The sequence below is a fragment of the Elaeis guineensis genome, chromosome 1, assembly GCF_000442705.2.
Source record: "Elaeis guineensis isolate ETL-2024a chromosome 1, EG11, whole genome shotgun sequence".
Taxonomy (NCBI): domain Eukaryota; kingdom Viridiplantae; phylum Streptophyta; class Magnoliopsida; order Arecales; family Arecaceae; genus Elaeis; species Elaeis guineensis.
The window spans coordinates 181,933,061-182,005,149 of NC_025993.2; the positions used below are offsets into that span (position 1 = coordinate 181,933,061).

Genomic DNA, 72,089 nt, shown 5'->3' on the forward strand with positions numbered 1-72,089 from the left:
GCATGCTCCAATTCACATTTGGTGGGAGAAGATATTGGCCTTTGAAAAGTACACAATTTCTACCTTAAAATTTGTTTTTATGTGCTCATTTGTCTTAGACTCCCAGTCATCTTGAAGAACATAAGAAAGCTACAAGGAAAGAGGTGGGCTGAAGACCTGTGAACCTGCCCCTCTTTTAAAAGTACGAGTGGAAATGGGTCCGGATGCACTGGGCTTGGATCAAGTTGATCTCTCAACACATATCCAAATGATACTCACTTCATTTATTTACATAAACCCATAACTACCTGCCAACCTATTTGATTTCACCTCATCATTCATTCCTATCACTAAAAATTACAGAAAAATATAATATACAAAGATCACAAAAAAACAAAATCAAATATAACATCAAATACATCACGATAGTCAACATAGACTTGCAAATTTAGGACATATGATAGTCATAAACTAACCAGAAATAAATCTAGGTAAAAATACGACCATATATTCCAAAGTCCCATGGCTTGTCTCGTTCATTACTCTTTTCAACTTTTCCTTTCTCCAGTAAACTAAGCCATATAAAAAAGTTTAGATATTATTAACTATGTCAAATCAGCGAAATGGTTGGTTCTCGACCATGGAAACTCAAACCTAACCATCAATAATTACGCACCGGTTCTCAAAAATCCAATCCAAACCCTTTATTTTGAATGAGTTTTGTACAGGCTGATGAATGCGGGTCAATTTTTACCATCCTTGCTTTAAAACATCTTATACGCGGAACTCTAGAATATCTAAAGCCCATTTATAAGTAGAAAAAAAAAAAAATCTTGTGATATGTTTGGCATTGCTTACAGTAAGTGCTTTAAAAAAAACACTTCCAGCAAATATAAATGTTTAGTAACACCATAAAAAAAATTGCCTTTATAAGAAGAACAACCCAAAAGGAACTTGGGAGAAACTACAGAACCTAGTTTTTAGCTTCTCCCCTTAATATCAAAAAAAAAAAAAAAAAAAGGCTTCTCCTTTTTTTATAAAGCTGAAACTACACCAAACTTGCCTTGGACTATGGGGGCTTAGGAAAATTGGGTGAACTCCTTGCTGAAGAGCTTGCAGGTCTAGATGGTAATATATGCATAAGTCACTAGAACTTGGCTTTTGCAGCCTCACCTTCTGGTCCAAAATTGCTGGGTCTAGTGTACTAACACAGTTAACAAGGTCACTCGTGTACTAGCACAATAGTAAAGCGTTGACAAGCTCATCATGTTTACCATGTCCGGTCTGCTAACAGCCTTTGTCTTTTCAGAATACTTTGGGCATCAACAAGAAGCTTCTTTTGTTCGAGTTATGTGCCTTTGCAATAGATAAGAGCATTAAAAAGCCAGCAGTTTCTGGCTTATATTACAACAATTTGGTAGAAAGACATATTTCATAATAAACCAATCGATAAACCTGTGTCACTTCAATTGGCTCCTGACCTTCAAGACATGTAACCAGCAACAAATTGAAGAAACATTTATTAGTCATTGTTCTGTAAAGGGAAAGTAGCCTGCACAAACAAAATACGAGTTGGATTAAAGCCTAAGGGTTGATATGAAATGTCTTCCAGTGGTGCACTTCAAGATTCACCAAAAAGCTTCAAGGAGTTCCCACCAGTTTATTGATTGAAGAAATTCACCGTACTGAAGAATCTCTATGGTCTAAGCAAACAACAGAGACATCTTTGTTCTTTGCAGCTCATGGAATAGTCTTCAAATGCCAACAGGCTGAAGAACCATATCATCATCTTCTGATTGATGAACCCTTTTCTTGTGTGAAAATGGTGCGCTAAAAAATCTTGACAAGCGGCTGAAGGGGTCCTGCAAACCATCCATTTCATAATGCCCAAACCGCCAATCCCTTTGGATATAAGGTCGCCGAATAGGTTCATCTAGCCCTCCTGTAAATAATGAAATAGACAAACATTTAAATTAGGCAAAGAACTCAGAGCTTAGAATCAAAACCTAATGTTTGCACATTGTTTTCCAATGAAAATTGAACACTAGTTGGGCATCCCACTCAGAAACCATGAAGCATCACTAGCAACTTTGTCAGTTTTTATTTTTATTTTTATTTTATTTTTTATGTAAGGAGAGGGCAAAGCCCAGCGAATTGTGGAAGAAAATAATATTTACATAGAAGAAAGAAGAAAAATGCGAAGAGGGAGAAGAGCAGGAGGGAACAGAAAGAGCAGAAGGAAGAGAGAAGAACAAGTACAATATTGGATTACAGAGGAATCAGAGCCAGCGATGAGTTCCAAAAGGAAGTGGTCTTCCTGAATTTTTAAAGTTCCCCAAAACACTGCAACTCTTGAAGAAGTGCAGCGCAGCAATAGTAGTGAGTCATACTGATCTCGATTTATGCAAGAAGGTTTCAATTTTGAAATCAAAATTAAATTTTCGTATGTTCAACACAATCCTAAAGGTGATTTTCGCTTCTATAACAGAACCAATATTTGGGCTGTGAGGCCAAAATGTTGTGGTCTTGAACTTGATTATGAATGATGCCATCTGCAACTAGGTTTTCATGGAGGGTCTAACTTGATGAGTAGCAGAAAGCTGATGATGATGGTAATGATGATCCAGAACACAAAATGCACCACATAATGATACCCGAGCATACTGACCCAAAATATCTGGGTGATAATTGCATCAAATGACTTCTTAAATACATATTTTCTTCATTGCAAGAAAATAAACTTTAACGCACAAAAGATTTAGCTGCTATAGTATTTTTATCATTTCTAGAGTTCTGCACAGGGGCACACAAATGTACAAAAAATGACTTGGATGTCAGTCAATAAAATTACTGGGCAAAACTAACACTAGTGTTAGATGTACATCAGTATAGATAGAGCATGTTGACATATAGAGACAAACCTGCCACATCATCTCTGGACCCTACCTGTATTTAATAGAAACAGTTATCTGTACGTCAATAAGCCATGTCAAATTCCTTGTTCTCATAGCCTTTCTCCAAAACCCATGTCTAAAAGATAAAACTGTAACATCCCGGCCCAATTGGGCCCAGAATCAGCCCACAGCCCGTATAAAAAAAAAAAAAAAACAAAAAAAACAAAACAGGGGAGAAGACTCCCAAAGGGAGTCTTCTTCCTCCGTTCACCGGCTCCCAATCGGAGTCAGAAAGAGCCCCCTCCGGCTCTATTTAAGGAGGAGAACCCTCCTCTCTCCCTCTCACCGGAGAATCTCGGGTCAATCGACGGCGATCATCGGAAAAAGTGCTGCGGATACCCTTACTGTGCCGTCCCAGTTTCTCATTGGAAAGCCTCGCCGGCGTCGAAGGTGAGCCTCCTCCTCCTTCCTCTCTTCTCTCCTTTCCTTCCCGTGCCGATGTGCACGCTCGTCGGCGACCAGAGTCGCCGGATTTTGTTGCGGAAGAACCACTATTTTTGCCTATTTTTCTTCGATTTTCCGACGCCGGTGGTCACCGCCGACCACCGGTTTGGCCTCTCTAAACCCATGAGGGTTACCCCCTTTGCCGCCAGCCTTCGCCGTGTCGGCCGTGGCCCGAACGGCCGATCAAAAGGAGGGGACTTGCCGGTCCCCTGTTTCGGCCAGGAACGAGCCCGAAGAAGAAAAGAAAAAGAGAAAAGAAAAAAAAGAAGAAGAAGAAGGAAAAGAAAAAGAAAAAGAAAAGAAAAAGAGAAAAAGAAAAAGAGAAAGAAAAAAAATAAAAAAATAAAAAAAAAAGAGAAAGAAATTTCCTCTCTCTCCTCTCCCTCCTCTCTCTCTCTTTCCTCTCTCCTCTCTCTACATTCTCTCTATATTTTTTCTCTCTAGACCTTTTTCTCTCTCTTTATGGATTTTATCTCTCTAGTGTCTTTCTTTCTCTGATTTCATCACGGATCTTAGGATAAACTTGAGATGAAAATAAGATGATCTGAGATTGCTCCAAAATTCGTGCAGTAGATCCGATCTCAACCCGATCTTATTCGAAATTTATAACATTTTATTCATATTAAGTCACCCTGATAGGACCTCTGATGATCTCGACCATGATTGCCTCATCTGAAGGATACAAAGATTCTCTCTCCACTTTCTCTCTCTACTTTCTCTCTCTAAAATTTTCTCTCTCTAAAAGTCTTATGGATCAGTGGAGGATCCAGATACTTAGACAAACCCTAATTTTGGTTAATCCTGAGAGAGGTCTTAGATTTGTATTATTAAGATTGATTATCGGATAATTTTCTCCATATATGATTTTTATATTTGATTAGGGTTATGAAGAGATGATTGTCTGCATATGATATCGAGTGAAATATTTTGTTAAAGAAATTCATAAATCAAAGAAGAACATTGATTTCTGTGCTTGGATCAGTCACCGGTAAAGGTAAGAATCCCTGTACATGATCATCATTATATATGTTATTTTACTGTTGGTTTTATCTCATTGATTTTGTATCGTTGGATTTGAGATCGATGAATTTGTTATACCTGATGTCACGCCCCAAATCCGAGACATAACACGGCCATGCTATCGAGGGATGGAGCCCACGATAACACGAAGCCAATTCATCATAATCATCTAAAATCCGTCAAATAAAAAGATTCAATTCTATTATTCATCAAATAATCGAACCAATATGGTTTCAGAGCATCTAAATTCAAAAGCAAATACTAACCCAAATCTCAATATTCATAAATAACTACAAATTCATGATTATAAAATAAATTAAACTTCTGTTGTCAAATTTTTCAGCTTGCTATGTCGATCTTCAAGCTTGGATTCTTTTTGCCGATCCTAACCTTATTTCTCTGTTCAAACAAAAAGAAAACAAAAAGAATATGAGCTACACTAGCCCAGTAAGTAGAACTTGCACTTCCTTATCGGATCAAGCATAAGTTTTTCATGATAATGCAATATTTAGAAAATAACAGATAATACAAAATAAAGCATTTCATAGAGCATATAACAAAACAAGTTATAAACTCATCATGCATGCATAAATCATGTATATTTCACAATCATGAATCGTAAATCATTTTCATCATGTATTCATGTCATGTTTCAAAAATAGCTCACAGACATTCGTGCTAAGGTCACTATTATACCCGTGACAGGGCCATGTTTCTTAATCGACAGAGTTATTAATTCATGTGCCAACTTTATACCCGCTGGCAGGGCCATGTTTCGTGTGGATGCTAGCTCCGGATGTCGACCTTCCCGAAGGGATTCATTCATAGCCATCTGAGAGCCTTTGAAATCTTTATATCTTTTTCTTAAAGCATACATATATATAGATGGAAAAACAATGAAATTCATGCTTCATAATCATGCTATTTTCATAAGACATATTCATGAAATCAATGCTCATAATAAAACATGCTTTTTCATATCACATATGCCGATCCTTATTTTATGAAAAATTATGATTTCATCAATAGCAATTCTTTGCATAAAAACATGATCATTTAAAAATAAATAAGGAGCATAGGATCTACTTACCTCGTTCATCTTAGATCTTCGGACTTCGTTAGAAGAATCAACTAATCCTATTTAAAATATCAAATCATTATCAAATTCTATTCCATAAATATAATAAGATTAAATCATAAGGAAAGAGGATCGTTGACCGGATGTGTCGGACCATCCAGATACCAGGGCAATTTAGGATCTTTTATCTGAGAGTCAGATTCAAGTGACTTGATCAAAAAAATCGTGAGGTACAGATCGAATTAAAGTCAAGATCAATCAATAGGGTTCTTTAATAATAAATTTGAAAGATCTTTGATACGATCAGATGAGGTTGACATACAGCACGGATATCAAAGCAACTTCAGATCATCTTGTTAGAGTCAATATGAGCTTCTAAAAGATAAAGGCATGACTCGATACAGGATTCATAGACCTTTTTTTTTTTAGAGAGAAAGTCGGTCATGAGAGAGAAAGTAGAGAGAGAAAGTGGAGAGAGAATCTTCACATCTTTCAAAAGTGACAATCATGATTAAGATCATCAGAGGTCATATCAGGGTGACTTAATATAGATTGACCATGATTGATTTTATCAATTTCGAAAAAGAATCGGATCGGGATCCGATCTACTGCACGAATTTCAGAGCAGTCCCAAATCATCATATTTTCATCTCAAGTTTATCCTAGGGTCTGTGATGTAATCAGAGAGAGAGAATGACCCTAGAGAGACGAAATCCATAATGAGAGAGAAAGGTCTAGAGAGAAAAAATAAGAAGAAAATCTAGAGAGAGAAAATATAGAGAGAAGGTAGAGAGAGAAAGTCCAATTTTAGAGAGAGAAAGACTTTAGAGAGAGATGAGAAAAACTTTCTCTCACATATATATATTTTTTTATTATTATATATATATTTTTTTTCTTTTTCTTTTTCTTTTTCTTTTTCTTTTTTTTTCTTTTTAGAGAGAGACAATAGAGAGAGAGAAAGAGAGAGAAAGAGGGAAAAAGAGGAGAGAGAGGAAAATTTTCTCTTTTCTTATTATTTATTTATTTATTTTTTCTATTTTGCATTTTCTTTGTTTTTCTTTTTCTTTTTTTTTCTTTTTTCTTTTCTTTTTCTTTTTCCTTTTTCTTTTCTTTTCTTTTCTTTTCTTCTTCTTCCCGAGCTTTCATTGGGCCGAAACAGGGGACCTTAAGGTCCCCGTGCCTTGATCGGCCGATCACGGCCATCTCATGGCCGGTGGTGGCCGACGGCAACGGCCGACCCTCCCGGGTTCGGAGAGACCAGAGCCGGCGGTCGGCGTGACCGTCGGCGCTGGAAAATCAGAGGAAAGAGGCGACGAACAGGGGGTTTCCTTCTCCAACTAAATCCGGCGACACCCATCGCCGGCCATCGTGCACACAGGCACGGGAAAGAAGGGAGAGAAGAGAGGGAGAGGAGGGAGACCTTACCACAACCTCCGGTGACCCCCACCGGCGAGAAATCGCGGCGAACACGGGTCGAGGAGTCACGGCTTCAAACGGAAAAATCGGAGGAAATCTCCGGCAATCGACGGCGACTGAAGGGTCTACCCAAAGAGGAGAGAGAGGGGTTTCTTATAGGGTTCGTCCTAGGGTCTTTTAATGGCCCTAGGACTCCGATTTTTGATCGGAGAAGAGGAAGACTCCGATCGGGAGTCTTCCTGCTCTGTTTTTCCCTTTTTTTTTTTTTTTTTTTCTCTTTCGGGTGGGCTTTGAGCTGGTTTTGGGCCTCAATTGGGCCGGGTATCACATTCTACCCTCCTTAAAAAAAAATTTCGTCCTCGAAATTTAACATACCTTCATTTTCACATAAGTGTGGATATCTCATCTTCATATCGTCTTCAAGCTCCCAAGTAGCCTCTCTCTCTTCATGATTACTCCAATGAATCTTTACGTACGGAATGATACGCCGTCTTAGAACTTGCTCTTTTCGATCAATAATTCGGAGGAAAAAAAAAATTTTTTTTTTCCTAGCATCCATTTATTATCAATAAAATCCTTTCTTATTTACAACTAACATATTTCATAATATCTTTAGATTTAAAGGATTAATATTTCTAATCAATTCAGACCACCACGCTTTTGCTGCGCACTCTGATCTCAACTTACCAAATTATCTAAGTCTATCAAAAATAAAAAAAATATCTTTGTATATTAAATCAATCAAAGATAGATCCAACTTTCATATTTCATATATAATTTAGGGTAAAATTTAAGATTTTCTTGTTATTACTATCTCTTAGACATAGCACATCAAAATTAAATTTTCATCCACCTTCTATGTTTGAACTTATTACATAAGCTTCATCACTCCTCAAGAATCCAATATGTCTAGAATTAATTTGAGTTAACCTTCGAGTTACCTTACAATCATTTAGACAACTTCCAAACCAACCTTTCTTTGCAAAGAAATTAACATCAAAATCAGTAAAATTATCATATCCTTTATCCATATAGGTTTAGCATTCCAATATCATCAAATATACCTAACATAATATATCAATACCTCCCACTTCATTCTAGGGTCAGCACTTCTCGTACTCAGGTCAACCTTGCTAATTGAAATCTATGATATAACTTGTCAATTCTATTATATACCTCATATGCCACTTATGCATAAATTTCATCATAATACCTATTGATTTGAAATCAAATTATTGAATCATTTCTTTTATATCTATCATGTTCCTCATGATCTTAGCCTCAAGTTCAAATATCATTAAAGTCACAATCTCGAATAATGCTAACCTTAAGCTCAAATACCACTTAAGTCATATTTTCTAGTGATCATAATCTAAACTTTATATCATTCTATCACGTCCTTAATGATCATAATCTTAAGCTCTGATATTATCCATTATACTCCACTCGATCACATCCTATTGATCATACATAAAGTTTTGATATCACTTTATAATCTCAATGATCTTAAACCTAAGCTCTGATATTAATCTATCATATCCTAATCATTTATATTATTTATATCATAATCTCCAAAGATTATAACCTAAGCTCTGATACCATAAAATGTCACGCCCCAAATCCGAGACATAACACGGCCATGCTATCGAGGGATGGAGCCCACGATAACACGAAGCCAATTCATCATAATTATCTAAAATCCGTCAAATAAAAAGATTCAATTCTATTATTCATCAAATAATCGAACCAATATGGTTTCAGAGCATCTAAATTCAAAAGCAAGTACTAACCCAAATCTCAATATTCATAAATAACTACAAATTCATGATTATAAAATAAATTAAACTTCTGTTGTCAAATTTTTCAGCTTGCTATGTCGATCTTCAAGCTTGGATTCTTTTTGCCGATCCTAACCTTATTTCTCTGTTCAAACAAAAAGAAAACAAAAAGAATATGAGCTACATTAGCCCAGTAAGTAGAACTTGCATTTCCTTATCGGATCAAGCATAAGTTTTTCATGATAATGCAATATTTAGAAAATAACAGATAATACAAAATAAAGCATTTCATAGAGCATATAACAAAACAAGTTATAAACTCATCATGCATGCATAAATCATGTATATTTCACAATCATGAATCGTAAATCATTTTCATCATGTATTCATGTCATGTTTCAAAAATAGCTCACAGACATTCGTGCTAAGGTCACTATTATACCCGTGACAGGGCCATGTTTCTTAATCGACAGAGTTCTTAATTCATGTGCCAACTTTATACCCGCTGGCAGGGCCATGTTTCGTGTGGATGCTAGCTCCGGATGTCGACCTTCCCGAAGGGATTCATTCATAGCCATCTGAGAGCCTTTGAAATCTTTATATCTTTTTCTTAAAGCATACATATATATAGATGGAAAAACAATGAAATTCATGCTTCATAATCATGCTATTTTCATAAGACATATTCATGAAATCAATGCTCATAATAAAACATGCTTTTTCATATCACATATGCCGATCCTTATTTTATGAAAAATTATGATTTCATCAATAGCAATTCTTTGCATAAAAACATGATCATTTAAAAATAAATAAGGAGCATAGGATCTACTTACCTCGTTCATCTTAGATCTTCGGACTTCGTTAGAAGAATCAACTAATCCTATTTAAAATATCAAATCATTATCAAATTCTATTCCATAAATATAATAAGATTAAATCATAAGGAAAGAGGATCGTTGACCGGATGTGTCGGACCATCCAGATACCAGGGCAATTTAGGATCTTTTATCTGAGAGTCAGATTCAAGTGACTTGATCAAAAAAATCGTGAGGTACAGATCGAATTAAAGTCAAGATCAATCAATAGGGTTCTTTAATAATAAATTTGAAAGATCTTTGATACGATCAGATGAGGTTGACATACAGCACGGATATCAAAGCAACTTCAGATCATCTTGTTAGAGTCAATATGAGCTTCTAAAAGATAAAGGCATGACTCGATACAGGATTCATAGACCTTTTTTTTTTTTAGAGAGAAAGTCGGTCATGAGAGAGAAAGTAGAGAGAGAAAGTGGAGAGAGAATCTTCATATCTTTCAAAAGTGACAATCATGATTAAGATCATCAGAGGTCATATCAGGGTGACTTAATATAGATTGACCATGATTGATTTTATCAATTTCGAAAAAGAATCGGATCGGGATCCGATCTACTGCACGAATTTCAGAGCAGTCCCAAATCATCATATTTTCATCTCAAGTTTATCCTAGGGTCTGTGATGTAATCAGAGAGAGAGAATGACCCTAGAGAGACGAAATCCATAATGAGAGAGAAAGGTCTAGAGAGAAAAAATAAGAAGAAAATCTAGAGAGAGAAAATATAGAGAGAAGGTAGAGAGAGAAAGTCCAATTTTAGAGAGAGAAAGACTTTAGAGAGAGATGAGAAAAACTTTCTCTCACATATATATATTTTTTTATTATTATATATATATTTTTTTTCTTTTTCTTTTTCTTTTTCTTTTTCTTTTTTTTTCTTTTTAGAGAGAGACAATAGAGAGAGAGAAAGAGAGAGAAAGAGGGAAAAAGAGGAGAGAGAGGAAAATTTTCTCTTTTCTTATTATTTATTTATTTATTTTTTCTATTTTGCATTTTCTTTGTTTTTCTTTTTCTTTTTTTTTTCTTTTTTCTTTTCTTTTTCTTTTTCCTTTTTCTTTTCTTTTCTTTTCTTTTCTTCTTCTTCCCGAGCTTTCATTGGGCCGAAACAGGGGACCTTAAGGTCCCCGTGCCTTGATCGGCCGATCACGGCCATCTCATGGCCGGTGGTGGCCGACGGCAACGGCCGACCCTCCCGGGTTCGGAGAGACCAGAGCCGGCGGTCGGCGTGACCGTCGGCGCTGGAAAATCAGAGGAAAGAGGCGACGAACAGGGGGTTTCCTTCTCCAACTAAATCCGGCGACACCCATCGCCGGCCATCGTGCACACAGGCACGGGAAAGAAGGGAGAGAAGAGAGGGAGAGGAGGGAGACCTTACCACAACCTCCGGTGACCCCCACCGGCGAGAAATCGCGGCGAACACGGGTCGAGGAGTCACGGCTTCAAACGGAAAAATCGGAGGAAATCTCCGGCAATCGACGGCGACTGAAGGGTCTACCCAAAGAGGAGAGAGAGGGGTTTCTTATAGGGTTCGTCCTAGGGTCTTTTAATGGCCCTAGGACTCCGATTTTTGATCGGAGAAGAGGAAGACTCCGATCGGGAGTCTTCCTGCTCTGTTTTTCCCTTTTTTTTTTTTTTTTCTCTTTCGGGTGGGCTTTGAGCTGGTTTTGGGCCTCAATTGGGCCGGGTATCACACCTGAGACACTATTATCTATTTATGTGATTTTGAGCATGAGTATGTTATATCAATACATATGTATCAGTGATTGATGGCATGATTATATGGGTATGACATTTATTACACTGCAAAATTTGAATTGATTAATGAAGTCAAATATTATAATTTCATGAAAAATGAAAAGAAAGATAAATATGGTTTGGACTGGCCTTGTCATGTGGAATAGCCTGCTAGGAGCTTATACCTGGGACAACCCCCACAGACTTATGTGTGGAAGAATCTGATCCGAGAAAGATCATGAATAATTTGATCTGAGAAAGATCATGGCCACTTTGATCCGAGAAAGATCATGAATATTTCGATCCGAGGAAGATTACAGAAATCGATCCGAATAAAAGATCGTCGCATGATCCTGATAGTCCAAAGCCAAAGCCAAAAAAAAAAAGGATCAAAGATGATGTGATAATAGAACAAAATAGAAAAATAAGACATGAAACAATCGTTGAATAAAATTGTTTCACTTATTAACATATGATAATGCATCTCTTTTGATAAAACAGATAATCTATAATGTTTGCAGTATTCTGGACAGTGAACATCAGCTTTTATGTGTTATTGCTTATCTTTATTTTCAAATTATATTATTATATTGGTGTGATATGAAAATTCTTACTGGGCTGTAAAGCTCACACCCCTTCATCTTTCTTTTATTCTCAGAGTTACAAGATGTCCATGGTTGGCTATAGTATGGATTTGTGAGTGAGTGGATGCATAGATAGAGTACCGTTGATACCTGATCAGAGGATTGAAGAAATTTAATTGGTAATTATGCAAGATTTTATGAATTATTGTTGAAATTAAATATTATGGTTGATAAGATTGTAATGATTTAATTTGGCCGTGCATATTCTTTAGGGCTTGCTCTAAGGAGTGTGCAGCCATCACGTATCCGATTTAATTGCCTAATCAATGCCTAGAAATTCTGCGATTCAAGGATTTTGCTACATAAGATTGTCCGGCCTTCGAATCCATTTTACACATTTACATACTAGATAAAGTGAAGTTTTGCAATCTCAACCTCCGTTATACCCATAAAATGCAAGGTGTATAAAAGAAACAACATGTAATAAAATTAAGCAAGCAATGTTTAAGATAACGTCTATACAGAAGAAAATCCATTAAAACTCGCAATTTTCAAAGAGATCAGATTCTATAGGATCTATACACTATTCTCTGTTTTTGAACATTTTGAGTAGGTTATGAGGGATGCATTTAGTCCCTAACTCATGAGGCACATGGACTAACTATAGATATGCACCAATATGCATCTCCAACAGACTGAATTTTAATCAGACATACAATTTCTAATAACCATGTGCTATAAGACTTTTAGTATAGTATTACACTATTACTGTCGCTAGAAAGGTGACTTCATGTATATCAAGGATGATGCACATATGATACCTGATTGAATGGAGAGAGAAACGACATCCTAAGAGCATTGGATCATTAAATGATTGGTGAACAGAATAAGAATGGCATTAAGCTAAATTATTCAAGAATTGCATATTTACCTGCATACATACGTCCATGTTTGTCCACTGCTCGGAAAAACGGTCTCGTTCTCTTTTCTAGAGCAGCTTGCTGGAGTTCTTTCCAAGCTTGAATCCTATCTTGTTTTGTAACTTTTCCTGTTTTCACCACCTGAAATTAAGCTGTTGCCAATCACATATTACAGAATAACAAGGTGTCAAAAGAATGAAGGCAAAAATAAGTAACATATAATATCTCACAGGAATTTACATTATTAGACAATGTAGGGCATGAAAATCATTTTGTTGCTTCAATATTTTGTTTTATTATATCAAAAATCAAGTGCAGAAACACAGGCCAAAAAGAAATGATGACTTTATTCCCTCAAAAAAGAAATGATGACTTAAAAAAAAAAAACGTCGATAACTTTTCTGGACATCAACAGCATAACTACCCATGCTCCCAGTTCCCTCTTAGACCAAGAAATGAAAAGAAGTAATGATATGCACCATTATTAGAAGAAAAATATAGGAAAATAATAGCTTAAGAAAATCATAGTATCTGGCAATATGTGCACATATATATATATATATATATTATATGTTATTTTTGAAAGTGCATATGAAGTGATGGCTGATATAGGCTTGAAGTTTAAAGCTTCCTACCATACAGCCCAGCATAATTTCAACCAAGTTGAATAAAATGATCATATATATCGTCATCCTAAATCATGCCTATTTCAAATAGTGATTTTTTATATTTAATGCTCCAAGATATCTTAAGAGCCTCATATTGTATAATACTCAGACAGCCAACCAGCTCCAGTCTCTGCCTGGTGACCACATACTGACTAGACAAAGGGTACCAGAAAATCTTTTCTTCTTCTTCTTGGATGGCCAGCATATCACAAAATATATTACATAATACTAGAACATCATTTTTTTTTTTTTAGTGCAAGCAGGCGATCATAATACTAGAACATCATTGACTTACAAAAAAAAAAAACAGAAAAGAATCCAAATTTAGTTGGTTCTATTTTTTTAACTTTGATGCATTGATATATCTGTCCTAGCATCTTCAATTATGGCCAGCCCATATAATTTTCAGCAGGAGAACGTGACACTGCAAAAAGTTCTGCACAAGATTTAGTGCCTCTGAAGTTTGTTACCTTAGAGAACAAATAGTACGAAGGGCGAGGTTTACGTGCTAGGTCATTGGCACGATCGACTGCCACAAGTCCAAACTTGGGACCGTATCCATCAGCCCATTCCCAATTATCTGATGTTGTCCAGAACAAATAACCAAGCACAGGAACACCCTAGATAACATGGACATTTATCCATTTTTTAGCATAGGAAAAGTTATTCACAATGAGAAATAAATATCAAGAAAAGGGTAAAACCATTATAGTCGCTGCATATACAGCCAATAAATGCTCCAGCAAGTATGGGCGTCGAATCAAATCAGTTTCATCAGAAATTCCATTCTCCGTAATAATGAATGGCAGATTCAGGTGTTTGTATCTTTCATGGAACTGAAGCAAAATATGGTATAAACCATCAGGGTAAACACCACGTCCAGATTCACTATACTCATCATTCTCCACAAGCTTCAAGCCAGGCCCTGAAATTACTTCCTGGATATTAACAAACATGTCATCCCTGTTCCATTTGCAGAGGATGCAAGCATTCTGGGGTATGATAGCATTCTGGGGTATGATGTTATAAAGGTGCTAACCTGTCCATAATAGTTAATGCCTATGAAATCCAGCTTGTTGCAGATGCTATCCACATAGGGGAAAAGCGTCAATGAATTAGCCAGCGTGACAGCAGCAACATCAAATAGACCATAGGGCCTTGTAAAAGAGACATGATGTGCAACCCCAACAATAGGTTTCTTGCTACTTTTGCTGCTAGTCAAACAAAACTTCTGTAAATATCAAACCAGTTCAGTAATCGAAGACAACATAAGCCTGAAATTCATTATTATATACGTAGAAGGTCCAAGGCCAATGATATTATACCAATATTATATGTGTTATATATCTATTATGTAGAGCAGTATATGCTAAGAAACTGTTAATGAAGTTACAAGCAACCTTTCTTCATGGATATAGTCATAGGCCTTTGAGTGTGCCTGAGCCATCCAGTGCAAGGCTTGATTGAATACACCAGTAGGTAAGGCAGACATTGCTACTTCGATCATGTCAGGATGTCCACCAGGCCAAGCACCCGCACAATAAGTTAGCATAACAAATACATGAGGCTCATTAAATATGACCCAATAGTCCACCAAGTCTGATACACGGTCAACGACAAGCCTGCATACTAAGAATCGCAACATCATTGACTGACCTCTGGAAGTAAAACTCAACAAATGACGCATAGTCTCTAGCCCTCTCCAGAATGAACAAGTAAATGCAGGAGAAACAACAAGAACAAGAACAACAAGAAACCCAGTTCTTTTATCTTGTCGCATGATATAACAAAATAATAGAGTGGAACAACATATCTGCTGCAATAAGACTTTCCTTTCATTAGCAACTTTCCTCTCTAACTGCGAAACAAATGCATCTAAATACCTATATCTCATTACTTTAAGTCAATGGATACAGGAAGCCAATATTAGCATAGCGGACAGCATTTTACTGGTCGCTTTTATTTTTCTGAAATTTCCTTAGATTGTGGAGAAAATGCTTTTAATCACAAAGATTAAACAAAACAAGAACACAAGGTCCAATAGGATTATTGAAAAGCAAGCTGGGTTGCATGTGATCCAAGTCCAATCTAGTAATCTACTGAATTTTTTTTTATAGTCTCAGGTGATCTAACAATTTGAGATAAAACTACAGAATTCCAGTGGGTAAAGAAAATTAACTTATAAAAACTCTACATTTAATAGCACTTAAACATTACTCTTGATAATTCAATTATGTTATGCTAGTAATCATATTTCTTGTAGGTAGCATATTCACATGTTATGCAACAGCAAATCTTTAATTCCCTGAATAACTTTTCAACTTATGGATTGGACTATTAACTGCTGGGACTTGTAATACATGTTTGGTTCAGTGATGTACTTTTTGCCTCAAAAAATAATCAAATGTCATACATCAAATTTTGCCTTCAACTATCTTTGTCTAGATGGTAAGTCTAGGGACGGAGGGTTGCCCCTTGGTTCTATGAATTCAAAAAGCATAACTACTGAGACACATGTCCCCACTTTCCTACCAACCTTCTAGTTTCTTGATGGGCCTCCCCTCTTAATGCTGCTTTTGCCAGGAACTTGGCATCAACCACATAGGGTTGACACAGGTTGACTGCCAGTCATATATAATGGTCTTGAACTTTGCTGGATCATCCCTTGTTCTATTAAGCCAAAGATGCAAGGATGGGGCAAGTCTAATTGTTTTACAATACAGGGTCTTAGTGCATTACCACGGTTCAACAACATGCATAATACTTTCTTTCTTACTATAGTCTTAATAGTTAATAAATTAAACACAATGACAAAGAACAATACATCAAATGTTTCCTAACCATAGATTTTATCCTTCATGTGTACACAACAGGTTCCATTAAATCATCTTGTGATCCTTCTGCTATAAGAAAAAAAAAAAAGACAATATTCATATTGAGATTTTTGAAATCCTTATGCAGCAGATAAGACAGGTGCCATATTGTAGATAAATATCATGGCATGAAAAGTTTATAGATATTAACTGAAGCATTATAACAGGTATTAAATTTTGATCCCTCTGAAGTTCTGTGACAAACAAGTTTCAGTGAATATGTCATAACAATCTGAAAGTTCATATCATAGGTCTAAATTTTTACCTGGTAAAATCCATGAAGTAATCAACTGTTTTCTCCACCTTCCACCCTCCATAATCTCCAGCCCATGGAGGAAGTGAATGATGGAACAGAGTAAGCATCACCTTCATTCCATAAAATCGTACTCTTTCAATGATCCATCTGTAGCGCTCCAATGCTGCAAAATTAACCTAGAGAAAACAACTTATGGACACGACTTTAGCACTATGGCAACCACGGGACTGGAAGAACAATGAACAAATTGAGTGTTTTCTCAATCAGTCGATATCAGATCAGTGACTTGAAGATCATGAAATAGAAGAAAATCTACTTTGGCCACAAGAAAAGTGTCATCTCCTTCTATTTTCTACAGAACACTATCAAATAGAAATAATATTCTACATTTTCACAAAGAGGATAACAATAATAAACACGATCTGCACAGAGATGTCAAAATTTTATATCATCTTTGTACAAGTGTAATAAATTCTGTTTGTTTCATTTATGCCTAGGATGGTGCTTGGAAAATCAAAATTCTGTAAAGAATAAGGAAAAAAATATATAAATAGGTTTATCACAAACTTACAGAGTCTTTAAGTCCTTTTACTGGTTCCTTGCGCATTATCCTTGCCCAGTCTATTCCCATTCTGAAAACACTAACACCAGTATCTTTAGCCAGTTTTAACTCGGTGTCCGGATCAGACCAAAACCTCAACCTCTCCTGCCTGAAACCAAAACCAAACTATCTGAATCAACTAATAGTCACCAATCCGTTGCATAATATCATATGAGACATCATATGGAAATCAATACATGAAGGTATTATGGAGACTTTCCAGCATAGTAGAAGCGCTTAAAAGCAAATTCAGATTTCTTAGGATCCAGTTTGCAGCTAGGGTATCAGACAATAACCTTTTTTATTTTTTTTATTTTGCAAAAAGGAAGTATGGTTTAGTAAAATACAAGAAGGCATGAGTCAAGGTTTTAAATCCCATGGGACAGAGCTGTCCCGATTTTTCAATGGAACGGGGTGCGCCGTTGTCTCGCCCCGTCCCGATATCTGGGATAGATGATGTCTCAAGGCATCCTGATCGGAATGCTGGGATGCTAGTAAGACGGCTTTGTCCGGACACACGGGATGGTACCCCATCCCGATGTCCCATGGGATATCCCACTAGAACCTGAATCCTTGGTATGAGTTGAACCAAACCAAACTATTGACTTTATAAAATCGAAAAGGCCTGAGTGTCCATCCGCTGTTGGAGTATAGACCATTGCTCTATAGCATATTTTCAAGAGTGGTGAGCATCTCAAGTTTTGGTAAGGGTTAGAGCAGTAAATTTTCTTATAACTATCAAATATGTTGTGGGAACTGACCAATAAAAATGGGCATGGTATTGTGTATGGTATGTAACGCATCATTTACATCAAGTTGAGGTGATAGTTATACATAAATAGTTCTTCTTCCCCACCTAATTTGTGGAATGTAAGATACATTTATATCAAGGTTCGCCGTACCGGGCCGAACCGCCTGGTACGGGGCGTCCCCACCTAATTTGTGGAATGTAAGATACATTTATATCAAGGTTCGCCGTACCGGGCCGAATCGCCTGGTACGGGGCGTACCGAGCCGGACCGGTGCTTAAACGGTCCAATTTGGACCTTTTTTTCGAGAAACACCCCGAACCACACCGAACCGGACGGTTCGGTCCGGTTCGTTTCCATACCGTCCAAAATCGGACGGTATGATTCGTTTCGGTCCGGTTCGACGTGAACCGAACCGTACCGACCGTCCGTCCCATGTGAATAAAGTGAGGGAGGAGGGGGGAGGGGGTGGGGTCGGAGACCACATGCATAAAAAGAGCATGTTTGGAGTTCTCTGAGATGTCTCAAAGAACTCCCGAGAGTCCGAAAGTTGCGAAGGTCTCAACGAAACCGTTGAGACCTCCGAAAAATTAGAAAAAAAGGAAAAAATTCTGTCAAATTGTAGGAGTGGTTTGAGGAGATGCTGATCTTTGATTGGAGATAAGATAATGTGTTATTTTCTTAGTAAATATTTTTTTATTTTTGTTGTTAAAAATAGGATAAGAATGAAAATAAGAGAAAATCATGCCAAAATCTTGTGATTTTGGGATGATTTAATTATATGTGATAGATCTTTGGAAGATCTACACGATGATACCAAAATTATTAATTTTTGTTAATTATATATTTTTTAAATATTTTTAAATATTTATTTATTTAAAAAAAAAAAAAAATAAATTTTAGAGAAAAAATCAGAGTTTGGGAATCATGTTTAGAATGATTCAAGCTACTTAAATCTAATTTCTATTTTTTTTCAAATATTTAAAATTTAAAAAATTATTTTTTAATTATTTAAATTTAAATATTTAATTATAAAATAAATAATATATAAAAATAGTGTTATATTTTAGTTAATTTAAAAATATTATTTGAAGCATATAACATATTTATTTTGAATTTATAAGTTTTAAAATAATTATTAAAATTATTTTAAAATTATATATAATTATTTTAATTATCGTTAAACTATCGTATTTTGTTATACTTACATATATTTATAAGAAAAAAATTTAGAGCATAACGTTCGTTCACTTTAATTAATCAGCTATTTTATAGTATATATTTATTTATATAAAAATTATTAAAAAATAAAAAAATAAAAAATTAGTGTTAGTTTTGAAATTGAGAATAATGTTTAGAATAATTCAAAACAATTGAAATATTTGAATCTAACTTGAGATTTTTTTGAAATTTTTTTATAAATATTTAAATAGTAAAAAATATTATCAAATAAAAAAAATATGTAATTAGTGTTATATTACAGGTAATTCGAAATAATTAGTATTTTGTTATATCTGCAGAAATGAGTAAGAAGAAAGATCAAGAGCGTGACATCGGTTGGGATCATGGCGAGATGCTCTCGGCTCGGCATCATTGGAGATGCAAATGATGCAACACAGAGTTCAAGAGAAGAGTGACTAGGTTGAAGCAGCATCTAGCTGGTGGTTATCCTGATGTGTCGATGTGTCGGAAATGTCCGCAAGAGGTCCGACAATTGATGAAAAAGTACTTTGCTGATTCGAAAGCAGCGAAGGAAAGGACAAAGCAGAAAAAGACCGAAGTAGACCGTCGAGCTGCAGAGCCATCTTCTTATCACTCTAGAGAGTCAGAGAAGGCTTCTGCTCCAAATGAGGAGGAGGCACAGATTGAGGCTGTCATTCATGCGAGCTTGGCAGATCAGTACCAACAGGAGGAGTGACCCGATACAGAGACCGATTCGGACCATCATGCTACAAATCAGGATCTGGATCAGCGATTGGTTGGAGAGATTCGAGTTCAGGAGGACTACCTCAGTCAGAGAGTCTGATGGTAGAGGGAGCAGACGCAGCATGTCTTCTTTGTTGGGAGCTTTTGGCAGTAGGAGGAGGTCCTCCAGAGATATTCCAGCAGGAGCCAGCATTCAAGATTTGGATCCACATGCTTTGCCCAGCAAGGATTCAAAGCAGCAGAGAATTGACAGTATGCTGAAAAAAGATAAGAAAAAAGATATGTGGCGAGTTATTGGATCATGATTTCATTTCAGCCATATTCCAGTAAATGCAACAGCCAATCCTTACTACCGATCTGCTATTTCAGTCATAGAGGCTACCGACCAGGGTGTAGATCCTCTAGGACCTAAGAACATCTATGGTCAGCTTCTTAACAGCAATAAGGAGGATCTGCAGAGATGGATTGCTTCTTACAAAAATAAATGGCCTACATACGGTCTGACAGTGATGTGTGATGGTTGGATAGGTCCTACTAGGCAGAGCATCATTAATTTTTTGACATACTGTGATGGAAAAATATTTTTTTACAAATCAATCGATGCTTCAGATAAGATACACGATGCCACATATATCCTTGGTCTGATGGAAGAGGTGATTGATTCAGTGGGTGAGCAGCATGTCGTGCAGGTCATTACAGATAACGGACCACAATATAAGGCTGCCGGAGAGTTGCTGATGGAGCAGCGACCGCAGATATACTGGACCCCATGTGCTGCACATTGCATTGATCTTATATTGATGGATATCGAAAAGATTCGTAGGGTGTAGTAGATAGTGGAGATTGCCCAGACCATTATTAGATTCATCTACAACCACACATGGGTTCTTTCATTGATGCGGACGTATACTAGGGGGAGATCTTACGACCGGATATCACACGATTTGCTACCAACTACATAGCACTTGATAGTCTTCTTCAGAAGAAAACAACCCTACGTCAGATATTTGTCAGTGCCGAGTGACAGGAGAGCAGATATGCGAGGGCCGGCACTGATGGAAGTCATGTGGAGAACTTGGTGACGAGTCAGTCATTTTGGCAGCGGGCTGAGAAGATAGTGAAGGCTATCAAGCCTTTATATGAGGTGCTTCATGCCGTGGACAGCGAGATACCCCCAGATGGGCTTCCTATATTACATGATGGAGAGAGCAAAGAAACAGATTAGTGAGAATGATCTTAAGCATGCTCAAGAATTCATTAACATTACTGAGTGCCGTTGGGACTATCAGATGGGCAGAGATTTGCATCTAGCTGATAAGTTTGGATTCAAGAATGTTTTAAAATATTTTTTCGAAGCATGAAAATAAAATTGTGCTTAATCAATCTTGAAATTTATCTGCAGCTTATTACTTGAATCCGAAATTTCAGTATACTATTCCGGGGATAGATATGGATAGCGAGCTTCTTGCTGCTCTTCGCAATGTCATATATAAGATGGTGCCCGATCCAGAAATCGCATCGTTGTGTCTGCAAGAGGTATGCTAGTTTAAAACAGATGTAATTATTCAACTGAATTTGATCTGATATATTTATAAATAATAAATATATTTTTTTTCAGACGAAACAGTTTAGAGAGAGATCAGACAGTTTTGGAGTCCCATCAGCTGTCGTAAACAAAAAACAGATGAATCCAGGTAAATTACATATCAATAATGAGCAATGTAAATTGATATGTAATTTTGCTTAATAATATCATCAAATTTGATATATAATTTTGCTTTTGTAGCTAAATGGTGGATTCATTTTGGAACGTCAGTAGAAAATTTGAGACATATGGCTGTCCGTATTCTTTCTCAGACGGTCTCTACTAGTGGCTGTGAGCGTAATTGGTCCACTTTTGCCCTTATCCACAGCAAACAGAGAAATCGCCTAACACAAAAATATCTCGACGATCTGTATATGTTCACTACAATCTAAGGTTGAGGCTAAAATGTATTCAGAAGGAAGTTCAGTTGAAGTACATTGATCTGACGCTGGATGATTATACCGACGAGGATGACGATTCGATCATCGGATGGCTTGCAGGTCAGCAGCAGAAGTCAGAGCTTGATGAGCCAGGATCCCCTCCACGACCAGCCAATGTGGTGGCAAGGGAGATCAGGGTGGATCCAGGGCAATGGGCAGAAAAAAATATTCCACATAGGGTTCCAACTGATCAGCCACAATCTGAGGAGACACAAGGGACTCATTCATCACATGACTCGCTATCCGATACATCTTTCCAGAGATTCGAGCGAGAGATGTATAGACGTTCCTCCCGGCAGCCAGCAAGAAGGCATCCATCCTCCCAATCACAGGAAACTCAGTCACAGAGGGGCACAAGGAGGGGAAAAGAAAAGACAGTTGCACGTGCACCACTCTCGAGAGTACAGGAGCTATCTGATTCAGATACGGACACCAGAGAGAGTGATGATGATACTGGTAGTAGTAGCCATGGATCTGATGATCAGGGAAGAACTGGAGGACAGGAGACCACCGTTTATGAGACACAGTCACAAGGTGATATTCGATTCACCGGTGAGTCTCAGTTTATGCATGTCACACAGGATAGGGATCATGGTGGACGAGTCGGTAGAGATCGTGGGGAGCCGATTTCATATAGACGACGAGCTCCTAGAGGTCATCCAGCACATGATGCAGCTGCGGACGATCTTGCATGTGGAGTAGAGTCCATGGATGTATCAGGATCATCCTCGCATTATGGATCCTATTATCCACAGCCACCTTATGATCCATATGCATATGATGCATCTGAGGCATCATCTTCTAGTAGTTACTACCCTATGCAGCCTGGAGCATCTTACGGATCAGATTTTGCTACTGGCATATTTGGATGGGCTCCTCCACAACCGTACCATCATCTCGAGGATACTTCTCAGAGTCAGAATTTTAGCAAGAGGTCTGAGATGTCTTACAATCCAGAGAGGATGCCTTATGGGATGATGAATATTCGAGAGTACGGTGCAGCTTGGCTAGAGGGTTGGACTGATGTCCCTTCAGACTATGTTGATGATCCAGATATCTACGAGCGTCACAGACATTCGACAAGAAATTAAATGCACAGTACATCTTAAGGTTCATATATCAGTTATTGCGTTTTGTACTTAAATATTTAGATACATTTTAATGCATATTTTATATATTTTTTCTTTAGTTTTAAGATGACATAATTGAAATATAATGTAAATAAATATATGTTTGAAATTTTGGATCAAGAGTCTTTGTACCACAATCTAACTCCAAATTGAACCCAAATATATCAATAATATGCAATATAATGCCATATTGAGGTTGTATTTATCAATTATTAACTTTAAAAATCTAAAAAAAAAATTGAAAATCGAAAAAAATTGTGTACCGGTACCGGATCGGTACGCCCGGACGTACCGTGTGTCGGTACGTATGGTACCGATACCATACCGTACCGGTCCGGCACCGGCATGCCGTCCGGTACCGGTACAGCAAACCTTGTTTATTTGTGGAAAACCCTTATAAGTGCTAGGTCTTCTAGTGTACTACATAAGATTATGAAAACAAAAAAATCTGAATTACCGATACTTAACTGACAAAAGAAAACCCACAAGGCTTCTAAAATGGAGCAGCAAAATGTCAGAGCTTTGGATTCAACTCATATGCAAGATGAACAACGACAACAACAACCAAAAAAAAAGAAGAAGAAGCTCACATGCAATATGAGGCAAGTGATGGATAAGCATGAATACTCACGGGTGAGGTACATTGTGCCAAGCAGCAACAGCATGACTACATTCTGGGCTAGAATGGTGCTCTTCACCATCTGAATACTTCTCAAATCCTCTGATCATGGCCTCCATAGCTATCTTTATGGGTCTTCTTGTCTGCCTCTTAGCAGTCTTTAGAGGCTCATCTGTGGCCAAAGAAACTTGCTGAGAACCACCATCACCAGCAGCAGAAGCCATCAATGCATCCACTGGCTGCTGCTTCTGTTTAAGCTCCATATCACCACAGGGGTGTTGCTCTGCAAACTGGAGCCAAGCATCATCTAGCCTATCCTCAACATGAGCAGGTGCTGTTGCTAATCCAAAGAAGAACCCATGTTCCTCCTCTGTTTGGCCATTGGACCATCATTAAAGAATGTTTAGAAAAGGAAGGAAGGGATAAACAACAGCAACAACTGAAATTGGGCAAGGGCTTTCGCTATATTTAATTTGCAATTACTTAAGCAGTGGGCTGTTGTCATAAGAGACAATAACATGGTCTCATGTTAGTTTCTAGGTCCAAAATTCAAATAGTTCAAACTTGAAAACAATGTAGATATCCAGAGCTAAATAACACAAGAAATTCTTTTTTTCTTTGGGCAAATTATGCTTTTAATCCTCCAAATTTAGGTCAGATTTTTGATAAGTCTCTAAACTTCAAAAAGCTCAAATTTGGTCCCTATTATTTTGCAACTGTTTTAATGTCATCCTTCCCCCCAATTCCAGCCACTTTCTCTCACTGGAAATCCCTACTAATATTAACCGCTGATTACGTGGCCAATTGGTAATAACATAGTATTCTTTCCCTTATTAGCACCACTGTCAGTATATGGGTGATGATGTAATATAATAAATGAAAAATTTTATTTTGATGACAAGGCATATGGGTGATGATGTGGTATAACCAATGAAAATTCTTATTTTGATAATAAAGCATATGGGTAATAATGTGATACATAGCTAGTGTCACGATAGAATTTTCTATTCAAAAATATCCAATCGCTGAGTGCCACATCATCACTCATACGCTACATCATCACCTATACATTATAAATTGTGTCACATCATCACTTATATACCATGCCATCACTCATATTCCATATGGATATAGGTGATATCATGGCACACAGCAACCGGGCGCTTTGGGATAAGAAATTTCATTATGGCACGTGCTATACACTACATCATCATCCATATGCCATGTCATTACCTATATATCATATCATCATCCATATGCAATATCATCAAAATAAAATTTGTCATCTTTATGCCACATCATCACCAATATGCTGATAGTGGTGCCAACAAGAAAACGAATGCTACGTCATCACCTATTGGCCTTGTAATCACCTATTTAAATAGTTTATGCCACACAGTCAGCCACATAATCACCAATTAATGCCAACAGAGATTTTTGGTGAGAGAAAGTGGCCTTAATAAGGGGGAACGATAATACTAAAACAGTAGAGAAATAATAGGGACCAATTTGAGCCTTTTGAAGTTTAGGGATTTATTAAACATCCAACCTAAACTTGAAGGACTAAAGGCATAACTTATCCTTTTCTAAAGACAAGAGGAGAACAACTCCAGAATTTTGTTTTTCAAGTCCATATCATCACCATCAGATTTTCAAAAGAACCCTACAAGGAAACAGACTATTCTAAGCTCTCACTATATCATTTAACATGATCTGAAAGTTAGTTGAGATGACAGAATCTTGGCTGCCTCCCGCTATAAGATTCCCCCAAATTCTTAGCACACCAGAACCATCAATAAACAAAAACCAGATGGGAAAGGGAAAGAAAAGGAGGACTTTGCTGTGGACTTCAGTGACTCTTTTCTTAGTATATCTAACTCTTAGGTTTCCAATTTTCCCCAAAAAAATCTACAAACACCTATCAATCTTCAATAAATTTAAAAGAAATGGGGCATAAATGACAAAAGTACCAATACGAAAGAAAAGGCAGCTAAGTTTCTTGATTTCCCTGATTCCTACCACAAGTTAGTTTATATATATATATATGTATATAGCGATCAATAAAATGAATTCAGCAAACGATTTACTTTAGTGAAACTGCATGAAAGCAAGGATTCATGCAGACATACAAGATTCAAGAATCAAAATTCAACAAGAACTTAGAATGGGTAACAAAATCTTCAGGAAAACAACAGAAGAAACATTAAAGAAGCATGAAGGATTTGAGAATCCCCATAAACTCTTGGACCAGGTTTAGGGTTACGCAGCACTTGAATTAGAGAGAGAGAGAGAGAGAGAGAGAGTAAGTAGGGTTTTGGAGATAGGAAAACACTTCCAAAATCTCTATAGAGACCCATACACTATATACGATTCACCAAACCTGAAGAAATCAAAAGAAAAGAAGAGAAGGTGAAACAAATAAGCACTGTGTAACACCAGAAAAAAAAAAAGAGAGAGAGCTTTGATAGAAGAAAATAAATAATAATAATAATAATACTCATCTCTATGTCTGGACGTCAGAGGAAGGCAAAGGAAAAGCAAGATGGTGTATTTTGACCTTCAGGAGCTTAGATCCGAGACTATTACAGGATCTTTAACCATGACGGTGACTAGGGTTGCTTACTGAGATGAGGAGGAAAAGATCAGTTGGATTCAGAGAGTTCCATGTCCTGTTTATCCAACAGACTAAAGGGTAGAGGATAACATTAAATCCGATCCATTAGCCCGATCCATCAAGAAGCAACACAGACAAAAGCTGGCCAAATTACATTACCTTTCATTTCCCAAGCATTTCACTGCAATTTCAGCCACTGTAACCGAATATAAACAGACTGTAACCGTGAGACCTGGACATGGAAAATGAATGGATATTTTTTTCCCTCCTAAAATCCTCCCTCTTTTTTCCCTCAAATCTATCTCCCAGATCACCCCTCTTCTCTGAATTCTCCTTCTTCCTTCTTCCTTCTCTACTTCTCTCTCAGATCTATCTGAAGTTCCTCCACAACCCTTAACCCTTCCTCTCAGATTTCAAACCAAACCCCTTTCCTTCATTCACTGTGCCTAGATCTACATAAATTTGGGAGCATCAGCCAGGAATACTTACCAGAGAACATTGGGATGTTACAATTTTGGTATCAGAGCTAGGATAGAGCCTTAGACCTGAGGCATGAAGTCTTGCTACAACTGAATTACCACTTCCTAATGGTACTGCAGTAGATCATCAGTGGAATAGCAACTGATCAGATCAACAAAAGAAATGACTGAAGATAGGCAGCAGACCTACTAATCCAATCAAATAGGCTACTAATGCATCAGGTAATCCTCAAATTTTTTGAATCTATTTCCCATAGAGACAGTGATAATTGATAGGGGAAATGTATCAAGGTCTCTGTGGAGTGATTACTGTTCCAATCAGTTAGGTACAGCAACCTGACCTCATTAGATCATCATCGGCCATCTTGACTGAATTTACTGTTGCCAAGAGATTGTAAAAATTTTCCCACCAAGTAGTTTCAAAATAGTTCAAAATAGGGATCAAAAACAAAAACCGATCCAAACACTATAATCAATTTAATTGGAGTGAAGTAGAAGAAGAAGAAATGGTAGAGAGAACCAGATTGAAAGATATCAGTGAAAACCTCAGAATTTTAGAAGAAAAAAATGCAAACACTCTCCACTGAATGCCACAGTCACATTGAAGACAGGTTACAGCAAGTAACAGATGAATATAACACTAAAATAGAAGTGCTAGCAAGATAGTTGTATGAGATGCAGATAGAGAAAAAACAGAGGTACGAAGCTTTGCAAATAGAGACAGCAAGGAGGCATAAGATTATGATGCAGGAACAAAACCACAGGCATGAGCAGTTGCTGAAGCTAATTGTACCACAGCCATCAATTTTTCAGCCCACTCCTTCATTCACTGCAAACAACACCCCATTAGCCATAAAAAATGGAAGAATAAATATAATGGAGCAACATGGCGCTAGTTCTTTAGCCATAGCAACTGAGGATAAGAGCAAAGAGATACTGCCCATGCCATACCATCATTTGGACAGACTAGGAGATACCCAAAATAGAGCCCAATTTCACTTACCTTATCCAAAGCTGGAATTTTCCACTTTCAGTGGAGAAGAACCCAGGGAATGGAGCAGTAAATGTGAGCAATATTTTAAAATATATCAAATCTCTGTTATCCATTGGATGGAAATACCCACAATGCACTTCATGGGGAAAGCACACAAATGGAAGGAAGGATACTTAATAGATAAACCAAACCTAAATCGGGAAGAGCTAGTAGAAGCAGTGAACAGAAGATTTGATAACGACAGTATGAAGCAGCTAATTAGAGAATTTAATAAATTAGTACAAATATGTACTGTAGAGAAATATCAGAAGAAGTTTGAAGATATGAGAGCTAGAATGTTGCATTACAACCCAGCACTAACTGAAAGATACTTCATAGAAAGTTATATCAGTGGATTAAAAGAAGAGCTGGTACCATACATTGATTTATCTCATCCTACAACACTAGAGGAAGTATATAAGCAAGCTAAATTACATGAACAGGCATTGTTTATGATGTGGAAAAGGAGCAAAATAAATCACAGAACTATCACAACACAGCCAGCAGACTATCATAATCCTAAATTGGCAGCACAAAGGGAGGGTGTAAAACCACAATTTATCAAAAACTCAAACTTACCTCAGAAGAACAGTAAGCAGCAGTGGGAACAGAGAAGGGCTACTGATCTTTGTTTTAAATGTGGAGAGAAATATCACCCAGGCCATCAGTGTTCACAAAGAACAATCCATTCCATCAGTGCCACAATAGAAGCAGATGAAGTATTTGATGTACAATTATTGCATGAAGAAGAAGAATGGGAGATTGTGGTGGAGGAAAAAGAAAATGAAATAGAAACTGTGGTGTATGCCTTAGTGGGACAGAATCAGAATGAAACTATTAAGAGCTAAGGAGAGGCTGGTAATAAAACAGTAGTCATCTTAATTGATACTGAAAGTACCCATAGTTTCATTGATTACTAGGTGGCCAAGGAAGTGAACACTATTCTCACTCCAGCAACCTCACTTATAGTAACAGTGGCAAATAGATACAAAATCTTGAGTAAACTTAAGTATGTTAGCTTCAAGTGGACTATGCAGAGAGAGCCATATCAAGCTGATCTAAGGATGATTAGATTGGATGGATCGAGTATAATCCTGAGAATAGATTGGTTGAAAACCTATGACAAGGTAACTTTTGACTACCAAGATAATGCGATAACCTTCACTAAAGAGGAAAAACAGATGACTCTAAAAGGCATTACAGAAGGGTCTAAACTGAGGTCTACTAAGGCTAAACTCTAAATGATCACTGCCACACAGTGGTACAAGTTTGGATTGAAGGGTAACTACTGTGCTGTCGGACACCTGGTGAACTTTGAAAAGGACAAGGCCAAAGCAGAGATACCCACTTCAGTGAAGATGGTGTTGGAACAATATGTAGATGTGTTCCAAGAATTCAAAAGGTTGCCACCTAGCAGACCACAGGATCACAGCATACCATTATTGTCGGGTACCAATCCTGTCGATATCAAATCTTATAGATACACATTTGAATAGAAGGATGAGATTGAGAGACAAATACAGAAAATGCTCAAGTCTACCATCATTCAGCCTAGTACCAGCCCTTATGCATCACCTGTGCTTTTAGTCAAGAAAAAAGATAATAGTTGGAGATTCTGTGTGGATTACAGACAGTTTAATAAGGCAATAGTGAAGGACAAATACCCTATTCCTTTAATTGATGATCTCTTGGATGAGCTTGAAGGGTCTCAATACTTCTCTAAGATAGATCTGAGATCAGGATACCATCAAGTAGGAATGAACCCAGAAGATGTGCATAAGACAGCATTCAGAACTCACATGGGGCATTATGAGTTTCTGATTATGCCCTTTAGGTTAACCAATGCACCTGCCACATTTCAAGTCATCATGAATGAGATATTCTCTACTTACCTTAAAAAATTTGTATTAGTTTTCTTTGATGACATTCTTGTATACAGTTAAACTATAGAGGAGCATGTGAAACCTCTCAAGAAGGTTCTAAATCTAATAAGGAAAAATCAACTGTATGCTAAGAGGTCCAAATATTTCTTTGGGCAACAACAGGTGGAATACTTGGAACAGATTATTTCAAAAGGAGTGGCAACTGACCCAAAAAAAGTGACAGCCATGAAAAGATGGCCTATCCCATCTACATTGAAAGAGCTGAGAGGATTTCTGAGACTCACAGGATACTATAGAAGATTTATAAAGGATATGGGGCAATCGATAAATCCTTAACTGAACTCCTCAAGAAGGACAATTTTTATTGGGAAGAAGCAACTCAAGAAGCATTTGAAAGGCTGAAGGAAGTAATGTCAATAGCTCCAGTCTTAGCAATGCCTAATTATTCTTTACCCTTTATCTTAGAAGTGGATGCTAGTGGGCATGGGATTGGAGCAGTACTCACATAGTAGAGAAGACCTATAGCTTACCTCAACAAAGGGTTAAGTGAGAGGCACAGGACACTTTCAACATATGAAAAAGAATTCTCAGCCATTTTGATGCCTGTGTCAAAATGAAAGCATTACATTAGCCCCTGACCATTCATCATCAAAACTGACCACCAGAATCTCAAATACTTATTGGAACAGAAAATAACCACTGCAGCTCAGCAAAAAGAGATGTTGAAACTCATGGGATTGGATTATATAATACACTACAAAAAAGAAAAGAAGAATCAAGCTGCAGATGCACTATCTAGATGGGATTTTGAGGAAGAAAAGATGCAGACCATCACAGCAGTAATATCTATCTGGAGCATAAAAATTGCCAACAGCTATGAAGGAGACCAGCAGATCCAACAGGTTATAGCGGAGATACTCATAAAACCAAAGTCACAAGCTAAATATACTTATAAACAAGGAGTGCTTAAGTACAAGGGAAGGATTTACATTGGAAAAATAGGAGAACTGAGACGGAAACTCCTAGAATTGATGCATGCATCAGCCTTGAGAGGATATTCTGGAATGAATCATACTTATAAGAGGATCAAGTAACTATTTTATTGGCCTGGAATGAAACAACAGGTGAAAAAAAAGGTGAAAGAATGTGAGATTTGTATCAAAAACAAAATAAGTGGTACTCCATACGTAGGACTATTGCAACCCTTACAAATTCCCACTCAAGCATGGCAAAAAATTAGTATGGACTTCATAGAATCACTACCCAAATCTGAAGGCAAAGATATTATACTAGTGGTAGTTGACTGACTCACCAAATATGCCCATTTCATTTCCTTAACTCATCCCTATTCAGCATAGAATGTAGCAAGAGCCTTCTTGGATGCAGTATACAAGTTGCATGGAATGCCACAAGATATTATATCAGACAAAGATAAGATATTCATCAACCAAGTATGGCAAGACTTATTCAGATTGATAGAGGTTGAGCTGCATCTAAGCATCGTTTACCATCCACAAACAGATGGTCAAACCGAGAGGGTAAACCGATGCTTGGAGATTTATTTGCGTTGTTTATGCTTCCAAAATCCCCACAAGTGGCTCAAATGGTTATCCTTGGCTGAGTGGTGGTATAATACCAACCACCACTCCTTGGGGATGACACCCTATCCAACTTTATATGGTCATCCACCCCTATAAATCTGATGGTTAACCTGGACATGGGCAAACAAAGTACAGTGAAAGACTGGAACAAAGAAAAAAACAAAATGCTACAAATATTGAGAGGCAGACTCAAAGAGGCTCAGAATCGCATGAAACAAAATGCAGACAAAAAAAGAGTGGACAAAGAATATAAAATAGGTGATATGGTATACCTCAAGCTCTAGCTTTACCGACGGAGCACAGTGGCCATCTGCAAGAACCTCAAGCTTACCTCTCAGTACTATGGGTCATTCAAGATATTAGAAAGAATCGGCCCTGTAGTTTACAAGCTTGAACTTTCTGAAAGATCTAAAATACTTTCCGTCTTCCATGTATCCCTATTTAAGCGAGGGATTCAGAAACCATGGCAAGCATCACCAACAGTATCCCTCACAGAAGAAGACGGGCAACTTTTATCCCAACCAGAAAAGATTCTGGACTGGAAAATGATTTGCAGAGGAAACAGGACAGTTACCTAAGTGTTAATCAAATAGAGTAACCTCCGCGAAGAAGAAGCCACATGGGAGGATTATTGGATCCTTAAGAGCCAGTTTCCTCAGTTTGATCCTTGAGGATAAGGATCTTTTAGAGAAGGAGGGGATGTAACATCTGAAACAAAAAAAAAAAGAGAGAGAGCTTTGATAGAAGAAAAAATAAAAAAATAAAAAATAATAATAATACTCATCTCTGGACGTCAGAGGAAGGCAAAGGAGGAGCAAGGTGGTGTATTTTGACCTTCAGGAGCTTAGATCCGAGACTATTATAGGATCTTTAACCATGACGGTGGCTAGGGTTGCTTACTGAGATGAGGAGGGAGGAAAAGATCGGCTGGATCCAGAGAGTTCCATGTCCTGTTTATCCAACAAGCTAAAGGGTAGAGGATAACATTAAATCCGATCCATTAGCCCCATCTATCAAGAAGCAATACAGACAAAAGCTGGCCAAATTACATTATCTTTCATTTTGCAAGCATTTCACTGTAATTTCAGCTACTGTAATTGAATATAAACAGACTGTAACCGTGAGATCTGGATATGAAAAATGAATGGATATGTTTTTTTCCCTCCTAAAATCCTCCCTCTTCTTCCCCTCGGATCTATCTCCCGGATCACCCCTCTTCTCTGAATTCTCCTTCTTCCTTCTCTACTTCTCTCTCATATCTATCTGAAGTTCCTCCACAACCCTTAACCCTTCCTCTCAGATTTCAAACCAAACCCCTTCCCTTCATTCACTGTGCCTAGATCTGCATAAATCTGGGAGCATCAGCCAGGAATACTTACCAGAGAACATTGGGATGTTACACACTGCTTTCAAGATTCCCCAATTCCACTCCTAATCCACGTGAATGTCCAAACTAGCAAACAGAACTCTCAGGGTAAAATTTATTCAGTATGTGGATTTCTCAACGTCTCTCGGAAAGCAAGGCCCTAAACTGCGCGGAATGGAGGAAAAGAATTCATGCAGTCGAACCCAATCAGTTGGGGATTAAGGCTTAGTTGAACTAAGTTGAGTTGTAGATTAGGGCTAGGGTTTTAGATAGAGTAATAAAAACTAGATTTTCAAATGTTTGTAATATCTCCATATAGATCAACTAATGCATCAGCCATTTACCAAAACTTCCAAGAAATCCAAAAGAAAAAAAAAGACTTTTTTCAAGAAAAGCACCACGTTCCGCCACAAAAAGATCCGGAATCAATTATCAATCATACCAATAAAAATTATCGCATGAAAAAAATTTCAGTCCATGAATTTCTTGAATTACGGTAAGGTTTTCGGGAGTTACCGGAGTCGTGGTGGACGTCGAAAGCGGCGAGGACGTCGGCAGACTCGTCGATGGGGGAGCGGAGGGGGCGGAGGTGGCGGCGGCGGTAGCGGGCGAAGGAGAAGGCGTTGGCGGCGACGGTGACGGTGACCAAAACGCCGGCGAGCTTCGTGGCCGCGACGAAGAGCGCCGCCAGTGCCATCTCGAGAGATCACAGTTGGCGGGAACGATAACGAGCGGATTGGACGTATATATTATAAGGCGGAGATAATGGCAAGTTTCTTTTTTCTTTTTTTTTTTTTCTTTCTTTCTTTCTTTCTTTTTTTTGGCAAATGGAAATTTTCTTCTTTCAAAAAATTTAAAACAAAAAATATTAATAATGTCACGTTTCATATTTTGCCGATTTTGTGTTTTTGTTCCTCTAAAAGTCACCATAGAGTAATGCCTTACTTTTACTTTTTGCCGCTTCTTGAAACTAAAACATTATTGCTTCTAAAAATCAAAAATTCTAAAAGAAAAAAATCAGTAAATAGGCTTCAAAAATAGATACAAAAATTTATATCTATATATATTTTAACTGAATACGGATCTAATCTAAATCGCATATTGAAATTTTGGATACATGTTGATATAATTATATATTTTTTTAAAATTTTTTTGAGTGATATATAAATTTAAATAGAATTATAAATAGAATCAATATCCGGATGAAAATCTGATGGATGTTTATCCATATTTAATATCCATATTTATTTTTTTTAACAAATATAGATACCGATACAAATATTAGTTAGAAGTTTAAATTCCTATTCAAATTCAGATAGATTTAGATACGAAAATGAATCAAACAGTTCCAATTCACTTTCACCTCTAGGTGGAGTAATTGCCCCACCTACATGAGGTGTCATGTGATAATGGATATTCTTAAGAGTAACATTCTCTCATTTTATCTATTATGTTTTCAACTTTGCCAATGCCATTTAAAGTGTGGCATATAGAAAATATAAATAGATAATAATAAATATTTTTGCAAAAGCAGCAAAGATTCTAGAAAGATATTTTTTTTAGAGAACTAGAGATAAATCTCTAGTTATACTTTCAACTTAAAAATAGCTACCTACTTGAGTTTCAAGTAAAAGTAGTTATCCATTTGAAACATAAGTGTACGTTTGGTTAGCCATTAAAAAATATTTTTTTACTTTTTAATTTTTAAAAAGTAAAAATCAAAAAGCAATGTTTGGTAACACCATGAAAAGAAAAAATCAAAAAAATTAAAATAATTACTTTATATGCAAAGTAAAATTTTTTTGCTTTTCAAAACTTGCTTTTCTGTTTTTTTTGCTTCTCCATATCTAAAACGTCAAATCAAAAAATAAATAGCCCGAACTCTTCTCTCTCGTCGAGCTCTTTACCTCCCCACCCTCTTCTCCCGCTCTTTTCGAATCCTTCTATCTCGTCGAGTTCTTCACCTCCCATCTCCAAACATTGCTTTTTGCTTTATAGCAATATAGTTACCAAACATATTTTTTATTTTTTTACTTTTACTCAATAGTAAAAATAAAAAAAAATAAAAAATATTTCTTAAAAATCAAAAATAAAAAAGGATAACCAAATGCACCCTAAGTTAAAAATAACTATCTATTTTGACTGAAATGATCTTTATATCCTTACATCTTTTAAAATACTACAGTATTATATTATCATAATGTAGTATTCTTTTACAATAAGATAGTATTATATTATATTACAATATTACTTTATAATAATATAATATTATTTTATTATATTATATTAGTATAGTATTTTTTTATAATAAAATAATATTATATTATATTATATTATAGTATCATTTTTTTATAATAATATAATATTATTTTATTATATTATACTAGTATAGTATTCTTTTATAATAAGATAGTATTATATTATCATAATATAGTATTTCTTTATTATAGTATTACTTTACAACAATGCAGCATTGCTTTATAATAGTATATTATTTTATAATAATGTAGTATTACTTTATAATTGCTGAGGTAATTGAATTATTTTACTTTTATTTGGATGGTTGTTTTTAAGTTATGTTTTAAATGGATAGCTGCTTGTCACACCCCGAACCCAACATCCAGATCGGATACGTGATGGCCACACACTTCTTAGGACAAGTCCTAAAAAATATGCAAGGCCTAAAATAATTCATTACGACCTCAACATCCATAATGTCTAATTTTAATAATAATTAATAAAAATTATATAATTATAAATTAAATTCTTTCAATTCTCTGTTCAGATATCAATGGCACTCTATCTATGCATCTGTACACTCGCAAATCCATACCATAGCCAACCATGAGTATCCTATAACTCTGAGAAGAAAAAAAATAGAGAGGTGTGAGCTTTACAGCCCAATAAAAATCTCACATATCATCCAGTATAATAATATAATCTGAAAATAAGGATAAGTAATAAAACATAAAATCTCATGTTCAATATCCAGAATACTTCAAACATTTTTAAATTATCTGTCTTATCAAAAGAGATGCATCATCATATGTTAACGGATGAAACATGTTTATTCAGCATTAGTTTCATATCTTGTCTTCTATTTCTCTTTCATAATCACATGATTTTTAACCTTTTTCTTTCTGACTTTAGACTAATTAAGTCTATACCTCAGTCTCCATCCGAATAAATTTTCACTCATAAACCTTTCAAGACTGTCCCAGATATGAGCTTCTGGCCGGCTGTCCCACATATGAAAGTCCGTGGAGGGCTGTCCCAGGCGTAATAAGCTCCTAACGAGCTGTCCCAAGCATGAGTCGCTGGACGGCCAAACATTGAATGAAATGTTGGCATGGGGTTTCGGCAAGTATCTGAACCCTCCATTGGTCCATAAGACTTCTAGAGAGAGAAAATTTTAAAGAAACAAGATAGAGAGAGAAAGTTGAGAAAATCTCTGTATTTTTCAGATGAGACAATCATGATCGAGATTATCAGAGATCATATCAAGATGATTCAATATAGATTAACTATGATCGATGTCATAAATTTCGAATAAAGATCGGACTGGGATCAACCTACTATACGAATTTCGAAAAGATTTCAGGTCATCTTATTTTCATCTCAAGTTTGTCCTAGGATTCATGATGCAGTTAGAGAGAGAAAGAGAGAGTAGAAAGAGAGATCCTAGAGAGAGAAGGAGAGAGAGAAAATTCTCTCTCTTTTTATTTTCTTTTTTCTTTTCTTTTCTTTTCTTTCTCTTTCTTTTTTCTTTCTTTTTCTTTTTCTTTTTTTTTCTTTTCTCTTTTTTTTTCTTTCTTCTTCCACGACAAAATAGAGGACTGTGTCCTCTTTTCCTTGTTTCTCTCACGGAATAGGAGACTTGTTTGTCCCCTTGTTCCGAGGCAAGGGAGGTCCTCCTCCCTGTCGGCGGCAACTCAGCCTCGACGACGGCCATCAGAGGTGGAGCCAGCGAGACAAGAGGGATATGACTGGTGGGGTGGGGGTTAACGAAAATAAGAGTCAAACAGGAGCTGTCCTATTTTAGGTGAATCCGGCAACTTGCCGGCTCCAATCCAAGCATCAATGATGAGAGAAAGATTTGGAAAACGAGGCGGGAAGGAAGGGAAAAGGGATTACCTCGATTCGACAAGGGAAATCAGCGATCTCTTTGATAAAATCTCAAGGAAAAAGGGGCTGTTTTGTTTAAATGCAAATCCGGCGACCGTCGGCTTCAATCGGACGTCGGCGATCAGAAAATAATGATAAGAAAGAAAAGAGAGAAGGGAAAGGGAGCTTACCTGGCTTCGATAGCTAGAGAAAGATTTTCGATGAGCTTTTTTTTCGTCCAAGTGCTTTGCGGAGAACCCTTGAGAAATTCCTCTAATCTCTTAAAAATTTCTTAAAATCCCGTGATAGAGACTTAAAGAGAGGGGAAGGGGGTTTTATAGAGGGGTTTCCTAGCCTTTGCCGGACTCTATCAGTTCAATTTTATCGGAGTCAAAAGGGAAAAAAACTCCAATTATGAGTCTTCCCCCTCCTTCCTTTTGTGGGTCTTATGGGCTCACCAGGATTTTGTCAGGCCCAAGAGCCCTATGGGCTGGGCCATTACACTGTTTTTATCTGAAACTCAAGTAGATAACTATTTTTAAATTTAAACTCAAGTGAGTAATTTTTTTTAATTAATTAATTTATTTATTTATTTATTTTGTGGGTGGAGGTAATGTCCCTCGGGGCCAATCCTTAAAACATCATTTTACATATATAATTTACCTGTTTAGTACTAGGAGTAAGAATTGTTTGTTATTTAGCAAATTTGGGGGACAATTAATGTCAACATCTAGAGTTAAATTTTGGACTCTTTTTTCAGAAGATATGATGGGTATCTTGGAAAAGGAGGGAGCGTAGAGCAGTCCTCATCCGTCATTGTCTTTCTCTGCATGCCTGCCTTGTATAAGTTTCCTCAATGATCCAATCAAATACGCATAAATGATGCTGACCTCGCCGTGAAGCCGCCATCATATGCCCTGTAGACTATTCAAAGTGGCACACTTCAAGTTTGCTTCTTCTCTTCACGCAGACCTCTCTTTTGTTCTTGCCATTGCTTGAATGCAACGATTCCTATCAAGAGCAGATCACGTGTCTTCACTTGGATATGATAAAACCTTCAGGTTAATGTGGCAAGTCACTAATATGGTTTGAAAATAATTTCAAGCTTGAAAATTGAGATCAAACTCGACCGATCTGTTTATTGTTATTATTAATTAGCTCGATTCAAGCTTAATTTTAAATTAAGTTGAAGATATGTCTCATTGTTTAACTTGAAAATCCTAACTCAAGAAATGAACTTGAACCATGACTGAATTAAAACTTCATTCAAACTTGGTTGAAATTTGAATTAATATTTGATGGATTCAAAAATTCAATAAAACTCAAGCTTGAGACTGTCTTAATGTTATGGAGCATCTGATCTAAGATCCAATAGCGGTTAACTAACCATTACATGCTATCCAACAACGAATATCTAACTTTTCTATATTATAATACATTTATATATTTGTTTTCACGTTCAAGTTGCCAGTTCAAGTTTAGCTTGTTAGTTTAGTTTGTTCAGTTTTGAAATGAGCCGTTGAGCTTTCCTTAAGCCGAGACCAATCTGAACTTGAATCGTTCATGTAATTTAACTCTCCTACTATATATAGTTCCTGATGAATCAAATGAGCTTGACGCTCATTGTCTAAAATTAAAAAAGTTAAAAACATTGGTCCCATTAAATTATAAAGCATATTTCTCCTTCAAAAAAAAAAAAAAAGCACAGTTTCAACTTTTCTTATTATTTACAAATTAGTTTCGATCAGTAGTCAGCTAAACAGTGGGGGAAAAAAAATCCCGTCCTTGCCATTTTCGCCAACATATACTACTACATTTGTGCAGGGCCTATCTCCAGATTGGATTAGCCCATCTATTTGATATTTCTAGAGGTTGGACTTTATTTTATTAGTTGTATTCGTTGGGTCGATTGTACTTCTGTCCATCTCTCTCTCTCTCCCCCTTCTTCCCTCCTCTTTTTACTTTTCTTTCTTTTTTCTTCTTCTTCTTCTTTTTTTTTTTTCCACTTTTGTACTCAGAATGTAACATGGTTTCTTCCATCATATTGCTCTTCAAAAATGTAAAAACAACTTTGCTGGAGTTATTTTGTTAGGTTTGAGAACCATGTTACTGGACGCCTCTCATGTTATCATTACATGTAATTTGGATCATAATTAGACAACGAGCATGAAGCCATAGCAAGCCTCTTCCCACATCTACCTATTTATTTATTTATTTTTTGAACCATGGGGTAGTTTAATATTACACCATAGCCTCAAAAAAATTGTGTGGCTCTCATTGGCCCAGTTCATATGAAAGAGAGAGAGGGAGGAAGGTGTCACCATGTGGTTGTCCCATTCGGTTTGTATAAATTTCAAATGAAATGGAGGTCAATCCATCATCCTCCACCTGCCTTAATAAACAAAACCAATCAACTCCCCATCGTTTAGTGCAAAGCATCCTTCTGTGTGTCCTCATGTGTGTCTAAAGTCCATTCACGGGTTCTGCTCCATTTGTAATCCTTCTCCAAAATGAAGGGAGCTTTTTCTTGCCTTTTTTTTTTTTTTTTTTTCTCTTTTTCTTTTTCTATTCTTGGTGCCTCTGTTCCAACAACCAACCTCCTCAGTGCCCAACACAAATCACCAACCTTTTTCTAGGTCTGTAGCGGTTTTTCGCAATTCAAACAGCACAAAGACAAAACTTTCATGGACCATCTTGTGGCAAAACTCCAATGCAACCTTGGAGGATTATAGCTAAGCATGCACATAATTCTAAAATGTGGCATTTGTTACACGGCGGGTTATCGAATCCCTATTTGCTTGATTTGGATCATCGACAAGGGCTCGAGGATTAAACTATCATGGTACTTGTGATGCTACATGTGACCAATGAATCGTTTTGTAACGACAAAAGGAAGGACATGAGCTTAGTAACATGGTTAAAGAACAATGTGATCATAAGATATGGACAATCTTTAATTTTAGAGCTGCAAGGAAAAGTTGTTCCTGATCAAATTGTAGTGCTTCCTGCTACAGATATTGGACCCAAATCTTTTCCCTTATATTTGTCCACAAAAATATCCTGACTCGAAGGATTTCGCAGGCAGGCATTGTTTGCCATTCTACTCTTGTCAAATTATTCTGGGGGTTTTAGACTTCTAATCTGTTAGCGCATGCAGAATTCATTTCGGTGCTTGATGAATGGCAAAGCAATTGGATATTTTGATCTTTCAGGAAATAGTGTTAACGCGCACATCATGCAATCATCCAAAAGGCTGGTGAGAGCGTCAAATCTTTCCGAATCTTTGGTCAGTTGCCATCTCTAATTAAATCCTCTCCATGTCTTTTTCTCTGTTGATTGCATGTTGTGGAGCAAAAAGCTACCATGCAGTTTGATGAATGAGTCAGAAAGAGAATATATGTAATGAAATATTCATTATTAATAGCTGGCTAGCTAAATCACAAATGACTAAGCTGAAAAAAAATAAATTGCATATGATGGTCTATTTTAGATTCAGGTTCTGCATAGGCTTGGATGGACATGCACTATAGCTTCCCTAGCCGATTAAATAAATGACAATTTTTCTTTTCAGAGTTTCAAGATCATCACCATCTTTTTTTTTTCTTATTTTTTTCGTAAAAAAGGAGTGGAACTTCCCAGCTTCACTGAGGCCTTCCTATCAGAGATCAAGATCCTTAGCTTTCTATATATTTTTTATATGGAGTTTTTTATTATATTTATTTCAACAGATAAAATATATGATGTGGTGTCAGTTCGGAGTGGCACCATTCAATCAAAATAAATAAATAAAAAAAAATTATACATCAGACAGTGCAAAATCATACGCACCGTCTGCAGTGATTGGCTCACATACCGAATTAAATTTTTTTTTTCATACGTCGTATTCTGATTCTGCGTGTGAACTAATCACCACAGATGGTATACGTGTCCTATGCTATCTGTAGTGTAAATTTTTTTTTAATAAATAATAATAATTGATCTGATATCTTAAAAGAAAAAAAAAAAAGCTAATGGATCCAAATTTTTATTTAAAAAAAAAAATTTATACATTGTGGATGGTGTAGAATCATCCATGGTGATGGACCCACGTACAAGATCTGGATGTGATGTGTAAAAATAAATTTTTTATTTTTTTGTCTTGTGTGTAAATCAATCATCACAGATGATGCATGTGGTTTTGCACTATTTACAATGTAAAAAATATATATATATTTAAATTTTTTTTTTAATGTATTTTGGATAGTACAGAACCGCCCGCCATCCGCGGTGATTAGTTTTCTCGTATGGGACCGACATTTTTTTTTCCGTACATTGTATTTCGGCTCCCTGCGTTTGTGCACCACCCACGGTACACACAAAATTTCTCCTATTTTAAGTAGGCGGATGTGTAAAGAATTTTGTTAGCCTAGCACAAACCAAGCCCATGTGCAGCTCTTTCTTCTAGGAATGGAACCAAAAGTAGTTCAACGAGAAAAGAACACCCACGTAGTTTACTTCTTTGACACCGTTACAGTCTCCATCGACATTAAGCCAATCGTTAATGATTCCATTATCGTTGATCAGCTGATTTCAAGGCAAGCAGTTTAGATGGGGGAACCAATTGATTCTCCTAACACAAATCACGCAATCTCAGCTTAATTTTGAATGATAAATTTCATTTTCATGCAATCATGCTGACCGAGATGACATCCTAAAGAGCGAAGAATGTTTCGGTGGTTGACGCTTAATTGCCAGAATAAGATAAATATATTGATGATTGGGAAATCAAGTGGGACCAACAACATGCTCAGGCTTCCACGTGGAGCAATATTGAGGCCTGATCATGGGAAACAACATGAAAAAAGAAAAACTGAAGTAGGTATTTAGGTGGACCTAGTATTAAAGTGACATAGAGGTATATTCTTGTTTGGTGACAGAGGAATGACTGACATGCGTAGCTTAGCTTGTTTGGTACGTAGTAATCTTTTGTGGTTGTGTTCCATAGCCTTTGAACAAGTCTGACAGGAGTCCCATGTTTTTCATCAGTAGGTTCCGCAAATGTGAAAGTTGGTTTAGGCCTAGATTTGAAAATTTAATTATACTGTTAGAATTATTCTAGTTTCTTGTCTATTAGCAAAGTCAAGCCTGATTAAGGTGACGCAAATCTACCCAGCAAGAAAGATGAAGATGAAGATGAAGATGAAGACGAAGACGTGGAAATGATAAAAGGCTTGGAAAGGGAATGATAATTTGCGATCCATTTCATAGGGTCAAGATGACTGATGATAGGGAAAATGTCAATAATATATATTGGAACATCCCTTTCCACAGAAGGTTTTCCATCACATATAAAGACTATAACGAAGACAAGGTCATAATCCTAAATAGAATGACAACTAGATTAATTAAATAATGATTTGTATAAAAAGGATACAAACTAATGTTCTCCCAAACTCTGATATCATTCCATCTTATTACTAGTTGATCTCAAAAGCTAGAAAAGAAAAAGTCAACAATATATATATATATATATATATATATAGAGAGAGAGAGAGAGAGAGAGAGAGAGAGAGAGAGATGGGCTTTACTTCTCTTAAAAGGAGAGAGAATCTTACTCTCTCAAGTCCAAAATCAGCAATGGAGCATCTAAATTGAAGATTTATACCACTAACCATGATCTATGACACCAAAAAGAAAGAAAGAAACAAAAAACTTAGAAATCAAAAGACACATGTTTTAGTGGTGTCTAATCTAGATATTCACTTCTCTAAATATATTAACACACTAAATAGTTGTGACTAGAAAGTAAATATATATGTCAATGTTGAGGCAAACCTCAAAAATTTTCTAAATGGAATGCATCACGAGATGCTAACTCCTACAAAGAAGATTCTAATGCATCGTGGCATGATAGAGCTAGATTTTTATGTTTTCCCAGATAGTTACTATAATAATGAATTACTTGTGGAGAGTATGATCATTCTCGATAGTATAGCTAAGCATTCCAAATTATCCACCACCGATCGTAGCAATAGGGCTGAATTAGAGAGCTCAAAAAGGGAAAGTAGAAGAAGCTCAATAAAGCACTCAAAATTTTGTTAATAAAACATCGAACACAACGATGCTATTTTGGTGACATACACTCAAACACATGATTTCTTCACTTTCCCACTTTCAAAATAGTTGATTGTAAGGGTTTAAGTAGATACAAACAGTCTCCTTATATCGCATCACTACAAATTTAAACGATGTGGCTACTAAATAAATATACAGAATTCTAAAATACAATATTATTGATTCCAATTAATATATAAAAATAATTAATGTTTTTAAAGTAGTTTAATAAATGTGACTTGTTTCCTTATATCAGAAGCCCACATCACTGACAACTTTGCTGTTGCAGGTGCCACAAAGCAAGTGCAGCGGGGTAGCGGTATTGTGAAGGCATGTGAACTAAGAGAGAAGCACTGTCCTATTTAGATATATTGGCAGAAGTGCAGGTGGAAATCAACTACACACACTCTGTGCCGCATGGGTGCCGATGCTACATGTAAGCTTCACAAAGGATGCAAGGCCTACACATGAAAGGGATGTCAGGTGGTGCTTTGATCCTGCAAAGCTTCCTTCTTGGATTTCTCAGTAGAAGCTTATTAATTGCTTGTTTAAGGTAATCTTTTGGATAAGACCTACACGTGTGCAGACACGTCAAAGCATCTCTTTTTGTTCCATATCTTTATATATTCTAATCAGCTAGCCCATCAGATCCGGTTTTTAAGACATCATGATGGTGCAATGTCTTGCACCAACTCCCCCTTCGGTGTACCTACAGCTCGTAACAAACGCAAACACACACTAACCCCCGGCCGCACGCACCCACCTACAGCCAAGCAGGCTGGACAAAAAAGCTATGAGGTTGCCAGTCTTTTGCCCCCTCCTTCCAAGCCAAGGGATGTATTCATCCAACTACTCGTGTAGTTTGTGGACCCATTGCCCATGACCTTATCTTCTCACCCTTAACAGTATTTAATTAACCAGCAAGAGACCACACCACCGAGAGCTAGACGGCAAGGCCATAGCTAGGAAGGAGAGTTCCCGACCCTCGCCTCGCACTCATCCCATTAGAAAATTGAGTGATCCCAAGGCAAAGACACCAAGTCAAAAGAACAACACGATGGTCAGCGTTTCAACAGGAATCTCCCAGTTGTACTTTGCCAACCTATGGACTCTTTGAATTCCCCCGGCCACCCTCACACCATGTAATTTATATATTCCCCCCACCCCAGTAGATTCTCCATCCCCCTCCTCCAACTCCATGTTATATACCCACTAACAACCCTCTCCCCTTCTTCCCCTCCAAACCCTCATTGTCCCTCCTCCTTGCCTTTCGTTTTCTCTTTCCTTCTCCTCTTATATATTGTTTTCAAGACATAGATACATATATAGATATATACATACATACATACATATATATATATATATATATATTAGTGAATTAAGAGAAAGTATGGTGGTGGCATCTGTAACACCTGAACGCAATGAGAGGATCCGGGCACTCGGTATCCCGGTGATCGACCTCTCGTGGAGGAGAGAACACGCATCCAAGCTCATTATGAGAGCGTGCGAGGAGTTTGGCTTCTTTAAGGTCATCAACCATGGGGTGCCAAAAGAAGTCATCACCAGAATGGAGGATGAGGGTGAGGAGTTTTTCTCCTTGCCGACCCACGAGAAGCAGAAGGCCGGGCCGGCGAGCCCTCTTGGATACGGGAGTCGGAATATCGGGTTCAATGGTGATAGCGGGGAGCTGGAATATCTTCTTCTCCACACCAGCCCGGTTTCCATCTCCCAGAGAGCAAAGATTATATGCAGGAAGGATCCAATCAAATTCAGGTACTTGTTAACTTGCTTTTGTCCTTTGCTTCATCTTTTCTTTCTCTCGTCTTTCCATACGGGGGGAGCCCCAGTAGAATAATAGCTAAGAGTAATATCATATATTAGTTTTCATCATCTTATTAATTGGAAGTGTTAGGTGGTAGGAATATAGATAGCTGCAATATGCCACTAGCCCTTTGGAGCTTGGAGCCAGAGCCTGGATTAAAGGTTAAGTGTATGACGTCTCTTGGTATGTAGTGCATGTCATATTATAAAGCCAAATAGAAGTTCGACATGCATGTATGCTTCTCCAAAAAAAAAAAAAAAAAAAAAAAAGGACATGATGTATGATGTGGGCATCGATCGGTGCCAAGTTTTCATACACCATATATAGGCTCTTAAGATGCATGCCACCAATGCGCCAATGAACTGCTTTGACTTATTCAAATCTCATTCTTTGTCAACAGCCTTATTATCATGACTCTCCAATCCATATTCTTATTTTGATTTTTAAGAAAAACCAAGAACGGATATAATAGAAGTCTTCCCTTGTGAGCACATTCCTAAATGACCCATCATTGCAATCTTAATCATAATAATCTTATGATATATTATTATCTGTCACAGTTATATGTCGCTCGCAAGAAGATTACAAATCCTGCGTAGGCATAAGATAATATCCATTGCATTGTGATCCTCTCTGTCCTACCAAGCTAACATTCGACAGTGATAATGCTTTAAAAATAGCTCTGCAAGTGTGGTTTTTGATTGCATAAAAAAGTGTAGTTCGTGATGATGCTGGTGAAGGGTCATGATGAAGATTTTTTTTTTTTTTTTTTTTTTTTTTTTGCGAAGGAAAAAATATTTTAAATTATCAATCAGTCATTGCTTGGTGGATCCGTGCAATATTATCAGTGTAAAAATTTTAAATTATAAATGCCAAAGGACACTATGTGTTAAAAATCATGGTATGTAGAAACAATAATATATGAAGGACATCACAATGGTCTAATCAACCAACAAGGAATCGACAATTCAACAGGACCAATATATATCTCTTATTTTACATTTTTAATTTGTTGCAACATGTTCTGCAATATAAAATGATTTAACGTTGAATTAGCTATCTATACCTATGATAGCACGACGTTTATCCTCTTCCATGGTTGCTCGCCCCTTTTGATCCTGTTGGCATCTTAACAAGCTTTATGGGGTCAATTGCCATCATTATATTCTAATAGCAACGCAGAGATTCCATTTACAACCGGGTCATTATCGCCTAATCTGCTCTAGTCATCCTTCTAGGCAATGTATTGTTGGTTGGTCAATCACATCAATTAGGATGAAGAAATGATATTTTCTCAACCTATCATAGTTGCCGCACTAACTAATTTTCCTTTGACATTCCACCTGATATAGATTTCATAATTTCGTAAATCCAATGGAACCAACCAAACTTTTGTATCGTCCAACAAGCATCAAATTGTTTGCAGTTCTAAGTTTACTTTATCATTCAAAAAGCAAGATTTGCTTTACTTTGACATGCGAACCTTGACTGGTGACTATTATATGTCACATGTGCGATGGCTCATTAACTTGTTATATATATATATGTATATTTTTTGATTGAAAGATAGGAGATGACATACCAACATTAAAGCATAACCGGTGAGATATCTCGATTATAAAATAATATCGGTACATTTAGAAGCATATTATATAATCATCATGATCGTCGACATGTGACATCTTGCGAGAAGCAAGGGATCAAATCCTATTAGCCTGGTGGTTGCAATGAGACATGGCTAGGCTACAGCCATGTCTAATTATGCAATTGTTCCAACTCTTTGAAGAGTCTCAAACAAATGATAACCTTCCAACAAATACAAGGATGCAAGTCTTGATCAATGACCAGGAGATTTCAGAAAGGACGAGCACGAAAGCCCCACAGGTAGAGCGGTACACCTGAATGAAAGATGCTTTTTTCATCACTCTGTGCTATCCATATCTGGAAAATTGCCACTGTGAACCCTTTATGGTAAGGAAAAAAATTAGGAAAGGGGCACAAAAGTGGTTAAAAAGGGAGCAGCTGTGACTGTATGACGGGTCTTTCCAATCACCAGTAGACGTGTGACCAATCCAATCACCTTTTGCCTTTATAGCTTTTTTTTTTTAATCCTGTTGATACTTGTCCTTGACAAAACTTATCCAGAACATCTTAGAAACTACTGGTCATTTATTTTGTGATTGCCAACTTTTGCCTGAACATTTTCTAGTGGCCATTACATTTATTTTTCTCAATCATTAATGCATAAATAATACTTAGGAAGTGGTACTAATTTGAAGTATTTAGCAATGTTTTATTTTAAATTATAGTGAACAAAGTGGATCGATTATTTTGGATGTTTCATTGATGACGTACGTTGACTACATGACTTTGGTGACTATTTTCATAACTTTTAGATAGCTTTCTGACCTTGTTTTTCTTTTCTTTTTTTTTTTACTTTGTTCTTTCCAACTTTTCATGCAGTTGTGTGGTGAATGAGTACGTGGGGGCAGTGAGGCAGCTAGCATGTGAGATATTGGAGATGCTGGCAGAAGGACTGGGGCTGGGGGAGAAGGGGTCTTTTAGCAGGCTAATAAGAGACACGGAGAGTGACTCTTTGGTCAGGCTAAATCACTACCCTCCCAATTCTACCACTGGTGGCAATGACATCACTGATGCTCTCGGCAGGAGAAATGGCAACAAGATCAAAGATGGCAAGGGTGGCAGGATTGGCTTTGGGGAGCACTCGGACCCTCAGATCCTGAGCCTGCTTCGATCCAACGATGTCGATGGACTGCAGATACTGTCATCGGATCACCATGGCGGTGGTGTATGGGTCCCTGTGCCGGCCGACCCGGCCGCCTTTTTCGTCAACGTCGGCGATGCTCTCCAGGTTGGTGTCTGGTCGGTGGTCTTGCTCAAATAAAATGGCTACTTTTGCCTCTGAATAGTGCTCATCTTTTCAAAATTTATATTAAAGGTAGATTGGTCATTTGATTATGGTCGATGGGTCCGCACCTTCCTTTTGCACGTGTGTGCATGGTTGGGTGGTTAAAGAGAACAGTAGATATGCTTGGAGTGGGTGCAATTATTGTGAGACTTGTGATACTCCAGTGCTTCCACGTTTGAGATGCGTAGAAAAGAAAACGGAGAAATGCATTCAAACCATCCTTTTTGGTACATAAATGCATGGAAGCTAATCACTAATGGCCAACATTCTTAGTTTTTTTGAGGGGTCCCCCTTGTAGGAACATTTAGGAAAAGCTCAATTCTGGTACACAAATGAAAGTTGGTTAGGTATGATCATGACAACACCACCACAAATCGTTGATTCTGCAACCACTCTTCTTTTTTTTTTTTTCCTCCAAGAAAATAGAATAGTATTTCATATAAGAAGAGGAATGCTAACTTGACTTGGTCCATTCTAAGGCTAAGCTGTAACTTTTTTTTTTTTTTTTACCTAGCATAATAAAGTTTCAAAGAGCAATGCCATGCATATAATGCTGACTGGCTTCATCTGATTTTGTGTGCATGTCCAATTGAAGGCCTTGTCAAATGGAAGATTTGTTAGTGTGAGACATAGGGCCATGGCCAACTCCTACAGTCCAAGATTGTCCATAATCTTCTTTGGTGCACCTCCCCTCCATGCATGGATCTCCCCACTCCCTGAGATGATCACACCTGAGACACCTCGGCGCTACAAGTCCTTCACTTGGGCTGAATACAAGAAGGCAATGTACTCCCTCAGGCTTGGCCACAATAGGCTCGACCTCTTCCATGCAGATGATGAAGGAGAAAATGTCGATTTCATAGAATCAATTTAAGATTTGTTCTTTGGATAGTCAGGTGCTTTGATGGAGAATGTCACAAGAGGGGGTGTTCCTTTTTTTTATTAGTGTTCCCCCTAGTTTTGGTTGTTTGTTGCCTTTTGATATTGAAGGTAAGAAGGGTTGGGGATTGGGTGATTTTCACATTGCATTTGTAGTGTAAGCAGGCCGCTCTTGACTCAAAAGAGAAGTGGGTGTACTATATCTTTAATTTTGTGAGCAATATGTTAATGTGTCTATTTACAAATTATTACTTGGATGAAGATTTGTTTTTTAACAGCATTTTCATTTTTGGTAGGCAGGGAAAATTTTGCCAAGGGCAATAATTCAAACTTAATTTGAAAAAAGTGATATTCTAATTGATAGTATTTTAGATAGTTAAAGATTAGAAAAAAAAATTGAAGAAAAATATAAACAATTGACATACTAAATGATTATAATTAAATAAAATAAAAAATAAGTCATGAATAACATTTTTCTCAAGAAAAAAAGTTATGAGTAATTCATAAATGCATCACTAACCACACTGATCTTCTGGTTTTTCTTGATTAAGCACAATTGACATACTAAATAATTATAGATTAAATAATTAAAATATTTAGATCCAATAGTTCCATAAATAAGTAGTGAATAATTATTGTTTTCTCAAGAAAAAAAAATATATGAATGATTCACAAATGCATGACCAACAACACTGATCATTTGGTTTTCTTATAATTAACCAATAGCTTAACTTAGAGAACCATTTACTGACTAAGTGACTGATAGAAATCTAGAGAGAATCATTTGAGGATTCATAGCTTGGATATTATTGTTGCAACCATCGAGACCACCAGCATCAGCTTGTTTGTTTGAAAGGCCTCCAGACAACTTCACTCTAAAAAGCCAGCTGGCACAAGCTTTGGTCGTATTTCGTGCACCGCAACACAAGTTTTGATACTAAGGGTGGCAATCAGATCGGATCGAATCATAAACAGATCAGATTAATACGCATCGGATCAAAAAATCATAAATCCAAATCCGATATATTTATTAAATGGGTCAAAAATTTAAATCTGACATGTTTATTAAACAGATAATCCGATCCGACCTATTTAATCTATTTATTAAATAGATCAAATTAAGTTAAATCAATTAAATAAATTAAACGGATTAAATAGATTAAATAGATCGAGTTAAATGAGTCAGAAACAAATTAAACATATTTGAAATAGATTAAACAGGTCTTAAATAGATTAAACAAATCAGGTTAAATAGGTCAAAAATAGGTTAAACGGATTATCTGACTCAATCCAATATGAATATTAAGTGGGTCAGATATTTAAAATCTAAATTTCATTCAATTATTAAACGAGTTAAATAGATCGATCTTTTTATAACCTAAATTCGTTTAGCCTAAAATCAAATCTATTTATGATGGATCGAATATAGATCGGATTGGCAGATCAAATCATATTTTGCCAGCTCTACTTGATACCACCATGAGTGCAACCATATAGTACTTGGTAAATTGATAAGTTGAAAGAGTTGTGCCAGGAGAATCTTTCCATTAAATCTGGTAACAAAAAAAAAAAAAAAAAAAAGATGGCTTAGTACATGAGTCATTGTATGATTTGGAGAGGATCAGATATACCATTTTTGCATGTGGAAAGATATTTTCCATGGTTCGAATCTCGATCTCTAGGTTCAATCTCATTGTTGTGCCAAGGTTTACTCTCTTGTTCATTTAAAATCAACATCCTCGATAAATTAGATGGCTGTCAAAAGGTATGCTCAGAACATTCATATCAGTCATTGAGATGAGTGATGCAACTAAGCTACTGTTTTGTGCAAGTGAAGAGTTCTTTTGCAATGTGGCAAGAGAAGATTAGTGCAGCTTATGAAATTTGTTGCACGCATGAGAGATTGCAGGCGTGGCAATTTGCAGGTTGGATCATGTTTGTCAAGGTTGATGGGGCTTAATCCAGTCCTTACTTGACCTACCAATACGTCAGGAATGCCCAACCCAAACCTGATCCATGGCGAACCCATTGACCCATTTTACCTGGCCCAAGAGTTGGCCTTTACATTGCATGACAGTTTTTTTATATTTTTTTGATAAAGCATGTGACATAGCAAATAAAGCTAAAAAATTTTTACATACAATATAGTTCACATTCACCGTACGAAACCAATCAAAAGGGGATATTATATAAAATATATATTAAATTAAATATATAACATATATTCACTTCGCCATTGGTGGGTGCTCTCTAAAGTAGGTGCTAATCACGACAAAGGCATCACAATGTTGGGTGGACAAGATTGTAGTTCCACGTCAACTAATAAAAAGAATGGCACATTAGTTTATTAGCTTGGCCGGTCCTCCGATGAGCTACGTCTCAACGATTATTGGTTCACTTATACGTGTTCTAAAAATTCAATGGATTTAGTAGAACAAGTTGAGTCTAGCTTAGATAAAAGTATAAATGAATCAAGTTGTTTGTGAGCTATTCAAATTTGATTTGATTTGATTCGAGCTCCAGTGATTTGAATAATTTTTTGAGTCGAACTTAAATAACAGAATACTCAGTTCAAAAACTTACGAATATATTTGAATTTATACATATTTTTAATAATATTATTTTTATTTATAATATATTAAAATATATATTATTGATAAGCTAAGGCTCAAATTTAATCTTGAATTTGAGCTGAAATACAACTCGATCAATATTCAAATCGAGTCGAATTATGTTAATACCAAATTTTATCTTTTTTTTTATTGAGTCAAGTTTGAATTTAGATATCCAAGTTCAATCGTTTTCAAATCGAGTTTCGAATCCAAATATTTTGAATTGAGTTGAGCTTGAGTTTTTAGTTACTCGACTCAATTACAACGTCAGGCCCAAATCCAATTGGATAAATGAGTTGGATCAAAAATTACTATAACGATAGATTGGTTAATTGAGAAATTTTTAAATTAATAATTATGGGCTTGATAATTTTTTTTTTTGCAGATCGTACTATAAATTGAAAATTTTTTTCAACGAAAAAACAATTGCTGCAACAAGTTCAAATCCTCCCAAGCCTAATTATATAAAATTTTTATAAATTGATCGCATGGCAACTTTTTATTAGTTGTGCAACTCTCCCAGTAGAAAAAGAATCTTATTTTACTTTTGTTTGGGGTCTTCCCGCACACACATCACCACCCACCCCCACCCCCGGCGTTTACTTTTGTTTGGGGTCTTCCCGCACACACACCACCACACCGCCCCACATTACCTAACAACGCATTACCTACACATTTGTTCTAAATAAATAAATAAAGAAGTAAAAATTACCATACGTGTTGGTTGCTGAACAGATGATTGGCTATATCCAAGCACGCTCGACAATTACTATGAGTGTTAGCGGTTTGTTATCTTCTAAACATGGAAAATTCTTTTGAAGTATTTACCTCATGTAATTTTAATTTTCATCAATTTTTTACAAAAATTCCTATCATCTTCTCAAATATTTAGTGAGAAAAAAATTGCATGACATCAAAACATGTTTCTTATGAATAGGAAGCCTACAACAATAATATAGTAACCATCTCTACATTTTGTTTTTCTCCTAAAATATGCTGACAATACTTAAACTCTCTTAATATCTGGTTATGAAAATATCATTTTATTATTATTGGACTGGGAAGATTTGAAAAATCATTATTTGTAAATTATTTATATACATTAGAACCGATACAAAACAAAAATAAAATTCTAAAAAATTGAGCAAGAGTAGTCGAATCAGTATTTTAGCCGGTTAGTTCTTACTCAAAAAGAATATTTGAAAATAAAATAATAATTTTATATCAAATACATAGATTATTGTCTAATTTATGTTTTATTGTGTTTTATCTTTTTGTTTAATTAATTGAGTTATTACTCTTTACGGAATGATTTGTATGGAATCTTATTCTATAACAATCATATATTTGTAAAATTATCTTATCTTAAATAAATCTATATAAAATAAAATGATAAAATTATATGGATATCCATTGCTCAATTTCAGTTAAATATGTTTGATTATCTACTAATCACCATATTTGCAACAGGATGGCTCCTAACAATTGTCCACGAAATATATTCCACGTGCAGGCGCCTGCGGCCCACACTTTAGATAACTAGTTCATGTATGACCAGCTTTTTATAGTTTCATGTACTACTCTGATGAGCTTGTGAGCGGTGTTAACTAAGACAACTGGGGATGTTAAATGGCATATCAGTGGCATTTTATTTTATTTAGAGTCTTTATGTTTCACAATAAATTAAAACTATAATGTCTTCACATACAGGTTTCCTATTCTAAAGAATTTTAGAAATATTCAAAATTTTTGTAGCTATTAGATTTTATAAAATTATAATATATGTGATAAAAATGAAAGCAATATAGGACTTTAATATAATTTAATTTTTACATAAAAATAATTCTAGGTTTAAATAAGAATTAGGAGACATTTCTTAGCATAGTTTTATAGCACAATTTATGCAATTTTTTTTTGACTGAATAAAGTTTTCTGTTTTTGTATTCACTATACTCATTGTGAGTAATTTCTAGGTAACTCTCTCAAAAATATAAATTATCTAATTTTAGATGTTAAAAATTAAATGAATATATCAAATTATAATTTCTAAATTACACACACACATATAGATTCATGAAGTAATATTTTATATAAGACATTTAAAAGCTTATGAGAAACTAGCTCCTAATTTGATGAAATAGATATATTTAGGAGAGATTTTAGAAAATGACTAACTTATTTTGAGACATGTTACTATTTTTTGGTTGAATGGAGAATTACTTTTGATGTTCACTAAGTTTATTTCTGAATGTACTAAAACTAATTGGAAATCTTTTGGAAAATCTAGCTCTTAATTTATTTATTTCATTAGATGACTATCATGCTCTCCACCAGAAATCACAAGTGCAATCATTGTATATTCATAGTAAACTCTCCCCATAAGCAAGGCATTTCATTGTGATATTATAAAACAAGTCATAAAATAATTAATTAATTAATTAAATCTAAAATTTAAATAACTAAAATCTAAATTTTAATGTCCCACAAAATCTAATGATATTTAGAATATCTTACGTTAGATTTCAGTAAAGTTTTAATTTAAAATAAAGAGATCAAAGTTCTACTTCTAAGCAATCTCTTGTGCTTAATGCTTAGGAGTTGAAAGAATAATAAAGTATCAAATAATGAGATAGATAGCCAAATAAGTAAGAAAAGCTTTAACAAGATAAATTAGATAATAAGATAAATAATAATTTATTGAAAATAAGAATATAATTTTTACCATTTCAAAAATCAAATCTAGACATGCAACATTATCAAAATATTATATATGCAAATCTATTTTTTTCGAAAATCTAATTTTTTGTTTATAAATAAAATTTCTTTCAAAATATTAAGTTCATCTTGTTAGTCATAAGCTATGACTACACTTATATCTTATGGCTATGCTAGATAATAAGCTCATAAATAGTCAAAGAACCAACATATAATGTTCGATAGTAAGATATTGGTATGTCAATAGATAATCCTCACTAGTAAAGTATTGATGTAATCAATATATAACTTGATTGATAGGATATCGATATGCTAACATGTAACCCTTATTAGTAAGATATCGATGAGCCAATATAATCCTATTGGCAAGATTTTGATGTGCCAATATATAATCTCCTACTGATAAGATATCATTATACTAATGCATAATCTTTACCGACAGAATATCAATATACCAATGCATAACTCTCATTGGCAGGTATCGATATGCCAACATGTAACCATCATTAGCAAGGTATCAATAGACCAGCACATAAGCCCATTGGTAAGATATCGATATATTAGTGTATAATGTCTACTAGTAGTATATCGATTTATGATTTGATCGAAGAGATGGAAGATTTTTCTCAATTTACTTAACTCGAATTTGATAAGAGAAAAAAACCTAGAAAAAGAGAGAAGATTTTCTAAAGTAGAGGTTAAGTCTCTTTTCTTCCTTTGATTGATTAAAAAATGAAATCAAAAGCCTCTATTTGTAACAGCGAGGTCTGTTCTTGCTTAATTCAGATTGAATTTTTCTTTCTAGATTTTAGAAGAACTGCCCTTATACAATTAGGTCGGATTCATTTTTCTAGCTCTACTTTGACTCTTTTATTGAAAATAGATGCATCTAGTGAAAATAATCTAGAAAAGTCATCTCTTTAGAAGTTAGATCATGACTTCTACATCAACTCTATCTTCTATTATTCTATTAGATTCTTCTCGGATTAGAATCTACATCTGATCAAAATCTTATTCAAAAAAGAAATTTTCAATTTGATTGGCCTATTTTGGATCTCAAATGAAAGAATTTGGATTCGATCACTAAGAGCGCTACCCCCTAAAGGATGCAGTGTCTCAACGTATATCTTAAAAAGCTATCTAATTTTAAAAAAATAAAAGATCATCAAAAATAGACTCATTTGATCAAGTTATGGCCTTCGAAAATTTATCTCATAACTCGACTTCCTAGTGTGGTGGTCTTGCTACTCGAATTTGTCTAGCCCCATCCATAATTGTCAAAGTAGTCTATATCTAGTTTGGTGATCTTCTTGGATCAATATATCAACATATAATCTCTTACTAGTATGGTATCGATGTATCGGTGTATAATACCACTAGCATGGTATCGATATATAGTCAGGCTGCAAGCTAAATCTATTTCGAATCAAAGCTTTTTTACTCAAAACTATGTTACATATTCCAAATCAAAAGATCATAAAACCATATGTCGTAAATCAATCAAGCATAGTCCATATCAAAATCAACACATTCAGTAAGGAATCATATAATATTCTATAAATATGTATATTTAATAATCAAAAATCATGCATCGAGTTCATAAAATCATGAATAAATTTAGAAAAAAAATGTATATTACTTTCTTTACAAATATACTGATAAATCTAAATAATTTCAAATATTTCTTCTCCCCAAAATCCTCACTTTACAAATCATATCATAGTACCCTCTATATGGATTCAATTCCAACAAGCAAAGAATATTGATGAAAAATTTTGAACAATGATGGAAATGTACGAGGAACAAATGGAGGAGTAATAGGGGTGGCTAGATGGTAGTGCCTGATGGTCCAAATTGGTATGATCGGAATGAACTCAACTAGTCAAGATCCTTTAGAGTTTAGGTAACTCAATATTGATCAATAATGATCAAATTCTAAAGATATTTAACAAGGACACGCTGCTTAGTGATCAAGGGCTAAAACCCCTTATTGTGATCAACCAATGCTGCAAGGTTGTACTGGTGCTAAGGGTGCAAGTGGATTAAGTCAAATTAGATTATGAGTGATCATGATCTAACCTGGATCCATAATCAAATCTTAATATTATACTCAGATCCTACCTAAATAAAGATTAGATCGGATTTGTAGTCAAAATTTTTGATCTGATGGATCATTCAAATTGAGTTGGGTCGATATATAGCCCTAACCCAATCCAAAAAATTCAGATTCAAATCAGATCTAGGTCAGATTTAGGTTAGTCAAGATTCTATCTATCCATGGTTCAGATCCAGTTGAGATAACTAATTTGCAAGTTTCTTATTTTTATCTTCCTTCTGCTAGTGTTTTCAATTCATAACCACTTAGTCAAGGTGCAGGGCCTGCATAGGTATTGGTATTTACATAAAGTTGCTTAGTTTTTGATAAATAGTAATAATTATTTATTCATCATTATAGTATCTCGAGTAAATGTGATTCTATTTCTACTCATGCATATGTATCTCTTATGCTCTTAAGATGTCTGATAGATCAACATATCAATCTAAACTTCATATGCAATTGTTGCTGCTTAAATCGGTCAGAGTCGGAAGACGAACACCTGAAAATCTCATGCAGTACTGCTGGTGCTGGAGTCATCTGCAAAACAAGTCTCAAACTGGAGGTTAGGACTCCGACGAGGATCCTCCAACACTCAAGTTAGAAAAACAGAGAATAAAAAAGTAGCAACAGATTCTCTGAGAGGGATTCAATTGAACTTATCTAGATCCTCGAAGCTTTGGTTGTTTATATAAAAAGATATCGGACAGCTGGATTGTTAGTTGTAAGATTGCACGATCATGAGATTGTCGGACCATTGGATATGCCAAACGGGATGAGATAATTTAGTCCTTAATCGCTCCCGCGAGATCAGGAGAGATCGTTGCTGGTAGCATACTGAATAGGAGATTTGAATAACCCTTTGAATAACCTCGAAGATCATGCCTAATCTTTTTGGCTTTGTTGAATGAGTGGTGTCATCTCATGACAGATGAGGATCCCACCTATTAATTGTATAGATTGTCAATCAGGAGAGATTTTACCCTTCATGTGCTTTCCACATGGAGATATTTATTGCTTTTGATCTTAGCTCATCAATATAGATGCTCAGGATACCTCGTATTAGCATAGAGGAGCTCATATCAGGATCAACTCGGCTTATACCAGCTCGGCTCATATGAAGGTAGCTCTTCACAGCATACCTTTTCACAGCATAGTTATAGCCCATAGAGCTATAAATCAGAGGCATCCATTATACCACCGTAATATAGCTCCTACTCCTGAGTTTGAGAATTAGATGGAAAGAGTACTATTGACATAATGCCTCAGACCTAGGGATGTCCATTTACATATCCCATTAAGGCGTTAATACGGATGATGGAAGCAGTTGAGAAAATGATCCTGAATTTTGAGTCGATCATAGGCCATTTGGAGCCAAAACCAATGAAAAGCTATTGATAATTAAGTTGAAGATCTTTTTGGTTAGCCTTTGTTCATCCAGAGGTTTGGCCTGGATGAACATGACGGACAGCTCGAAAGAAGAAGCTCGACAGATTCGGAGGAATACTTGATGGACGGCCTAGAGGAAGAAGCTCGATGGATCTGGATAGAGATCGACAGGCTTCTGGAGGTCCCGTGGGTTATCTTTTGCTTCTCGTATGACTCGGGCTCTGCAGAGGTCTGGTAAGTTAGTCCTCACGTGACGTTGTGTGCCTACGACGATCTTGTGCCTACGACATCTAGCACTTCTTATCTTCGTGTAAGAGGTAGTGTGTGCCAGCGGTGAGCTTGTGTTTATGGTATCCTGTGCTTTTCGATGACATTCTGAGGGTCTGATTAGTTGGGCCTTAGAAGATTCTCTCAAGGATTTTCCTCCACTTCTCGTGCGACTAGGGATCTGTAGGAGTCTGGTAAGTTATCCCCATCTCGGAGTCATCAAGATCTTCTCGAGAATCTCATAAATTAGGCCTCCAGAGGTTCCCTGAGGGTCTCCTCTGCTTCTCACGCGACTTGGACTCTGCAGGGGTCTGGTAAGTTAGCTCGATCTTGAAGTTGTCGAGATCTTCTCGAAGATTTGATAAGTTAGCCCTCTAGAGATTTTCTAAGGGTCTTCCTTCGCTTCTCACGCAACTCAGACTCTGCAGGGGTCTAGTAAGTTAGTCCCACCTCGGAGTTATCGAGATCTTCTCGAGGATCTAATAAGTTAGCCATCCGGAGGTTCTCTAAGGATCTCCCTCTACTTCTTGCACGACTCGAACTTTGCAGGGGTCTGGTAAGTTAGCCCCACTTCGGAGTTATCGAGATCTTCTCGAGGATATGGTAAGTTAGTCCTTCGAAGGTTTCTTAAGGGTCTCCCTCGGTTTCTCGCATGACTCGGACTCTGTAGGGATCTAGTAAGTTAGCCTCACCTCGGAGTCGTCGAGATCTTCTCGAAGGTTTGGTAGGTTAGCCCTCCGAAGATTTTCTAAGGGTCTCCCTCGGCTTCTCACACAACTCCGGCTCTACAGGGGTCTGGTAAGTTAGCTTCATCTCGAAATCATCGAGGTCTTCTCGAGGGTCTGGTAAGTTAGCCCTTAGAAGGTTTCCTAAGGGTCTCCTTCCGCTTCTCGTGCGACTTGGGCTCTGCAGAGGTCGGGTAAGTTAGCCCTGTCTCGGAGTTGTTGAGGTCTTGAGTTGTGGATCTACACATAAAAGATGTGAAAACTTGCCAAACTAGCTTTAACTGGATCTTTTGATTTTTTAGTCAGATCATACTTTTAGAGATAAATAGACTGTTGTTATCCATTTGAGTTAGTTTGCTTCTCCTTGGCTTGCTTAGATTTATCTTCTGGTGATGTTGACCCTTTGAGGCTAGTTTGGAGGTCGTCTCATAGGTCTCATTTCATTTTTGTGGCTTTGATTTGATCTCTACTTTAATTTAAATACTTGAAGATCTGTTGTTCAAAGAGAATGACACAGAATAATAGATAAGATTCAAAATTTTTTTACCATGAGAGTTGTGAGCACTGTTTGGGAGCTTTTTGAGTTTTGCTTAACTCCTGTTGTTTGCCTCAGTTTGGGTTTGTTTTTAGCTTCGGATTAGTCTAATTTTTACTTCAGATTTGCATGCTTGAACCTTAGATTTGCATGTTTTACCTCGGATCTATATGCTTTTACCTCAGATTTGAAGGATTTACCTTAGATTTGCATGCTTTTTTGAAGGATTTACCTCAGATTTGAAGGATTTACTTTGGATTTGAAGACTTTTACCTCGTATTTGAAGAATTTACCTCGGATTTGAAGATTTTTATCTTGGATTTGAAAGTTTTTCTTCGAATTTGAAGATTTTTACCTCTGATTTGAAGGATTTACCTCGGATTTGAAGGCTTTTACTTTGGATTTGAAAGATTTCCTCATATTTGAAGGCTTTTATCTCAGATTTGAAGGATTACCTCAGATTTCAAGGCTTTTACTTCAGATTTGAAAGTTTTTACCTCAGATTTGAAGACTTTATCTTGGATTCGAAGGATTTACCTCAGATTTAAAGGCTTTTACCTCGAATTTGAAGAATTTACCTCAGATTTGAAGGCTTTTATCTCGGATTTGAAGGTTTCTATCTCGAATTTGAAGGATTTACCTCAAATTTGAAGGCTTTTACCTCGGATTTGAAGGATTTACCTCGAATTTAAAGGCTTTTACCTCAGATTTGAAGGATTTACTTTAGATTTGAAGGCTTTTACCTTGGATTTGACCTTAACGTCACCTTGGATGATGGATTTTTTAGTTCGGATCGGTTGGATCAGCCTTGACCTAAGCATCGAACCCATTTGATACTGATCCGACCTTGTATGGCCATGTTCCACCATCTCCATGCATTCCTATGCTTCATTTTTGACTTAGAATGTTGTGAGTCCACATCCGGCATGTGCTCTACTACTTTTTTCTTTAGGTTGTCCATCAGGGCCATAATAAATGAACATAGCATACGTTCGGGCTCCTCATGGGTGGCCACGGCATAGTCGTAGGCCAGACCTCAGTTGTGGGTGATTTTCATACCAAGGTGTGTGAGAGGAGGATGTCGCATGCAAATAACTTTGGATCTGCCACCCCCAAGCCTCGGATCTAGCAAGTTTTACCTCGAAGAAACCCTTTACGGCCTTGAATGTTTAGGACGACAAGGTCCTCGGAGCTCGATAGGGCCCACAGAAGGAGCGATCGAAAAATTCGAACGGAGGTCGGGAGCTCGGACGGAGGGAGCCGAAGCTCAGATGGAGGCTAGGAGCTCAGACAGAGGGAGTCAGAGCTCAGATGGAGGCCAGGAAGCACGGATCTGAGCTTGCAGATGGACGGCGAGTATGAGGGGATGAATCTGCATGAAGAGGAGAATAGGAAAGCTCACCTCAAAATTCGATCAGAGGTCAGGAGCTTGGATGCTCAGAGAAAACTCAGAGTGGTGCGAGCTCGGAGGAAGAAGCTCGGAGCAACACAAGATCAGAGGAAGAGCACTTGCGGCTGGCTCAGTGGGGACTAGAGCGATGCTGAAGAGAGCACCGACGAAGAGGTTGTAGGTGCCATTGCTGAAGGCAGCGTGCAGATAGGCCTTCGTCAGATGAGGACGAAACGGAAGAGAAGGAGGTGGAGCTTCACCATGCGGTGGCCCTCGCTGTCGCTGGTGGTATCGACTGCCCTCAAAAGGTCGAGCTGGTTGATGAGCGTCTCCATCTGGGCTCACTTTTTCACATGACAGTCAAAATTTGGCTTAGAACATTAGTGTCTCTGCCGGTGGGAAGGCTGCCCATGCCATCGAGCTCGAGGACATGGGGGGAAAGGGAGGACCTCAGGGTTGCTCGTAGGTGAGTTCCCTGATGCTGTCGGAGGTGAAGCACATGAGTGGGAGAAGATATTCGTCTTAAAGCTATGAATATGAATGTTGCCCTTTCCTCTATCTGTTGCTGCTTAAATCAGTCGGAGTCAGAAGACGGACATCTGAAAACCTCGCACGGTATTGTTGGTGCTAGAGTCACTTGCAAAACAAGTCCCAAATCGAAGGTTGTGGCTCCGATGAGAACCCTCCGACACTCAAGTCAGAAAAATAGAGAACAAAGAAGCAGCAACGGATTCTTTGAGAGGGATTCGATTAAACTTATCTGGATCCTCGGAACTCTGGCTGTTTATATAGAAGGATGTTGGACAGCTGGATTGTTAGCTGTAAGATTGCATGATCCCGAAATTGTCGGCCTGTTGGACATGCCAAACTGGGTGAAATAATTCAGCTCTTAATCGCCTGTGCGAGATCTGGAGAGATTATTGCTGGTAGCATACTGAGTGGAGGATTTGAATGCCCCTTTGAATAACCTCGAAGATCGTGCCTGATCTTTTTGGCTTTGTTGAATAAATGATGTCAACACATGACAGATGAAGATCCCACCTATTAATTGTATAAGTTGTCAATCATGAGAGATTTTAACCTTCATGCGCTCTTCACGTGGGAACATTTATTGCTTTTGACCTCAACTCATATCAACATAGATGTTTAGGATACCTCGTATTAGTATAAAAGAGCTCATATCAAAATTGGCTCAGCTCATATTAGGGTCAGCTTAGCTTGTATGAAGATAGCTCTTCACAGCATGCCTCTTCACAGTATAGTCATAGCTCATAGAGCTGTAATCCGAGACATCTATGATACCACCGTCATAGCAATCATCATGATTACATAAAAATAAAAAAATAAAAAAATAAATTAAAAAAAACTTCAAAAGTAATAGAAAGCTCAAAAAATTGCACCCCGCATCTTGACTAAATGTAGATAAAAAAATCAGCATCCATATGGTCCAATATTGATTGTCCAAGTTTCTTAATTCCGTTTTCATTAGTTTGTTTCATTTTTGCTGTCCTCCTTGGGGTCTCGGAGGAGAATTGGAGAAGAGATTCCATCTCTTTCATTTGATCTCCCTGGAGGGACAGCTTCCCAAGGAGGAACGGTTGCTGATCCGTCCATTTCTGAGCGTATATAACAACCAAGCACCAATGGGTACGATGGATTTGAGTATGGGAGAAGGACCACGGAGATTGAAATCTTTTAGAGTAACAAATATGGTCGCAGTCGCAATGGAATTCCCAGTTTGAGGCTGCAGGGGAACGGCCGGCGGTGATCAGCGCAGAAGAGGAAAAAGGGTTCCTTGGCTCGTCGATCCCGGTTTCCAGTCCGCTTGCCGGCGGCTGGGACTTCAGTGCAGGCCAGGGGCCGGCGCATGGGAGAGGCCGAGGTTCTCGGCAAAGAACGCCGGCGGCGGAGACAGCTGGAAAAGGAGAGAAGAAGTGAAAGAGGGGCAGTGTTCTCGGCTCAGTTACCGGCGATTTCTTGACGGAATACGGCGGGCAATCACTCAATAAAGAAGGGAAAGAAACCAAGGAAGATAAAAAGAGGGGAGTGGGGTATCATACCTCGTCTACGATACGTGTTGTGGCTGCGATCCCGGTGGCACAGTAAAATAAAACCAAGAAGGGAGAAGATGGAAGAAAGGCTGAGGCGTGGCGTCTCGCAGGGGGCTCCCCTTGCCCCAAGGAGTTCGAGGAGGCGGCGGTGTCCCCCTCCTCACACCAGGCTGGGCCAAGGGGCCGGACCTGGGCAGGCCGGCAATGTCAATGGACCGGGCCGGTCCTGCAAGGACTAATAAATTTAGACAACCTATTACCAGTTTTTTTCAGGAAACTTTCCATCTCCATGAAAAATTCAGTTGCTGTTTCTACTTTTCATGAATTTCTTTGCAACCAAATATTTCCTTCATAGCACTAAAGTTTGAATGGCTCATTTTCATAGCTAAAGCAATTTTCAATCAACAAATCATTTTGCATCATCTTTTATACAAACTCGTGCTCCCAAACAAATGTTACAGTTATTTTCTTGTACTTTGCTGCAAACGTCATAAGCAGCATGTATAAGTAATTTTTGTCAATATATCCATGCAAATTATCTTGCTGCCGAACCTCACTTTTTTGTATTATCTTAGTATTGAACATTATATTTGATTTATAAAGCCATCATGATAATGATGAGAAGGTATTTTGGGATCCATACAGATGAATGACTTTGACCTTCACCCATGCTGCAAATAGTTTGGCAAAGTGGATGCGATGCGAGCAACCTCAGTATCAATTGAAACTTTAACGTTATGAACATATTCAAAAATATAAGTTAACATTTTCTGGAATGGATATAAATTCTCTCTCTTCTACTACTACATTATGGACATATTAAAGATACAAGGACATAAATTTCACCAGCAAGTCACACTTTTGTTCGGTTGTATCAGTTATGCTTTTCTGAAGAAACATGAAACTCTGACAACACCCTTAGCTGCCAACCATACGAGGGAATAGAGAGACACACCCTTAGCTTCCAACTATATACCATTATATATTTCAAATGATTGCAATGCAACTCTGACAACACCCCTTTTATCCCAAAAAATACTCTGACAACACCTTAAAAGAAGCTTTAAACTTCACAGAAAACTCTATAAGCCATACACGTTCTGCACAGTACCAAAATAAATTTTAAGAACCAATATAATTTCATATTCCCGCAGACTTGTAATCTGATACAATATGTTAGCAGTAACATGAATCAGTCGTTGTTGAATTATACACAATTTTGTGGCCCACCCCCTTCCCCACAACTTCCATCTCCATCAATGCTAGCCCCACAAAAACAAGGAGCACGCATTGTGGGATCAAGACGGACAAATAAATCTGTATCTTCACCTATATTACAAAGAGTTCCATTTTTTCTAATACAAATGGATCCCTTTGTGCTTAATCTTTCTGCTATTATACAGTATGACTACATTAAAAAACAACAAATCCACAACCCTGGCATGGTTATAGAAGGACCTGAGATTTTGCAGCAAAGCGCGAACACTTTGTTCGTGCACTCTTGGTTAGACTGCAGGCACAACCCTCAAGAAGCTCAAGATCTTCCTCACATGTCAGGATGGATGCCATCTCAGGATTTTCCAGGAGCATTTTTGAGGTCAGGTATCCAGACACTGTCCATGTCTGATATAGCCTTGCTTGCTTCCCGATAAACCTTCCAGTTCGGGTATCATAGTATTCTGGCCACTTGTCATTAGAGAGCCTCTTCTCAGCAACTGCAACAGCCTTCCGGGCTAATTCAGGCCTGCCCATTTTAATGCAAGCCAACGTGAACTGAAATATCAACCATGAGAGCAGTTAGCATGGCGTGTTTGGAGGAGATAAAAGCAAGAGAAGGGTCAGCATTGGAACACAGGGATACCTGCCATAGTAGTGTGGGCCAGGATCCACCATTATGATATGACCAAGGGCTGCAAAGTAATGTTTTTAATTAGATAAAACATGTCAAACCCAGTGCTCCAAAGACTAGAACTTGAAAATGCAAAATCTGCTGACAGAATCTTCTAAATATAGATTTATATTTTCTTTTCCCATTAAAAGAAACTAAGACAATCCTATCTTGAGGGTTCCCATTGACCAGATATTATCAAATCTACTGTTAGAGCAGACATCAAATCAAACACAGAGAGGCGTATCAACATAGTCAATATTGCTAAAACAAAACCCTTTGATAATACTCTTATGTCACATGTTTCCCGAATTATTGTTATTCAATGTTAATTTGCAGTTTTTCAGTAGCTACATGAAAGTGAATAAAGTTGGGTAGCTTTGTAAGAACTAAACATACATTTGAAAAGTCTAAATCATTTAACTTCCTCATGATACAACTTGCCAATTATCAAACCAGAAAAAAGGGCTTTTCTACCATGTCTCTGTAAATCAGTGTCCAATAGCAGGCATGTTATCACAAGTGGCAATACATAAAGCATAAGATGCTTTACATGCTAATCCAATAGCTGCAACATGCATAATACTAATACTACTCAAAAGATGAAGCTTGAGGTCAATGCATGAAAGTGGCTTAAGGAAAAACATAACCTAACATGCTAATTTTGATATAACCCATTCTTCAATTGATGAGCTATCAACTTTGATAATTAAAGAACTAGAGGTTTAAGGTGATGCAGAAATATTCTTGATCATCAATGAAGAATCAAAATATTACTAGTACTGAGAAACCTTCAACAGAAGATGACTCTAGAAATTACAAGAAAGAGAATGTACTTAACACCCCCCAATGACAACATGATAGACAATAGCCAAGTATTAAAGTAGCTACTCCAAAACTACATATTTAAGTGCTATAAATATAGCATATCTAATCTGATATCTTGATTTATCTTAATCAATATAAAATATTGGAGAATCCCCACTGCTTCAGTTCAAAAATAATCAGGATAATTGGATATCTTAAAGTAGAAATGAGCGACAGTTCACATTTTTCCTTTTTTTGAAAGCTGGTACAGTCTATGAATTGATTTTAATATCTGATGAGTATTACCAATAAAAGTCTTGGCCAACATATTTACATCATAATGGTTCATTTCTAGGTATCTTGTGCTTCATGCCAACCAAGGGGAAAAATAATAGCCACTTAAGTGGCAAGCAAACAATACTGATACATATCAGAATCCCATATCAGACAGGATAAGACCAAGGCATCAACAGAAAAATGAGCTAGAAAGGCCACAGACTAAGAAAGCTTACGTATTCTTTGGATCACTGCCCGTAATTATGCGCCACTCCTCAAATTCTAAAGCAGGATAACATATCTTGAGGGGCATATTCCCCAGAAGATCATCCCATTTATCTTCAATAAGATTAAGAATGCCCTCAGCTTGTCTTGGAGTAGATAAAGATGAAACTATGGCCCAAAGGTTACCAAGTGAGAAGAACCTGAAGTCCATGTGAGCTGGCTGCACATTCCCAATAAGGTAGCCACCTTTCTCAGGAATCCAATTTACCAGCCAAGAAGGTATTTGTTCTGGATAAATGTTGAACTTGTTAGTAGCATCTTGGGAATATTCTTCAGTCTTGTAACGGTATATCTCATTGATCTTGTTCATATCCACCCAATAGTACTCTCTGATGTGGAATGACAATGCACTGAGTCTATTATTGATGGCACGCAGCAGGTTCTTTGACCCATCATTGACAGTGATCATTTCACGGGAGCATCGTAAAGCAGAGTAGAATAAAGCCTGTGGAATTGAATTGGTCAAGCATGTAATATATCTTATTTTTGATACAGCAATAGTTAATGTCTATACATAATGTCCATTAACCATAGAATGATGACAGTAGTGCAGAGCAAGCAGCATTTAATCATTCAGTGTTAAGAAATGTTGACAAGAACAAAAAAGGCAATGAACCAGTAAACAATTAGAGATATTTTTAAAGTTAACAGCTAGTATTTCTTCAGATATAGAATTCAACAACCTTTGAGTGCTAGTACATATAATGATCACTATCAGATACAGAGTACACATGTCTAACACCATATTCAGTTTTACTGGAACGAAAAGGACTACTGAGACTGAAATAGAGTTATTTCTGCATCTCTTGCCACTGGTCTGTCATGGTTATGTTGGTTCACAGGCATGATGAACCAATGGATTTACTATTCAGAAAAAAAAGAAAAACTCAGATTCTGGAAGTAAAAGAAGGGGGAAAAAAGCTTATAACCCTCTGCAGAGCCACTGCCAAGATTATCGTGACTACAAGGAAATTGTGGCCAATGCATGTATTAGTAACACATCCTCGCTCCAAATCATGCATCTTAAAGCAGGCAGTCTCACAAATGCCATTACAGTACCATTTTAAACCTATCTATCCTATTTAAAAATAATTTAAGCAAGCCATACAATGAGCATTAGATTTGATTTGCTTCAGTCAAAGATCTGAAGATTTCAGTATAGCAATAATCAACTCAATAAAAGCATCCTAGAAAATACCACAACCAGCGGATTTGTTTATTCTACTTGTGGAAAAATACAGGTTATACACCTGAAAAAAATATCCTACCAGCAGATGTTTTTTGCCCTATCCAGTTATAAGACATGCTATCGTTCACAATGCCTCATAGAGGCTTAAATTATGCAAAAAGAACTTCTAAAAGTTTTCTTAATATTCATTTTTGTCTCGAAAAAAAGCCTAAAAATTACAAGCCTATGTTTGTTACTTTTGCAAGGAAAATAACTTCATGACCATTCACCTGTTTCCATCAGATTTAAGTGTACAGAAAAACAGGATGTCCAATGCAATCTGTTAGGCATCTGATTTTATTTTAGATGTTTAAATAATAAACACTCATATACCCAGAAAGCCAGGAGTTCGGATACCAGCCTGATCAAACAAACAACTCTGTATGCAAGAAAGTTACTCCTAAGCACCATTATGTAGCTTCAAGTTACATGCTATGATTTAATTTTCCATTTTCCTTTTTTTCCTTTATCCTTTTCCCCTTCTTTGTGAAATTTCAAGTAAATTAGGAGAGTAAGTGCTTAAAACATGAAACTTCCAAAATAGAAGATTCAATTAGTATCCCAACTTACTTGGATCTCAAGAGGATGGCCATGGATGCCCATCCGCCGATCTATCATGCAAGAGCCATCAGTTACTAGTAGAGAAGGGAACATGTCAAATCCATCTGATAAACATAAATTTAGGATCAATCTAATGCCCGTTTGCACATCAACTCTCTCCTGTAGCGCATAGTCCCCAGTAATCTTTCCATAAGCTCTCAATAAGATGATCCACCATAATCCTGTCAAAAACAAGAAGTATGAGTTAAATTTCTTCCAACATCAATCAGATTCATAAGTCATGTTTGCATTTAAATCTAGATTAATCGTGCGACTATAATGATCATGGAAATATTCACAGCAGACTCACCAGAATCCACTGGGGCTACACGCCCAATGGCTGACTCGCCAAAATCAGGGTCCAGAACCTCCTCGTATGCTTCATTACTTCCATCCATAGGCATAGTTCTAACCTTAAAGCTAGCCGGCATCAAACCTTGTCCGGGACTATAACAATCCACAGTCTTTTCCCAGCTCTGAGTATCAGATAACGGAAAAATTAACATTTTGAAGAAGCAAAATAAAATACATTAGAAATGCTCCATGCTTCTAAGTTGTTTGTGGTAACAAATCGCACACACAAACACACTCATGTAACGAGCAATCTCCACCCAGAAAGAGACTTAAGCAAATCAAGGCACCCGAGGAATGCAAAAAACTGTTGACAAATTGACCCACAAATGGAACTCGAAAAAAAAAATCCCCTTTTTTGTGCATGATATGATTGTGCAGATCTGATTCAAAGAAAAGTTACCTTCACTCAAATGGAACAGTTACCTTCAAAGAACAAGGAGGGGGTGGGGGAGAAAAAGTTACAGATCTGATTCATTAATTTACTCAAAAATATGATCAGGATCGATTTTTATCCAGCGTCTTTTTCTTCTTCTTTTTTTTTTTTTTCCTTTTTCGTAAAGAAAGAAGCAGAAAAGGATATGATTAAATCTTTCCCACCAAATTAACAGGAGATTGATTCAACCAAAACAGTAATTGTAACAAAATCAATTCAATCAAGTTGATGACGACAAAATCAATTACAAATCCCTGGAGGAATGCACAACTTGTGACAAATTTCCTTCAAGAGATCCGTAGAAAAGAAAAGGATCGATTAATAGCATAATTGGGACAAATTACCTTCAAAAAATCCGAAGAAAGGAAAAGGATCGGTTAATAGATAGGAAACGAAGATGAGATTTGCATCAACATTTTGCTTAAAAAGATCAGATTTTTTTTATCATTTATACCTGCAATTGCAAGGTGTGGAGGAGAAAATTCTTGACGATCTCCGACTCCCCCTTGAGAAGAAAGGCGAGGGCCGACGGCACGAAGTCCCGGATGAAGACCTGATCGTAATTGAGGGGCTGTGCCCCAGGATCATCCGCCGCCACCGTCCCCACCGGGTTCCCACAATAGTTCACCACCGCTCTCTTCAACAGCCTCCATGCCTCCTTCTCCAACTCGGACTCCTCCCTCACTGGAGCCGCCTCCGTTGGCGCCGCCACAGGCGCCACCGGAGCCGGTTCCTTGACCTCACCCTCCTGCTTCCTCTCGATCACAAGGGGCTTGACGGCGGCGAGGCCGCCCTGGATGTAGATCCGCTCGAAGGCCTTGTCGCTGGAAACGGGGTCGACGGAGGTGGAGAGGCGGCGGAGGGAGGGGGCGGCGTCGGGGGAGGGGGCGGGGGCGACGGCGGCGCGGAAGGGGGAAAAGCGGCGGTGGCGGCAGGATGCGAGGGCGCGGAGGTCGGCAAGGCAGTGGTGGGGGCATTTCGGGAAGACGGAGGGGGAGAAAGCAGGAGAGCAGGGGCATTTCGGGAAGAGATGGAGGAGACGGCAGCAGGGCCTCACCGTGGCGGAGAGTACCATGGGGCCCGTGGCACCCATTACCCCGACGAGGGACTAGATACTAATAAAAAATTAAGTATCCAAGGAGCTAGGTGAAAGAAATTGGGGACCTATCTGTAACAAAAATGAACCTATCTGTAATAAAAATAGGGAAAGAGGGATTGGTGGAAAAGTGGGAAGCGGCGAAGATGAACGGCTTGCGAGAAGAAGGGGATTTGCTTGCAAATTTGGAAACGCGGCTACGCGGAGGGGGTAGACATGGGAGAGGTAGGCGGAATATATAAAAGACGCATGGGAGGAAAGTGCGGACGAGGTGGGTGGCCTTGGTCCTTGGATTTAATTATAGGTCAGGTATTTTAAAATGTAAATTATTGTATGAAAGTAGGCCTTAGGGTTAAGGAAATTACGGGAATACCATGGCTTAAATTAAACATTTAAACTGCCATAACAAGTACTTTCTCATATGCATTTCCATATTATCTTATTTTTCGTTAAGATTTTGAAAGTGTAGAAGGAAACTTGGTTTTGTTTCACTAGTTTATTGAGTCCAACATGGTTATTGTTTGGTTGGTCAAATAGTGGAATGTGTATATGGATAATCTTTCGTGGATATTTAGAATATTATTATTAAATTGAGATTATTTTAATTTTTATTGATTTTTAAAATCATAACAAAAGGGTTTATTGGCTTGCAAGCAAAGATATCAATTATTAAAATTACCTTAACATTCTAATAACCATCAAGGACCTTGGTCTTTGTTGACTTATATTATTTCCATCCCAAAGAAAAAAATAACCAACTAGATTCACGTATGCTTAGTTTTAAAAAATTGAAAAATAAAAAATTTCATAAAAAAAAAGTCTGTCCGAGATCTAAAAGTTATTTTAAAAAATTAATAAATATTTTTCAAAGAAAAATAAATAAAAATTTTGATTTTTTTTAAAAAATTAAATACTTTTCTCTTGCAGCCAAATATGTTCTTAGAGCTGTTTTTCTAAACGATCAATACTATAGCCTATCTTGTTTACATGTGAAGATATGTAACAGTAATTTATTTTTATCAATACATTCTTTCTTGTGAAATATAATGCCTTATAAATCCACCACTGTCATATAATACAAACTTCCTTGATACGTCTATATACAAAACGTGTTTGACCGTCCTATTTTCTACGTTGCTTCGCACATTTTCTTTCACTTCTTTTCAACCATAACATCAAATCTAAATTTTTCTTCCATATTTTTTTTTATTTACATACTTTCTATAAAAATCAATAGATATCATTCTTACAAAAAAAACAATAGATATTATCTAATTTTCTTTTTACTTAAAATAAAATCACCTGCGCATTAGACGATCCATATTTTGGCATCAAATAGGTTCATGGGCTGGTTGGGGGCGTTCGGTTCTATTTGAAGATTCTTGGCACGTGGTCTCTCTTCGGGTGGCCAAAAAAATTCCCAGCTGTTTAATATCTCCTTGCAAAAAAAATAAGGCACGCAACAATCACGTGTACGCACCGCCCACGGCACGGAAAACGTTGCAGGCTTCCCGGACGTCTCAATTTTTTAGTCCCATAATCTCACGCTATATAATTATTATAAATTTACAACCATGAGATCTTAATCCAATGGTCTAGAATACCAACATCGTCCTCTAAATAACATGAGATGGTGACAAGTAGAATAAGTTATCCCGAGAATATCGTGATACGTACAAACCATGAGAACAAGACGACGTAGTCTCGAAGGGGGAGAAAGGGAGAAGAAAAGGGGATGGATAAGATTTGTCATAATGCTGACGTGTCTGGGATTTTTTATTCGTTATTTTTCGCTTTTGAGTGTCACCGACGGCCCACTATGTCCACGAGACATGAGCTTTTTTAGCAGCCTATGGTTGCGTCCGCCATTAGCTTTTTGCCACTTTTCAAATGCAGGGCTTGTCCCAGCTTTGGGTGGGTCCCAATTTCCCAGTCAAGGACCAAACCCTTCCAATGGACGTGGTCCAAAAGATGGTTCTTGGTTGATGAAGGGGACGAGAATAAACACATTTAGTTGACTTGGTCAAGCCAAGATTAAGCATTATCCAAACATAATTGAAGTTTGAACTTGGGATGAATTTTCGATCAAGTATTAGAGATAATTAATAGTCACCGCAAGGACAAAGTTTTGATGCAAAAATTTACTTGGGTTGATATAACTAGCCATTCAAACAACATTAGTGGGAATGGCAATTGATGTTGGTTCTAAGAATTTAGCATGTTTGATGAATGCAAGGAGAGGAAAAAAAAAAAAAAAAAAGAGGAAAATGAGGATGACCATGTAAATAGGAAGTATTTCTTGACCGTGGCTATACTCAACTCTTAGCTGGTGGGGCATAAGTAGAAATTGGAAAATGATTTGCTTTATGGTAATAAAGTTGACTTTTAGAAACATATTTGATACAAGGAATGGAAGTATATTTAAACATTTATAAAGATCTGTGCAAGAGCTGTGCACGATCACGATCCTTGCAAGATCTGTGCAAGGGGGCACGCTAATCTTCTAAATTGTTATACTTTTTTGTGGAGCCGATTCATAACTACATATGAACAACTACCTTGTTTGGGGTGCAACAAATAGGATAAAAGACTAAATGAAACTACATGTGCCGTTTGTTATGTACGTGGACTTAGAACGCAAAAGACAGTCTGAGATAAGCGACTACCATATCTGCCATTAAACATGCTAGAAAGAAATGAAGTGAGGTTCAAAGTTGAACTGTTCGACCTCAGGTCAGGCTTTGCTCAAAGGTCAGTTTAATTTGCTTAAGCCCAGGCCCAACATAGCCTGATCTTTGGGCCTACATTCTAGATCCAACTCTATTTCTTCCTCATGCTTGGAGCTTCGGACTGAGCTTTGAGCTTCTTAACCATTTTACAATTTAAAAAACATTGAATATTTAAAATAAT

The 72,089-nt window shown here is 37.0% G+C and overlaps 3 protein-coding genes across 9 annotated transcripts; 1 reads left to right on the forward strand and 2 right to left on the reverse strand.

The window, feature by feature from the left end:
* Nucleotides 1–1,301: 1,301 nt before the first annotated feature.
* LOC105039984 (beta-glucosidase-like SFR2, chloroplastic) lies at nt 1,302–33,360 on the reverse strand. 7 transcript variants are annotated; one of them, XM_073250646.1, is made up of 12 exons: nt 31,815–32,087; nt 31,513–31,677; nt 30,952–31,350; nt 23,643–24,000; nt 17,152–17,290; nt 16,590–16,756; nt 14,852–15,073; nt 14,491–14,662; nt 14,156–14,389; nt 13,922–14,071; nt 12,795–12,924; nt 1,302–1,921 (listed from the first exon to the last, which is right to left on the reverse strand). In XM_073250646.1, exons 3-12 carry the CDS (start codon nt 30,962–30,964, stop codon nt 1,734–1,736), a joined length of 1,773 nt encoding a protein of 590 aa, XP_073106747.1. In that variant the 5' UTR covers nt 30,965–31,350; nt 31,513–31,677; nt 31,815–32,087; the 3' UTR covers nt 1,302–1,733. The 7 variants fall into 7 exon arrangements, 5 of the variants coding, with proteins under 5 accessions (XP_073106747.1, XP_010914646.1, XP_073106748.1 ...); XR_831033.4 differs by lacking the exons at nt 30,952–31,350; nt 31,513–31,677; nt 31,815–32,087 and adding an exon at nt 33,123–33,357 and having other exon boundaries at nt 1,302–1,531; nt 1,636–1,921; XM_010916344.3 differs by lacking the exon at nt 30,952–31,350 and having other exon boundaries at nt 31,815–32,085.
* Nucleotides 33,361–43,818: 10,458 nt separating this feature from the next.
* LOC105039985 (gibberellin 2-beta-dioxygenase 2) lies at nt 43,819–48,676 on the forward strand. Its single transcript, XM_010916346.3, has 3 exons — nt 43,819–44,576; nt 47,089–47,497; nt 48,150–48,676. Exons 1-3 carry the CDS (start codon nt 44,194–44,196, stop codon nt 48,426–48,428), a joined length of 1,071 nt encoding a protein of 356 aa, XP_010914648.1. The 5' UTR covers nt 43,819–44,193; the 3' UTR covers nt 48,429–48,676.
* Nucleotides 48,677–63,328: 14,652 nt separating this feature from the next.
* On the reverse strand, nt 63,329–69,405 carry LOC105039986 (alkaline/neutral invertase A, mitochondrial). Its single transcript, XM_010916347.4, has 6 exons — nt 68,538–69,405; nt 67,607–67,772; nt 67,267–67,478; nt 65,420–65,913; nt 64,074–64,122; nt 63,329–63,985 (listed from the first exon to the last, which is right to left on the reverse strand). The coding sequence occupies exons 1-6, from the start codon at nt 69,174–69,176 to the stop codon at nt 63,659–63,661; spliced, it is 1,887 nt and encodes a 628-aa protein (XP_010914649.2). The 5' UTR covers nt 69,177–69,405; the 3' UTR covers nt 63,329–63,658.
* Nucleotides 69,406–72,089: the final 2,684 nt, after the last annotated feature.

What these genes read in the sequence shown, in the direction of transcription:
- LOC105039984 (XM_010916342.4), bottom strand. Translation starts at nt 33,303, where the DNA reads ATGGCACTGGCGGCGCTCTTCGTCGCGGCCACGAAGCTCGCCGGCGTT. An exon ending in TAAAAGGACTTAAAGACTCT is followed by an intron (nt 16,757 to 17,151) that starts GTAAGTTTGTGA and finishes TGTTTTCTCTAG; the next exon opens with GTTAATTTTGCAGCATTGGA. An exon ending in TATATGCAGCGACTATAATG is followed by an intron (nt 14,072 to 14,155) that starts GTTTTACCCTTT and finishes CATGTTATCTAG; the next exon opens with GGTGTTCCTGTGCTTGGTTA.
- LOC105039985 (XM_010916346.3), top strand. Translation starts at nt 44,194, where the DNA reads ATGGTGGTGGCATCTGTAACACCTGAACGCAATGAGAGGATCCGGGCA. An exon ending in AAGGATCCAATCAAATTCAG is followed by an intron (nt 44,577 to 47,088) that starts GTACTTGTTAAC and finishes CTTTTCATGCAG; the next exon opens with TTGTGTGGTGAATGAGTACG. An exon ending in ACGTCGGCGATGCTCTCCAG is followed by an intron (nt 47,498 to 48,149) that starts GTTGGTGTCTGG and finishes GTCCAATTGAAG; the next exon opens with GCCTTGTCAAATGGAAGATT.
- LOC105039986 (XM_010916347.4), bottom strand. Translation starts at nt 69,176, where the DNA reads ATGGGTGCCACGGGCCCCATGGTACTCTCCGCCACGGTGAGGCCCTGC. An exon ending in TCCACACCTTGCAATTGCAG is followed by an intron (nt 67,773 to 68,537) that starts GTATAAATGATA and finishes TCTGATACTCAG; the next exon opens with AGCTGGGAAAAGACTGTGGA. An exon ending in GCCATCCTCTTGAGATCCAA is followed by an intron (nt 65,914 to 67,266) that starts GTAAGTTGGGAT and finishes TCAATTCCACAG; the next exon opens with GCTTTATTCTACTCTGCTTT.